The sequence below is a fragment of the Mytilus edulis genome, chromosome 7 (assembly GCF_963676685.1).
Source record: "Mytilus edulis chromosome 7, xbMytEdul2.2, whole genome shotgun sequence".
In the NCBI taxonomy this organism is placed as follows: domain Eukaryota; kingdom Metazoa; phylum Mollusca; class Bivalvia; order Mytilida; family Mytilidae; genus Mytilus; species Mytilus edulis.
In genome coordinates, this window is record NC_092350.1 from 15,746,044 (window position 1) to 15,818,132 (window position 72,089).

At 32.4% G+C, this 72,089-nt stretch overlaps 1 protein-coding gene across 1 annotated transcript; it reads left to right on the forward strand.

Annotated features, from left to right (window-relative positions):
- Positions 1 to 17,436: 17,436 nt before the first annotated feature.
- On the forward strand, positions 17,437 to 46,688 carry LOC139480840 (neural cell adhesion molecule 1-like). The gene is made up of 8 exons (XM_071263740.1): positions 17,437 to 17,587; positions 35,885 to 36,178; positions 37,410 to 37,691; positions 38,365 to 38,670; positions 43,115 to 43,429; positions 44,214 to 44,561; positions 45,145 to 45,255; positions 46,594 to 46,688. Exons 1-8 carry the CDS (start codon positions 17,542 to 17,544, stop codon positions 46,596 to 46,598), a joined length of 1,707 nt encoding a protein of 568 aa, XP_071119841.1. The 5' UTR covers positions 17,437 to 17,541; the 3' UTR covers positions 46,599 to 46,688.
- The last annotated feature ends 25,401 nt before the right edge of the window (positions 46,689 to 72,089 follow it).

Below are 72,089 nucleotides of genomic sequence, written 5' to 3' on the forward strand. Positions count from 1 at the left end.
ATACAAATATCGGAACTTCAATCCCGTCCTTCTTTCCCGCAATATGAATTACCGAATGAGACTAACATGTATGACTGGGTTTCCCCTTACATATGCAACATTACTTATGTCTCATGTTGAACAGAAGCTGCAACCTTTCCGGAACACCTGCGATCAAATCCAGTTTTTTAAATCTAGTTTTGTTTGGATTTGTTTTGTTTTTTTGTTTGTTTTAGGGGGGTCCGCGTTGCTCATTGTTTGTTTTCTATAATGTGTATGTTCCGGACCATATGAGTATTTGGACCATACGCGTATGGTCATGACCATATGCGTATACTCATATGGTCCGACCATACGCGTATGGTCCGACCGTACGCGTATGGTCGGACCATATGAGTATTATACATTACTCGTTTAGATATTAACGGACCGGACCATATGAGTATTTGGACCATATAGGTATTTTTTCAAACATACAATAGAAATAATACGTATTAATTTTACATTTCAAAAGCTACATAAACATTAAATATTGATGCCACAGCCAGTTGATCTTAGTTTTTATCGCTAATTGTATTCGTGTATGCTTTTGTATATTTAGAATGACATTCAAACGGTACCATACATGTAGCTTTTCTGCGATTGCTTGTTTTGGCTGCGTGCACTGATATCGACTCGGACAAATCCGATGTGTCTACGGTGTTTTTAAGAATCTTTAGATCTCCAATATCGTAAAATGAATATCACAGATCAAATTAAATAAAGGCAGTAGCTATTCCATGGCACTTACATGATATTTTACCGGTCTTATAATTAAGATTAAAATAGAAGTATAGAAATAAAGAATAGAAAAAAATAAAGAAACATACAATTTTAATATTTTACTTATAAAAAATGTCTTAAAAAATATCTTGATCTTTAAAAAATATAATGAACATTGCCGATGATATCACCTACTTTAAACAATAACATTCCTTTTACACATATGTTTTGACATCTTCTTATAATTGTACTTACAAATAGTAAGTAATATTAACTGTGTAAAAATATTTTTTATAAGTTTTTTTTAATATATGAAAAAATGACATTTTAGTGACGTAACATCCAGTAGAGTCACACCTAATGAAGAGTTTAAAAGTATACGTGTTGATTACCCCGACCATACGCGCATATGAGTATATACCCATATGGTCATGACCATACGCGTATGGTCCAGATACTCATATGGTCCGGAACATGTATATTGTACTATTGTTTGTTTGTTTTTCTTCTTTTTCAATCAATATAGTTGTCTATTTTTTATCGACTCATGATTTGAATATTCCCTTGATAAATGTCGCCCCTTTTTTTATGAGATTAAGATTTCCGTAAAACTACAATTTTGTCTCTCTAAATGTCATTCATTTATATCTCATAATTGTAAAGGAGTGTGTCCGGAGAGGGCCGATTTTGGCCTCAAATTTCAGGTTCATCTGACGAAAGATTTTGAACACTTTTTAAACACTTAAGTGTCTATTTCAATTGAATCAATTATTAAATGTGAAAGATTTAAACTGATTTTGTCATTAAAAGGCTCCAATTCTAGCATACATATGGAAAATCTATCAAATATGCCAAAAAATGTCAATTTTAAGATCGTTTTTTTGTCAAAAATGCAAGTGACCGCATCCGTGTTCATCCTCAATCTTAAATGTGACCCGCCATGACGCGTCGTATACTGTGTAAAGAGAGACTTCTATGCATAATAAATCTAAATTGAAAAAAGGAATTCTTAAAGCTTACATGTACTTTGACAAATTTTAAACATATTTCAACAAGTTTAAATTACATGTTCTAATTTAGAACATTTTCTTTCATAAATAAAGTCTGAAATATCAACATGATAAATTCACCGTATCAAATCATAAACTGTATGCGTCGCATACTATGTTTAGAGACATGCATAATAAATCTAAATAAAAAAAGAAATTCTTAAAGTTTACTTTGACAAGTTTTAAACTAACTTCATTTCAACAAGTTTAAGTTACATGTACATGTTCTAAAATAGAGATAAGAATTGTTTGTATTGTAGTTTTAAGTTTTTGATATTTTATTCAAATACGCTTCTGAACATCACTAAGAGCCAATAAATTCAATAATTTTGTGTTTTATAAATTAGTGCCTTCAATAAATAAAAGTGTCATTTTCATACCGGTATTCGAAATGACTCGTTGCTTTTACAACAAATATGTCATAATAACATGACTAGATCTTCTAGATAAATATACAATAAGCAAATTTTAGACAATGTACTCTCTTATACGGAAGCGTATTAGCGCCACACATTTTTTTATTTTATTTTTCTTCCTATGTTTGCGTTATAACGCAAACCTTTGCGTTATAACGCAAACATCTTTATTTCAATTATTCATTAAGTTTTGTATATATGTCCGTCTGTCATTCATTTCGGATGTGATTTACTAGTAGATAAAAAAAGAAACATAAATACAAGGCCAAATCATTATAATAAATATGCATAGGAATAATGGAATAATTGAAGTGCAATTATACATAAATTAAGACTGATTTGTGCATCAGAAAAGTATATAATTTAACAAGAAAATAGATATAGTATATAGTCATATTAAAATTGAAAGATCAAAAATAATGTCATACAATTGTGAAACCTCCAAGTCAAATAGACAAAATGATCTTTCTGCTTTAAAATGAATTATTAATAAGGAAACATTTTTTTTAAATCTCAGAATATGATCAAGATTCTTTGATAGAAAGTCATTGAATTTTCATTTCAATATAATGAAGTATTTTTAAGATGCTTGGGTAGCAATTTGAATAGAGAGAACATAATTTTATTAATGAAACATCTTCATTCTATACATTTATTGCCAAAGGGTAGCTTGTTTGAATGTAACCTACTTTACACAGTTCTCAAACGAGAGCTTACTTTGGAAGTATATTTATATTCGGTTATAGCTATATTAGCAGGGTGGATTTTTTTCTTAGGTATAACCTCAATTTACTCAATTTTCTTTGTAATATATATACTAGTAGTAACTTGGATATCGTTTTTGGGGACCTTATAGTTTGTTGTTTAGTGTGAGCCAATGCTCCGTGTTGAAGACCGTAATTCGGCCTATGATGGTTTACTTTTACGAATAGTGACTTAGATGGAGAGTTTTCTTATTGGCACTCATACCACATCTTCTTATATTATTATGCTCATTATTAGTCATTGATATGATCTAATTATTCAAGTAGTTTACTTTGCAATTACTACAAAGGTGATAAATTTTATTATATCCAGCCTCCTCCATTAATAACTACTGTTTCCTTTGAATCTTAAATAAGAAATAAGATAAAACAAATGTTTGCGTTATATCGCAAAGGTTTGCGTTATAACGCAAAGGTTTGCGTTATAACGCAAAGGTTTGCGTTATAACGCAAAAGGTTTGCGTTATAACGCAAAAGGTTTGCGTTATAACGCAAAGGTTTGCGTTACAACGCAAAGGTTTGCGTTATAACGCAAAGGTTTGCGTTATATCGCAAAGGTTTGCGTTATAACGCAAAGGTTTGCGTTATAACGCAAACATAGGAAGAAAAATTAAAAAAAAAAATGTGTGGCGCTAATACGCTTCCGTACTCTTAAGCCTTAAAGTGGCTAGTCACATATATTTAACGGCGTTTTTCTCACAATGGCTTTCTACCTCCATAAGCCTGGATATGTCGTGGCTGGTCACAATATTATATGTAATGTATTATCCTCAAATACAACTTTTTCCATATCATGAATGAAAACGAATGCGGCCACTTTCATTTAAGACGAAAACCGTCAAAAATTTAACTAAAATGCTTAAATTGTGAAGATTGCAGTAATTACTATGACTTTATGATGCTAGTACCCGATATATGTGCATTGTTTTGTCAAAAACAGCACATACTTTCTTAGCAGAACCGTTCTTCTTTCCAATAGATAACTATAATTTTAACAATTTTGTAAACTGCTATATTTTGGGGCCAAAAAAGGGTCTTACCTGACCTACTCCTTTAAAAAAAGAAAAAGTGGTATGATTCTAAATAAGACCTTTTGACACACAAAAATAAACAGAAACAGGAGACCGTACGGCATCATACAATAAGCTAAAGCCATTTAGCTATAAAAGGCCCCGTAATGAAAAAGGCCCCGTAATGAAAATGTAAGACAAATCAAACGAGAAAACTAACGGCCTAATTCAGGTACAAAAATGCCCGTAAAACAAATATGTAACACATAAACAAACAACCACCACTGAATTACAGGAGCCTGTCTAGGGAAAGGCACATACATACAGTATGTCGCGGGGTTAAATATGTCAGCGGGATCCTAACCCTACCCCTAACCTGGGTAATTGTATAACGAACTATGAAAAAAAATGTCTAGATACTAATCAAGAAATTGAAATTGACTGCCGAGAAAAACAACAACGCATGCAATACAATTAAATTGTGTATCGAACCTAGAATCAAAGCTGCTGGATTTAAAACAAATCCCCAAACGGACAGCACTTGTGTCAATAAAAGCAACATCTGTGACTTTTATAAAAAAAAATGTCGGATAACGCAAATTCAATTTCGAGATTAACACGACAAAAAGTTGACGCAGAACAAAAATAAGTTGCATTACCAAACATATATAGTTAGGCATATAGCCAGACACTATGATGACAGAATCAAACATTGAGGTTGCCACTTCATAGATAGGTGAAATCGATGCGCTTGGTGGAATGTTAGAAAGAAACGCTTAATTTCGTCTGATATTCAAAAATATGTGACATTGCGTTAATTTTGAGAAGAACCGAGAATACTAATTTCCGTCTGATTATCTTCAATCGTAATCGCTGTTAAGCAAAGATGGAGAAAAAAGTTCCTAACGTCCGCTCACCACTGGGAAAAGTCCAATGATCACGACCAGTAATGTAAACAATCCATGTACATATTCAAATTGCATTAGGATTTATATAGTCCATGTTCTACGGATTAATTAAATAATATCGATATCAGACGGGAAGAGTGTTATATCGAGCCGTAAATTTAGTTCGTTATAATGATATATACAGACAGTTTACGTTGCCATGATTTAAGTCATTGGTATTATGCAGTTCAGCTTTTTTTTGTACCCGTAGCCTCTGAGACTCATCTATTTTTTTGCAAATAAACCAATGCCACATCACTATACGTGACAAAGGTCAATAGCATAATTCATTCTTGCTTACAATTTGTTGGTAGTCTATATAGCTAATGGTTAGTTAATTTGAAAATGATATGTGATGCTGTCAAACTGACTGAGATATTTCAAAGTCTACGTATAAATCTAAATCTAACTAATTTTATATTTGGAGTAATCAATTGCTACAATACGGAAATCATTACATCACACCTGATTATTTCTTAATTTAAGTCATTATTTGACATATGCATGGTTGAACTGAACATACTTTGTATTTTCAGTTTTTTACCACATTTGGATTGGTACTGGTATCAAAATAAGCACCTCATTCTTAATTTCTTTCTGAACTAAATCCCCTTGTTTAAGCTGACGGGTCGAACCATAGCAATAATGAAAATGTGTACTTTTTTCAATGAATTTTAATAGTGTGGTATTTTACTTGCCTTTTAACAGTAAGGTCTCCTTATTCAAGAAGATCAAGTTTAATGGAATCACTTTCCATTTATTTAAGTACACAAAACCATGCTTGGTTAATACGAGCGAGATACAATAAGTAAACTGAAGAGATCCTTTTTAGATTGTCTGATTTCATACAGTTTATGCATGTAAAATGTAAAACTTCTCATAACACTGTAAAAAACATATTAAACCAATTCGTTTAAAATCATACCGTGACCTACATGAATTGATATTCGTTTTCGTGTTACATGTACATGTATCTAGATGTCGCGCTCCTTGCGTATCAGTTCTTAATTTTTTACATCGATGTTTACCTTTTACTCTTTCAAATGAACATCTAATAAAATATTCTTATATTTTTTTGAAAATTTACTATTCCTGATGAACAACTAATATAATATTCTTATATCCTATTGAATAATATCCACGTACCTTACAATGGGGTCGGGTATTAGTCTGGAATATGGTTTGAATATCAATGAAAAAAACTGTATTTCTATTCAAAAGATAATTATTCTGAAAATATCATTCGATTCAAAAATATTGTTGATAATATAATCACTTTTCAGCGATAAAATATGATATCATTGCGTAAGTATTTTTGTATTGGCTGTGTTGTTATTAGTCCGAGGCTTGCCGTATTGGCCTAAGGTGAAGCCGGAGTCCAATACAGCCGACAGAAAACCAACAACAAGGCCAATATAGAAATACACTAAATAGTATCTTTATTAATTAACTACAGTGTTACAATATTTTTTTTATTTCATTTCACAAGAGATAAATATATTTACCTTGAAGTGGAACTATCCAAATCTCAGTTTCCCAGAGATGCAATATATGATGATCTTTTGCTGTTTCTAGGCGTCTTCATCATTTTCTCATCTGATGAGTTTTTCTACCTTTCCAGTCACTATAAAGTGTTAAAACTTAAATTTAGACGCAACACATAAATAGTCATTTGAAAGGTGCATGTACTGCCATTGCATGTGTTATGCAGAAACAAATCAAATATATCTAAAAAAAAATGTAGGAGTTGAAAATGATGTAACTATCCATAAGCCTAATGACAAAAGAACGAAGATTTTGCTTAATTACAGAATGCATATGCCTGGTTCGGGTTTAAAAATGAATAACAATTTACTAAAAAGCGAAAGTAAACAGTTAAACGACTTGTACCATCGTGAAATTTTGAGGTAGTCAAGAAATGAACTTTGTAATAATCTACTCGTTCCCTAAACCTGAAATGATTTCATCGTCTGGTTTCAAAATGCTTTTGAAATGAAACTGACCGTCTTTAACCTGAAATATATGCCATACTGAACTTTTAAACATGTTTATGATGACCAAATGAAAACTTTGTCTTTCAAACAACAGGGCTGCGTTCAATATCGTAGCAGCTACGTAGTTCAGATTGTGACCATTGAACTTGTAGCTATAGACTAGTTGTTACATATATATTGATAGCAGCTATGTAGCAGTAACGTCTGCGTGGCTGCTACGATATTGAACTCAACCCGGTTTACTTTCTGTTTGTGTTTATCGTGACTTTTGATGTAAAATGTTAAACTAGAGACGTTCCGAAATCCTGTATGTGTGTCAACTCGGCAAATACAGAAAAAAAATCTATATTGGCAAGTTATTCTGTATTGGCCGAGTTCACACCTTATATTGCATAGGCAGTTTTCATCACATTAAGGCCAATGACAGTGTAGTTAATTTATTATTGTAATAACATATAGAAGAAGAAGAACACCTTAGTACCCAACCCCCTCCCCTTTTCATAAACTAAGTAAAAACAATTAATTACCTACAAAATGTCTTGTATTTTTTATACTCTGTTATCGGTTGGTAGCAATTCATATGTGTCTTCCTGTTACAGTTACAGTACTATTTTTGTTGTGTGTGGATAATAATTTATAAGGTTTATATCTAGATTAGTTAGTGAGTTTTATTTCACATTCTTAATGATCCATACATTTCTGTAGGTAATCAAACCTAAACGCATTAGAAAGGAGTATCCTACTTTAATTGGTCTGTAAAAAAGGATGAAACATTTTGCACATCTTTATAAAAAATAATATTTTTTGACGGTATATAAATGTATAAGTCAGATAATGCATAATTCAAGGTTATGCTGGTCATAGAACCCTCCTCGGAGAATCAGGATTGTCCAAAGAAAGACTACCGTATGGTCGGCCTGTCATTTATACAATCCTGATACCCCTCGGTCTGTTTCACGACAAGAGAACCCTTAACATATGCATTACCTATCAAATGATATCCGAATTACATTTGTTCTATTTTTACATGTTGAAGTTTTTTTGTTTGTTCTACTTTTGCAATAGAAATAGTTCAAGCGAAAATTTCCAGATGAAAACAAGATTTGATTATCATAACCCACTTCCTTATATTATTTTTAAGTCATCAACATTTTAAATTTAGAAATTTAAAAAATTTAAATAAATGACTTGTAACAATAAAGTGAGTGAGTACGAGTAGAGTTTTCTGACGTCAGCATATATTTGCATAGTAATTATTTAAATGATTGATGAGATACACATAACCTTGAAAAACCGACTAATGAATCTAAAAACAAAAAGCTGTGTGGGCTATAACGTATTCAGTACGACATACACATACAGGTAATTATAGTCCGGCGGCTACAAGTATATTTCAGACGAATTGTGCACATCCTGTTACAAGCCTGAAATTTGGCATAGACCTTCCTCAACTATTACTCTTTTATTTCAGAAAGGGAGGCATTTGAAAAAATTTCTCATTTCCGGTAAAATTCAAAATGGCGGACGTCATACTTAAATCAGTCCAACATCGAAGGCTAGCGTGGAAAAATGTGTTATTATCATGCTACTATCATAATATTTGGTACAGACTTTTGTTTTTACTACTTTTGGATAAATTAAATAGATTAGATGTCTTCAGAAACCCCACTTCCGGTTTACGGACATTGTACTTAAATAAGCCTAATTTTTAGGGAGGGTAACTGAAATGTGTTTTAACGTATTGCTACTATCATTACATTATGAAGGAACCTTCCTTTGGTGCTTCTGATGGATACAATGTATAAGACATATATCTTAAAAAAACCCTTACTTCCGGTAACACCAAAATGGCGGACATAGAAATATAAAAAAAATTATTCAAATTTTCAATTTTTTTCAAAATGTAAAGAAAATGGTTTCATTTTGTGCTGATCCTTAAACTTTTGGCTTTAAGTTATCCCTTAAACCACTTATTCTAGCATGTTGTAAATATTTAGATATAAAAGTTGACATTTCCGGTAAAAATATGACGTAAATTTCAAAGATGAGTCCTCAATCTATTTCTTCGATGTAGAGTTTTGGATAGATTGATTAAAACAAAATAAAATCACTATAGTACTAAAAAAAATTTAAACTTACTACAATTTGGTTAAGAATGCATGTTTATACACAGTCACCATGACATGCACACATTGCAGTGCACGGGAGACGCGATTTTCCATATTAAAAATGACATCCACAATGTACAAGCTTTTGACAAAATGATGATACCTCAAAAAGAGTTTTAAAAAGATATCCTCTTTGTCCCCGCCTGGAGTGGGTAGCATAAGAGCCAATCCCAAGCTCGTCTCCCTAAACACCTACCAAAGTATATTGCATGATTTACATGCTGGAAAAGACTAGACCAAGTTGAGGGAATAGCCTCAAAAAGCCTTCCCTTTTGCGCAAATAGTTATTTTCTTGATTCGTTAACCATGTTATACCCATCTGTTAAGTTTGTGCGATCTTACAGTAAAATCCCGGTGATTTAGTCTGATTAATCATCATTCTTTTTGTTAAAGTCACATCTTCAAATGCAATCAATGTCTCCCAAATGTCTTTTTCCCCTTTTCAAGCAAAGAGAGAACCATATCACAACAGGTAAAGGCACGGATAACAATAAGTGTGTCAGATCACTCAGATCACTCATTGCCTAGTGCATTTGAAAGGCCATTACTAGATATTAATCCAAAGTCTTTTGCTCTCCCAAACACAATCCACAGTTCGTCTACCCCTATGTGACGGAATAGCGAAACAGTAGTGACAACATCATCATTAACGACGGTTCGAATCATGACTCGTTTAAGTTCGTGTTTTACTGCATCAGACACATGATTTTAGTGTCTGCCTCTAAATGTGAATTGGGTGCTGAACTTGAAATACATCACGTGGTGGATAAGATAGAATATTTGTTGCTATAACTACCATACGCATCCAAGACTTCATCCACTCGTATTTTAGTTTCAAGGTATTTTATTAAGGTAAGGACATAATACCCAATCAGCATACTCGTTAGGCCGCAATTCACAATCGGAGAGCTGATTTCCAACATTTACAAAGAGAGTGGTATTTTTTCTCACATCCATAAATTCTGCAAAAACACATATTTTCTTGCCTTGTTAACCCAATCTGTTTCTTTTTTTTCGATCTTACAACAAAACCACGTATCGTTTTCAATGACATTAAACTTATCAAATCCATATGGTGATGTTAAGATAAAGCGTATATACATAGGTACAGTTTTCATTTTCAAGAATTCAACTTTATTTACAATGCTGTTGATTAAAAAATACTCCATTCCAGGACCTTTTGTTATCCAAATAATTAATAAATACCAATAATTCACAAGTTCCAGGTCGACGGGTTCAAACAGAAATATCTTGAAAGCAGAGAAAACTTTGTATCTTATAATCGGTATGACTTTATCAGATGATAATACCAATACTAAAATAAGGCTTACGCATTGTTATTTACTTTAATTCAGTCACGGACCCGCGATATCACGGGTGTGTTCTAGTATTTTATACTTTTCCCCCTTCCAAATGCAAACTAAAGTTTGTCTGCCCCTATGTCACGGAATAGCGAAACAGCAATGACATCAGTATCGTCTGTTTGAGTCATGACTCAGTTAAGTCTGTGCTTCAACTACCTTGTACTCAAAATTGTATTGAGCAAGCTCCTGTGAATGAAAACTTAAAAGTTCTTTCTTACTGTCGTCATCTCTCAGAAAACTTTGCCAATTTTGAGGATGGTTTTAATCCTGGATTCGTCTGTGTATTCCCTTTCCCCTAAATGTTGCTCTTGCTTCTTTTAGCGCCTTTCAAACTACCAGTATTGTCTATGTTCACACCAAACACTACATCCACTGTTGTTACAGTTTCAAGGTGTTTCCTAACGAGTATGATGATTGGGTATTATGTCCTTACCTTAATACCTTGAAACTGTAACAAGAGTGGATGAAGTCTTTGATGAGTATGGTAGTTGTAGCAACAAATGCTCAGGATATTCTATCTTATCCACCACGTGATGTATTTTAAGTGTAGCACCATGTTCACATAAAGAGACTGACACTTAAATCATAGTGCATGTGTCTGATGCAGTGAAACACGAACTTAAACAAGTCATGATTAACAGTCACTGATGATGCTGTCAATTCTTTTTCGCTATTCCGTGACATAGGGGCAGACGAACTATGGATTGTGTTTGGGGAGGCAAAAATCTTTGGATTAATATCTATCAATGGCCTTTCAAATGCACTAGGCAATGAGTGAGCAAACACTTTTATGTCTGACCCATACCTTATTACCGGTTTTGATACTGTTCTCTCTTTGCTTGAAAAGGAAAAAAAAAGACTGCGTTGGAGACATTGATGGTATTTGAAGATGTGACTTTACATTAAGAATGATATCAGCCTAAATCACCGGGGTTTATCTAATATGATTAACGAAGCAAGAAAGTCAATGTTTGCATAAAAAAAAAACTCTTTCTGAGACCTCATCATTTGTTCAGAAGCTTGTACATTATGGATGTAAGAAAGGATGCCGCGATTATTTTTAATGTGTAAAATCGCGTCTCCCGTGCACTGCCTTGTGTGCATGTGGTGGTGACTGTGAATAAACATGTATTCTTGGCCAAATAGTAGTAATTTTAAATATCTTTTAGTACTATAGTGATTTTATTTTGTTTAAATCAATATATCCAAAACTCGAAGAAATAGATTGAGGACTCATCTTTGAAATTTACGTCATATTTTTAACGGAAGTGTCAACTTTATATCTTAACATTTACAACATGCTAGAATAAGTGGTTTTGGGGATTTTAAAAAAGTTGAAAATTTGAATAAAAAATTGATATTTCTATGTCCGCCATTTTGGATACTACCGGAAGTAAGGGTTTTTAAGACATATATCTTATACATTGTATCCATCAGTAGCATCTAAGAAAGGGTCCTACACAATGTAATGATAGTAGCAATACGTTAAAACACATTTCAATTAACCTCCCTGAAAATAAGCTTATTTAAGTATAATGTCCGCCATGTTGGATTTTAACCGGAAGTTGGGTTTCTGAAAACATCTAATCTATTTAATTTATCCAAAAGTAGTAAAAAACAAAGGTCTGTACCAAGTATTATGATAGTAGCATGATAATAGGACATTTTTACACGCTAGCCTTCGATATTGGGCTGATTTAAGTATGACGTCCGCCATTTTGGATTTTACCGGGAGTGAGAATTTTTTTTCAAATGCCTCCCTATCTGAAATAAAAGAGTAGTAGTTGAGGAAGGTCTATGCCAAATTTCATGCTTGTAACAGGATGTGCACAATTTTTCACAAAGCCGCCGGACTATTACTACACTGTTATTAGTCTAAACTAAAACACACCCGCGAAATCGCGGGTTTATACAGCTTGTGGACTGTTGTAGGATGATTTTTTTGGTAAAAGATAGTAGTATGTATGGGAAATTTCATAAAAGGTATCAACAGCCTTCTCCCTTGTTCAAAAGTCCGATATTTGTTTCCTATCTGTTAAATTCAAATATTTTCGTGTGTCTGGCCTCAGACCACAATTATTCTCCTCCTTTGCTACAATGCTACTTTTGATAAAAGTCAAATAAAATTAACAATTTGCACCGTTTCAAACATGAAATAAATCTAACTGCTTATATATAGACCATTTTTAGTCTAATAAAATATGCTTCTAGGACAATCCGTCAGTGTTTTTTTTTCTTTTGAGAGCCTCAATAAGATGTCAATGGTAGGATATGCATCATGTATAAATGACTAAGGCTTATTTCAGGGGTGGTCGGAGGGGTCCTGATCCCGAAATCTCGCGCTTAAAACCATGAAATCCAGAGATGCAGAATTGAAAGAAATGCATATCCCGAAATCACGAAATCGAAAAATATATTCCCGGATCCAGTAAGGATCAATCCCCAAATCCCGAGCTTAAAAACACACGATCCCGACGCCCCGAAAAATGCTCGCCTACTTTTAATCTCTACCTTACTTTCATTTTTGCCAAATCACTATTTTCCCTTTCAACAATAAATTTGTATGCCCCATTTATGGGCATTATGTTTTCAGGCTAGTTTGTCCGTCCGTCCGTTCGCTCGTCTGTCCGTCCGTCCGTCCATGTATGTCCCGCTTCAGGTTAAAGTTTTTGGTCGAGGTAGTTTTAGATGAAGTTAAGCATGTTTTACTTATTTTAATATATATGCAAGTGGTATGACCCCTTAAATAGTAAACATTTCAAAGAAAACAATAGACAGAGAGTCTCTATATATTAAAGTAGCATAATCGTAGTTTACATATAGATAAACGCGAAAAATAATTCTTGTAAGGAGGTATAATAGTTGTGGTTCATGCGATCTAAGCCCCATACTATGGAGAATGCTCTGATTGGCTTATTTATTTCATAAATTAGTTATCTATCATACGATTGGTTGTATTTGTGCATCTTTCAAACTGGAAATCTTATCTATGACTAAAAGTTAGTCCGATGACGGATTCATATCCGGACACCTTTTTTGTCGTTTTTCTCCCAAAATAACTCAATCTGAATATCCATAAGAATGGATGACAAATGCGACTATGCATGTTACATATAGGACACAGAGGCATGATGACTGATTTATTGTGGAAGGAAGAGAAGCGACACCAAAAATGAGGTCTTCTCGTTTAATAGTATAGATATAGAGTGACTGTGGCTCTCATGATAAAAAGTTAGCCAAATGATTCAATGTTAAATATAAAAGGTTATCTTAATTTTAATTTTCAGTTTTAAAATGTACTATTTACTTGCTGCCCAATTCAACTTTTTTTGCCATGTAAAAGTAGTTTAACAAGTTATATCTACTATTACGCATTGTACATATGTACATTAGTTTCAAGTTTAACAGCGAAATGTCTCGTGAAGTGACCACTTTTTTGTATAACAATCATTTGACCGAATTTGTTGTATCCCATATAAGTATATTCAAAAAGTATTACTGCTTCGATATAAACAAAGACAATGGCACGGATCACTGCTTTATTAGAAAACATTCAAAGTTTACGTCACTTTAACTTTAACACCTTAACTTGTACACGCACGATGTACACATTATCAATTGTTTTAAAGTTCATGCATTGTCAAAGAAATGCATATACAAATAATTAAGAAACTAAAATAAACCCAATCATTGATATCGAAAGACAGCTTTCAAACAGTTATTAGCTTTTGACTGTATTCTTTATGTAAACGCGGTTCCAGTGTTGAATAGAATACATGATCACCAAACAAAAAAGCTTTATTAAAGGAAAGTACTATTCTTTGCCCTGCCTAACATAGTTACTGTCTTTTTGATGACTTTTTTATCTGCGATTATTCATGTAAAATTAAGAATAACATCTCATGGGAATTTGTAATAGAATATCTGTTTATACTAGTACCGTAGCAAAAAGGGTCACCTAAAATTTAGCAAGTAAAATCATTTAATGCAAATTCGATGCAATATTTTTGACAGAAACATTTGTATCATTTTTCACTTAAAATATATATTTAAAATAGGTTTGTCTGTATGCTTTCCATTGATGTATTTATATTCTTGGTTATTTGACATTAAATAACCAGATTACATTTGTTCTATTTTTACATTTTGTAGAGTTTTTTGTTCTTTTTTTTTGCCTCAAAAAAGGATGAAATTTCCAGATAAAAACAAAAAATGAATACCATAACCCACTTCCTTATATTTTTTTTAGGTCATAAACATGTTAAATTTGAAATATTAGACATACTTCATTGAAGTGAGTACGATTAGAGATTACAATGTGTTTTGTCATGTTTTAGTTTAACAGGTTAGGATCACTACATTTCCTGACGTCATCATGTATTGTCATAGTAAAAATGAAGATGAATAAAGGCAACAGTAATATATTGTTGTTCGAAATTCACAATTCGATCGAGAAAATAAACAAATCCGAGGAATAAACTAAAACTGAGGAAAACAATCAAATATAAGAGGAGACCCACGACACAACAGAAATACAACATTAAAATGCACTTCACAAAGAAACTACCTATACTATAAAAATGGCCATTTCTCTGACTTGGTACAGGAAATTTTAAGAAGAAAATGGATTGAACCTGGTTGTGTGGCAAGACAAACCTGCTTTTATGGCAATGTTAAATCTAACACTAAATTGACAAAATTACATGACAGGACTACAATGACAATGAATGGAAGAACATACAGGCCATAATAATACTAAAAAAGCAACAACAATGCAACACGCACAGAAACAAACTATACGATAACAAGTGCCATTTTTCTAACTTGGTACAGGACGTTTTTTAGCAAACATATTTTGTGGTTGAACCTGGTTTTGTGGTTAGCAAACATAGCATTAACATTATGAAAATTCGACTCAAAGAAAAATACTTAGTGTGGGCTACTACAGATAAACATCGACCTACAAAAATACGGGGAATTACTGGGAAACTATGGAGAGTCTTGGAATCTCATAATACATATTTATCTACATTATTGAATTGTAAAATATATATGATAATCTCAAAATTGTATTTATTACAGATAGGAAGTATTATTAGCTGCACAATTCAACTCTCTCTCTTTTACATATTGCGACAAACATCAGCCTAACAATGTAAGATCTGTAAAGCAAATGTTTTGTCCTCCCCCGTCGAGATTCGAACTTCTGATACTGAGATATCGTGGCACTACATCGACTTGCACTGTATCTAACGCGCTAGACCACCTGACTACTTAGGCTTCACAATTATAAAGCTTTCGGTGGCCATGTGTTACCTTTCCTTGTCAGTTTTAGTCTAGCGTCGTAATACAGTACATGATATATAAAGCATGAAGATGGAATTTTTACAGATCAACTGGGTACATACATATATTCGCCCTAAAATTTGTTGTATCCTCTATAATGTTTTTACAAAAGGACTGACCACTGCTTAATTACAAAACAAGGTTCACGTCACATCAACATGGATTTCACCATACATGATTTTATTATGATTGACACATTTTGATTCTGTTAGATATAAATATAAAAAAATCCGATACTTACAAAAGAGGAAATGATTTTTGTAGAGACAAAACAAAAATCGAAACTATAGCTTTCCGCAATGATTGAACACAAATTATGAGCTTATACCTTCGGGTTACTACTGGTAAACAAAAGAGATCCTATGTGACATGAGATCGTGCCAGGTATCTATGCTGACTATTTTCCTAAAACTGATCAAAAAGGAGTTTCTTAAAGTTATCCTAATGTCATAAAATAACATTTCACAATAACTTGTTGTAAAAAAGGTCTTCCTGATTATCGAACTGATATTTAATGTTCCAGTAGGTGGATTGCAACTCTAAGGAAAAATTCTTTTTAAGGTTTAAATTATGCCTTTCCGAAAACAGCTGTACATTTATGAAACACAGGGATTTTAAATTAATGTCAACAGATACACGTACCACGTGAACAATTGTCAGATTTTATCAAAAGCATGCATTGAAGATCCAAATGTATATGAAAGAATTAGAAAACAAAAAGTTAACTAATCGTTGAAAAAGGTAGACAGCTTTTCGTCAGTTCTGTATTGCTGTTGACTTTATTCTTTATAAATATGGGGTACTAATTTGTATGATAATGCCTCATAATAATAAAATACCTGATAAACCAGGTGAATATATCAAATGTTTTACCTTACATTGAGCAGTCATTAAGAATCATTAAATACAAATTGTGATGTTATATTGCTTGACATAAAACATGTGAATCATTTGTCAACATTTTTTAAAATTTTAATACGTTGAATTGGTTTCGTTTTATTTAGAAAAAAAGAGATTTAAAACCAACGCCACTTGATTTGAATTAGCATACGGCTCTGTTTGTCAACGCACTAAGCTTTATGTAGTATTACAGCACTTTATGTAAATGACTGTTAACACCATATTAATCTGTATGACATGTAAGTAACATTTTTGCTGTGGACATACAATCGCAAGTATCGCAAGTACATATTCCCAAACATGATTTTAAACCATAAAAAGGAGAAGCCATTACTGTTTACTTGCTTTCTTTTCGGTGCTCTTATATGCCGATTTGAATCTTCAATGTATGTACCTTTTGTTATATTACTGATGAAATAAAACGCTAGTGGGATGAAAAACACGCCAATAAAACATTTGCGATCACTTTAGAATTATTATCTGATTCCTAATCGGTATGCAAATTATTGTTTTTAAATATATACTCGATAATAGGAAAAAAAGATTATCGGTATGAAAAATCATATTTTGGATATACTTTTCAACTTAAAATAGTTCTTTGTTAAGATGAACAAAATTACGACGCAAAAGAAATATCATACAAAAAGTAAAAATAAGGGGAATACCTTTACAGTACTGATCATTTGAAAAAAAACATTTCAATTCATCCGAAAGGAAGTTTAAAATTGAAGTTATTTATATAGAACAGGTTTTCCACCAATAACTGTATATAAGTAAGAGGAGAGCGCTAAACAGCACCTTGATAAAATGACGATTAGAAATCCTCAACCTTTTAATCGACGATGAAAATTGTTATTGGTTCTCTTTTCATATTGTCTTTATCATCAGGTTTGTTCTTATATATTTTGTTTTCTGTTTGATATATTCATGATATTGTGTTATATCAGCAAATACCTTAGTCTGTTTGCAAATAATGTTTTGAAATGCTTTATAATATTTTTGTCATTCATGATTATATATTTACAATGTGGACGTTGGTAATACTATTTTGTACTAACACTATTAATTTAAGGTTTGATACGTGTTATACTCCTATTATATTTGTATTTATTTGTTCTTTTTTTTGTTCTTTTAATTGGTTATTTATTCTTGTCTTTAGATCTGAGAATGTGTTACTTAAATAAGCAGCACTCATCTTTACAATTGACGAATAGTCTTCCTCGGATGTCCCCAACGACTACCCATTACTCTATAATTTTGTTTTACTTCGAATGATTTTTATTCTGTCTTCTTTGATAAACAAAATATTTTTTTCGAAATTTGGCTTTTAATTTTATTAGTTACATAGTTTGCTAGTGACCTAATATAGTTTATATTGGGCCGTAAATTACATATGGTCTGAGAGCAAAGCTCGAAACCCCATATGTAATTTACTAACCTTAATATACAATAGTGAATCACTAGCACACTATGTAACAAATTTATCTTAATGACTATCTTAACTAGTAAAATGTAGACCAGTGACCTATCAGAATGAGCATTCCTTTAAGTGCTGTTAGCATTAAGAAACGTCTTCCAGTGATCCTACAAAAGCAGTTGCCAACAATAACAACTTGTTTGGTTTAAATGCGTTTTATGAATTCATTTCAATCTTAATCATCAATTTCTTCATCTGTTGAAACCGTTAAGAGTTTTTCTCAGTACCCTTTTGTTTTTATAAAGGGACGTAATATCACTACTAACCGTGTATGAAAAAAACTCTGCCTCCCAACTAACCTAATATGAAATATACACGCTCACCACGCGAACGCTTTCAAACAATCTTATTCCTAGAAACGTAAAAGACGTAAGAAAAGTAATGTATTTCTTGACGTGTATTTTATTTCATTATATTACAAGATTGATCGTTTATATAAATATACAGCGTTAATTCCCATAGTTTAACGCGAGCGTACGTTTTAAATGAATAAAAAGAATGAAAACTACGGTTCCTTATTTGTGCATTGTGATTAAAAAATCGTATGTATAATTACTTTCATTTGTTTCTTACTCTGTCTTGTATTGTTCTCTTCGTAATATTGCAACTATTTAATTGCATGACTGCACCAAGTGTTTCTATCAGTTTACCATAGTTCTATCACATGGTAAGGTTAGAAATCAATGGTAAACCCTAGTTTTAAGTGTTTTAATGTCTTATCTTACCGTTTTGATTTGTTGACATAACTGTACGATCAGATTTTCAATTAACAGTGGTAAGACGGTTTTAACTTTGAATCGTTGCGAGAGTTTATGTTCTATATTGAAGACATTTGTATATAGTGACCTGAAATACAACTACTTTTCCATTGAGTTTAGATACATGTCTTATGTTTCTGTCCCTGACTCATTCGGGATGTGTAGTGCATCATGCCATGAGACATTGTTACTTGTACAGTGATGAACTTTCGTGCAGGACTGCTTTGTGGGTTTTTTTTGGGCATGGAACTCCTGACCAGACTATGACTTTTTGACTCTTGACCTATGCACTTTGGGTGTGTCATCATGATACAGTGTGTTCCTTTGTATATTACCCTGACCTAGAAGTATAATTCTAAATTGACCTTGCTTCTGAACATGTAGCATGAAGATGTATTGTCATAAGATGGCGAGTCTTGTGGCACGAGAAACTTTATATGATCTTGACATTTGCCCTCATTGTACAACTTGTATATTTTGTTTGAAGTATATGGAGAATCGTCTGATTGCACTCATATCCCATTTTCTTATATGTGACCCGCCATGACATTTGCAGGCTTATGGAGGTAGAACGTCATTGTTAGAAAAATTATAAACATGATAAATATCGAGATTCAATGAAATACGTATGTGTGAAGAAAAGATAAACACTTTCGTTGGCTTCTTTTTTGCGGACGCCGAACTTTACATCATATATAAGTTTTGAAGAAGTTTTACTTTCTCGTGTGAAGTGAAAAATATTTGAATCTACATTTTTACATATAATAAATTGATACAAAAAAAAATCAAATTTCTGCTTTATAGATTTCCTTTCATAAATGAAGTCTGAAATATATCCATAATAAATGCACCGTATCAAATGCATATAAGAGAACACCTACTTATAAACTGTTACGCGTCGCTTACTATGTATAGAGACATGCATAATAAATCTAAATTAAAAAAAGGAATTCTTAAAGCTTACTTTGATAAATTTTAAACTAACTTCATTTCAACAAGTTTAAATTAAATGTTCTAAAATAGAGCTACAAACAAACAAATACTGCTCTGCTCTAAAGTGTTTCTTTCATAAATGAAGTCTGAAATATATCCATAATAAATGCACCGTATCAAATTAATATATGAGAACACCTACTTATAAACTGTTACGCGTCGCTCACTATGTATAGAGACATGCATAATAAATCTAAATTAAAAAAAGGAATTCTTAAAGCTTACTTTGACAAATTTCAAACTAACTTCATTTCAACAAGTTTAAATTACATGTTCTAAAATAGAGCTAAGAATTGTTTGCATTGCAGTAAATTTAAGTCTTTGAAATTTCATTCAAATTCGCTATTCAACATCACTAAAAGCCGATAAATACAATAATTTTGTGTTTTATGAATTAGTGGCTTCAATAAATAAAAGTCGTCATAGAACAGTCTCATTTTCATACCGGTATTCGAAATGACTCGTTTCATTGCTATTACAACAAATATGTCATAATAACATGACAGAGAGTTTTGTTTCGGAATATTTTAGATAAATATACAAAAATCAAATTTTAGACAATGTACCCAACTAAGCCTGGAAATGGCTAGTCACATATAGTTAACGGCGATTTTCTCACAATGACGTTTTACCTCCATAAGCCTGGATATGTCGTGGCTGGTCACATATCTGTATTAAATATATAGATATATTTGTATGTTTTTGATTGTAAGATCGGTTTTATGTATTGGAGTTTGAACTAGTACACATTGTGTTAAGGTGCCATCTGAAGTCCGCCATCGAGCGAGGGATTTTCTCACTTTGTTAAAACCCCATTGGTGACCTTTGACTGCTTTTTGATTTTTTGTCATTTTACTGTCTCTTAAACACATATCACATTTCCATTCTCAATTTTTGATATGAAGAATGTTTGAATCAATGAAAACTAAATCTTTTAATTGCCGTGAAAAATTAGAAAGAATATTTACTGCTCTAGTAGCAACATGTGCTGCCAGTTGTGATAGCTAGATAATTCAAAATGGTTCAATCACTTTACCTTGGATTTCATGTCATGGACATGTTGATATGGATAGTCTGTTTAAGCATCTTAAAAATCACATGAAGGTATACGCATATCAATAAACTGAACTCAGTGCGAAGAACCTTTAAAGTACACTTAGACAAAGAGCTCAATCTAGTGAAACACTTTTTTATGCTGGTCACTGTCTGTTATCAAACTGCACCGCAATCCTAAAAAAAATAAACAGCTGCGACATGAGCGCATGATACACCCGACGTCTTGTGTTGGAGTTTTATGCAATAATCATAAATAGTTTCTGAGAAAGTTTTAAGCAATAACCATATATTGTTTTTGAGACACGGCGGGACATGTGAAACCCCCAACCCTGTCTTTTTTACAACAAACTAAATATCACTAAAATAAAATTTTGAATCAAAACCAAAATGTATACAGATCTTTAGATTAATATAACAAAGAAGTGTGTAAAGTTTTAAGCAATAATCATAAATTATTTTTGAGATACTGCGCGACATGTAAAAAAACCTCCCCCTTTTTTACAAAATACTCAATAACTCAAAAATGAAATTTTGAATGATCACCAAAAAGTATACAGGTCTTTAGATTAATATAACAAAGGCACGTGTACAGTTTTAAGCAATAATAATAAATCGTTTTTGAGATATGGTGCGACATGTAAAAAAAAACCCTCCCCCTTTTTTACAAAATACTCTATAACTCAAAAATAAAATTTTGAAACATCACTAAAAAGAATACAGATATTAACATTAATATAACTAAGAAGTGTTCAAAGTTTTAAGCCATAATCAAGAATCGTTTTTGAGATACGGTGCGACATGTGAAAAAAACACCCCCTGTTTTAGTAACAAAGTGCCGTAACTCAAAAAGTTTTAATCTTATTTTCACCAAAAAGTATACTGATGATTTAACCATCATAAGAAACAACTGATTTAAGTTTCATGAAATTTGGATAAGTCGTTCTCAAGTAACGGTGCGACATGTTTACGCCGGACAGACTGGCATACGGACAGACAGACGGACGGACAGACAGGCGGACGGACAGACAGGCGGACGGACAGACGGACGGACAGACAGACAGACGGACGAACGGACGGACGGATGGATGGACGGACGGACGGACACCGGACATTTGTATACCATAATAATATTTTTTATGTGGAAATAACCATTGTCCCAGGTTAGGGGAGATGGTGGAGACCCCGCTAACATGTTCACCGCCTTATTCAGTATGCATGTGCCTGTCGCAAGTCAGTGGCTAACATGTTTAACCCCGCCACATTATTTATATATGTGCCTGTCCCAAGTCAGGAGCCTGCAATTCAGTGGTTGTCGTTTGTTTATGTGTTACATATTTGTTTTTCGTTCATTTTTTTACATAAATTAGGCCGTTTTTCGTTCATTTTTTTACATAAATTAGGCCGTTTTTCGTTCATTTTTTTACATAAATTAGGCCGTTAGTTTTCTCGCTTGAATTGTTTTACGTTGTCTTATCGGGGCCTTTTATAGCTGACTATATGCGGTATGGGCTTTGCTCATTGTTGAAGGCCGTACGGTGACCTATAATTGTTAATGTTTGTGTCATTGTGGTCTTTTGTGGATAGCTGTCTCATTGTCAATCATACCACATCTTCTTTTTTATATACATTTGTCCATTTCTTTCCTCGTTTGAATTTCGTTTTATCGTGGTTTTTTCTATGTTGTGATGTTATAATATTGTTTCATCCGGCTGTAAATGTTTGCACCTGTCCTAAGTCAGGAATCTGATGTACATAAGTTATCGTTTGTTTGTGTAATTTATACTTTTTTCTCGTTTCTCGTTTTTTATTTAGATTATACCGTTGGTTTTCTCGATTGCATTGTTTCACACTAGTAATCGGTAAGAGTCTAGGCTGCGTGTTGAAGGCCGTACATTGACCTATAATGGTTTACTTTTATAAATTGTTATTTGGATAGAGATTTGTCTTATTGGCACTCATACAACATCTTCGATACATATTTGCTCATTGTTGAAGGCCGTATGGTGACATATAGTTGTTAATTTCTGTGTAACATGGTCTCTTCTTTGGCGCTCATGCCACATAAGGTGAAAGGTGGGGATTCTGCTAGCATGTTTAATCCGCCGCATTCTGTTTGTATGTACCTGTCCCAAGTCAGGAGACTCTAATTCATGAATTGTCGTTTATTTATGTGTTATATATTTGTTTTTGTTCATTTTTTGTACATAATTTGTCCGTTTCTTTTCTCGTTTGAATTGGTTTACATTGTCATTTCGGTGATTTGTATAGCTGACTATGCGGTACGGACTTTGCTCATTGTTCAGTAAAGGCCGTAGGGTGACTTATAGCTGTTAATTTCTGTGCCATTTAGACTTTTGTGGAGTGTTCTTATTGGCACTCATGACACATCTTCTTTTTTATTTTGTGTATAAGTTTTGTAGTATTTGGTTGAGGCAACTAAAGTTAAGAGAACGGACACCCCCCCCCCCCCCTTTTTTTTTACGTTCGGGACGAACTGACTAGAGTTACTCCGCAGTTTATGCCTCCTTTTCTATGGTACCAACACAGAAGTTTTGACTAGTGTGCTGGTGCTACTCATTCCACCAGCACTGTCATTAACACACACACACACACATACACAATTTTATTATAAAAATATTCAATCTTCATTTTGATTTGATTCTTTTTGGCCTATAATGATTATATGCATGCCCTAATCTCACAAGTAGTATCAAATTTGACAAATTTATTGTACATATACACTTTTGTTATATTCTATAACTTATTTTACAATTAAACTTAAATTGATCATCACTTTTTTATATGTCTTTTAAGATTCCGTTTTGAACAAACGATTTGTTACATATATACTTTACACGTTTTTCTATCAAATCTGACATTATTACAAAGCAGCTATTAAATAAAATGCGTTCGAACTTTAAATGTGCATTTAAATATATATGCAAGTCGTTTACTGGTCAATGCAAATGGCTAGATGCATATATCGTTGGCCAATTGAACGACAGGTCTCCAAATTTTGTTGTTTTAAAACGTCTAGAAATATAAACGGAAATAAATAAAAACAGAACGACTTAATTAAATAAAATAATGTTCGATATAATGTACCATTCCGATTTATTTTTAATATCTAAACGATGCTTGATTTTTATCTAGTTTCCTAATTATTAGAATGAGAAAATAAATACCTTACAACTTCTTTTACCGTCGATCCTGAAATGATTAATGTTATAAAGCAATTTAGCGTCTTTGGCCTACTTTACCTTTTTATTCGGATACTTGTGGTCATCTTCTCCAAGTTCAACGGGAACATTAGAACAATCTAGAATAGAACCCAGATGGAACCAGGAATTCGGGTTGCTATAACCAAACAACCCGGATGTTGAACCAGTTACCATGGTTTCGAACCAAAGAACCAAGGTTCAGAACCAAACAACCCAGATAGAACCAAGGTTTAGAACCAGAGTGCCCGGATAGAACCTTATTGCATTCGGAATTCTCATGACTTTTTATACCTTCAACGTATTTTCCAAATCATTTATTTATTTAGTATACAAGTTTGATCGTTTATATCAATATACAATGTTATTTCCATTGTTTTATGCAATGAAGGTCTACATATAATAGTAATGCTGCAGCTGATTTAATAAGTTTATGTAAATAAATCGAAAAAAAAAACTTCGGTTTCTTTATAGTACAATCTGAATAAAATTTGGATCTATTATAATTTTCATTCGTATAGTTCTGGACATAATATTCAATTTCATGATGCTTGATGTATAGGGAAAACGGAAGTATTACATTTTCCCAGCATTAGGTTGGCCTTTTGTGTACCCAAGACAGGGCGAAGGAAGTCAACTTAAGAACGCTGTGATTGGATGTATTAAAGGGTACAAGTTATTTTTTTATTTATCTATTAATAACTGCAGTGTGTATATTTACAATATAAATTTTAGAATCTATTGAAATATTTTCTAGTGAATTATTCGAAAATGTTGCATAATTAGTAAAGGTTGAATCAAGTGCATTTGGTTACTATGCAATTATTCTAAAAATAGTAAAATCACGTGAAGGCCGCGTGGAGTCTGCATGCACAAAGCGTGATAGATATTGTTCGGAACCAAATTGCGTTCTGAAATTCTCTTGACTTTTTATTACTTTAACATATTCCCAATCATTTATTTATTTAGTATATTGTTATATAATAAAGCCTGACGAAAGTTCATTCTGTTGTTTCGGGATTGTTCTTAAATACTCGGATACATCGGGATTTTTCAATCTCTAAATTCTGAAAATCAAGTGAAGGCTGCTTGGAGTTTGCATGCAGCAAAAAAAGTGAAACCTTTGGGGGAACAACGTAAAAGTAGCATGTTCTGACAGAATATTAGACTTAAGTGAAATGTTTTTGACATCTCTTTTGAAAAAGGTCAAAATGGCTGCCGTTGATATGGACACAGCAAAATTTGAAAAGTGAACCATTTACGGCCTTCAACAATGAGAAAATCAAATGCATTATATTTAGTTAGAATTTGTTGAAAAAATATGAAAAGTGAAGCATTTACGGGCTTCAACAATGAGCGAAACCAAATGCATTATATTTAGAAGTTGCTTTAAAAAATATGTAAAATGAAGCATTTTCGACCTTCACCAATGAGCTAATAGCAACTGTTGCCTAAAGAGTGTTTCAATGGAAGTCGCGAATTTCTGTATTCTTCCCATTATGATGTCATTGGTCTATATTCTTTATTTTTGTTTAATTGTTTTGTTAAAATTTCTTTATACTTTACCACCCTATTAGCCTTTATTTTTTATATTGGGGTATAAAAGCGTATAGTATGCAGTTACAGTTTAAGATGCCATAAATAAATTAATATAATTTCTGACACTATAAATTCTGTTAATAAGATATTTATTTAGGCGCTCAATATAAATAACATGATAAGAATCAATCAAGTTCATATGGACAGGTTACTCGGACATTTTTCTATAAATAGAGAATCAGGTGAAAGCTGCATGGGTTCTTATTATAGGACATTAATCACGACCAGGTCAAAAATGTTGCATAATTAGTAAAGGTTGAATCAAGTGCATTTGGTTACTATGCAATTATTCTAAAAATAGTAAAATCACGTGAAGGCCGCGTGGAGTCTGCATGCACAAAGCGTGATAGATATTGTTCGGAACCAAATTGCGTTCTGAAATTCTCTTGACTTTTTATTACTTTAACATATTCCCAATCATTTATTTATTTAGTATATTGTTATATAATAAAGCCTGACGAAAGTTCATTCTGTTGTTTCGGGATTGTTCTTAAATACTCGGATACATCGGGATTTTTCAATCTCTAAATTCTGAAAATCAAGTGAAGGCTGCTTGGAGTTTGCATGCAGCAAAAAAAGTGAAACCTTTGGGGGAACAACGTAAAAGTAGCATGTTCTGACAGAATATTAGACTTAAGTGAAATGTTTTTGACATCTCTTTTGAAAAAGGTCAAAATGGCTGCCGTTGATATGGACACAGCAAAATTTGAAAAGTGAACCATTTACGGCCTTCAACAATGAGAAAATCAAATGCATTATATTTAGTTAGAATTTGTTGAAAAAATATGAAAAGTGAAGCATTTACGGGCTTCAACAATGAGCGAAACCAAATGCATTATATTTAGAAGTTGCTTTAAAAAATATGTAAAATGAAGCATTTTCGACCTTCACCAATGAGCTAATAGCAACTGTTGCCTAAAGAGTGTTTCAATGGAAGTCGCGAATTTCTGTATTCTTCCCATTATGATGTCATTGGTCTATATTCTTTATTTTTGTTTAATTGTTTTGTTAAAATTTCTTTATACTTTACCACCCTATTAGCCTTTATTTTTTATATTGGGGTATAAAAGCGTATAGTATGCAGTTACAGTTTAAGATGCCATAAATAAATTAATATAATTTCTGACACTATAAATTCTGTTAATAAGATATTTATTTAGGCGCTCCATATAAATAACATGATAAGAATCAATCAAGTTCATATGGACAGGTTACTCGGACATTTTTCTATAAATAGAGAATCAGGTGAAAGCTGCATGGGTTCTTATTATAGGACATTAATCACGACCAGGTCAAAAATGTTGCATAATTAGTAAAGGTTGAATCAAGTGCATTTGGTTACTATGCAATTATTCTAAAAATAGTAAAATCACGTGAAGGCCGCGTGGAGTCTGCATGCACAAAGCGTGATAGATATTGTTCGGAACCAAATTGCGTTCTGAAATTCTCTTGACTTTTTATTACTTTAACATATTCCCAATCATTTATTTATTTAGTATATTGTTATATAATAAAGCCTGACGAAAGTTCATTCTGTTGTTTCGGGATTGTTCTTAAATACTCGGATACATCGGGATTTTTCAATCTCTAAATTCTGAAAATCAAGTGAAGGCTGCTTGGAGTTTGCATGCAGCAAAAAAAGTGAAACCTTTGGGGGAACAACGTAAAAGTAGCATGTTCTGACAGAATATTAGACTTAAGTGAAATGTTTTTGACATCTCTTTTGAAAAAGGTCAAAATGACTGCCGTTGATATGGACACAGCAAAATTTGAAAAGTGAACCATTTACGGCCTTCAACAATGAGAAAATCAAATGCATTATATTTAGTTAGAATTTGTTGAAAAAATATGAAAAGTGAAGCATTTATGGGCTTCAACAATGAGCGAAACCAAATGCATTATATTTAGAAGTTGCTTTAAAAAATATGTAAAATGAAGCATTTTCGACCTTCACCAATGAGCTAATAGCAACTGTTGCCTAAAGAGTGTTTCAATGGAAGTCGCGAATTTCTGTATTCTTCCCATTATGATGTCATTGGTCTATATTCTTTATTTTTGTTTAATTGTTTTGTTAAAATTTCTTTATACTTTACCACCCTATTAGCCTTTATTTTTTATATTGGGGTATAAAAGCGTATAGTATGCAGTTACAGTTTAAGATGCCATAAATAAATTAATATAATTTCTGACACTATAAATTCTGTTAATAAGATATTTATTTAGGCGCTCCATATAAATAACATGATAAGAATCAATCAAGTTCATATGGACAGGTTACTCGGACATTTTTCTATAAATAGAGAATCAGGTGAAAGCTGCATGGGTTCTTATTATAGGACATTAATCACGACCAGGTCAAAAATGTTGCATAATTAGTAAAGGTTGAATCAAGTGCATTTGGTTACTATGCAATTATTCTAAAAATAGTAAAATCACGTGAAGGCCGCGTGGAGTCTGCATGCACAAAGCGTGATAGATATTGTTCGGAACCAAATTGCGTTCTGAAATTCTCTTGACTTTTTATTACTTTAACATATTCCCAATCATTTATTTATTTAGTATATTGTTATATAATAAAGCCTGACGAAAGTTCATTCTGTTGTTTCGGGATTGTTCTTAAATACTCGGATACATCGGGATTTTTCAATCTCTAAATTCTGAAAATCAAGTGAAGGCTGCTTGGAGTTTGCATGCAGCAAAAAAAGTGAAACCTTTGGGGGAACAACGTAAAAGTAGCATGTTCTGACAGAATATTAGACTTAAGTGAAATGTTTTTGACATCTCTTTTGAAAAAGGTCAAAATGGCTGCCGTTGATATGGACACAGCAAAATTTGAAAAGTGAACCATTTACGGCCTTCAACAATGAGAAAATCAAATGCATTATATTTAGTTAGAATTTGTTGAAAAAATATGAAAAGTGAAGCATTTACGGGCTTCAACAATGAGCGAAACCAAATGCATTATATTTAGAAGTTGCTTTAAAAAATATGTAAAATGAAGCATTTTCGACCTTCACCAATGAGCTAATAGCAACTGTTGCCTAAAGAGTGTTTCAATGGAAGTCGCGAATTTCTGTATTCTTCCCATTATGATGTCATTGGTCTATATTCTTTATTTTTGTTTAATTGTTTTGTTAAAATTTCTTTATACTTTACCACCCTATTAGCCTTTATTTTTTATATTGGGGTATAAAAGCGTATAGTATGCAGTTACAGTTTAAGATGCCATAAATAAATTAATATAATTTCTGACACTATAAATTCTGTTAATAAGATATTTATTTAGGCGCTCCATATAAATAACATGATAAGAATCAATCAAGTTCATATGGACAGGTTACTCGGACATTTTTCTATAAATAGAGAATCAGGTGAAAGCTGCATGGGTTCTTATTATAGGACATTAATCACGACCAGGTCAAAAATGTTGCATAATTAGTAAAGGTTGAATCAAGTGCATTTGGTTACTATGCAATTATTCTAAAAATAGTAAAATCACGTGAAGGCCGCGTGGAGTCTGCATGCACAAAGCGTGATAGATATTGTTCGGAACCAAATTGCGTTCTGAAATTCTCTTGACTTTTTATTACTTTAACATATTCCCAATCATTTATTTATTTAGTATATTGTTATATAATAAAGCCTGACGAAAGTTCATTCTGTTGTTTCGGGATTGTTCTTAAATACTCGGATACATCGGGATTTTTCAATCTCTAAATTCTGAAAATCAAGTGAAGGCTGCTTGGAGTTTGCATGCAGCAAAAAAAGTGAAACCTTTGGGGGAACAACGTAAAAGTAGCATGTTCTGACAGAATATTAGACTTAAGTGAAATGTTTTTGACATCTCTTTTGAAAAAGGTCAAAATGGCTGCCGTTGATATGGACACAGCAAAATTTGAAAAGTGAACCATTTACGGCCTTCAACAATGAGAAAATCAAATGCATTATATTTAGTTAGAATTTGTTGAAAAAATATGAAAAGTGAAGCATTTACGGGCTTCAACAATGAGCGAAACCAAATGCATTATATTTAGAAGTTGCTTTAAAAAATATGTAAAATGAAGCATTTTCGACCTTCACCAATGAGCTAATAGCAACTGTTGCCTAAAGAGTGTTTCAATGGAAGTCGCGAATTTCTGTATTCTTCCCATTATGATGTCATTGGTCTATATTCTTTATTTTTGTTTAATTGTTTTGTTAAAATTTCTTTATACTTTACCACCCTATTAGCCTTTATTTTTTATATTGGGGTATAAAAGCGTATAGTATGCAGTTACAGTTTAAGATGCCATAAATAAATTAATATAATTTCTGACACTATAAATTCTGTTAATAAGATATTTATTTAGGCGCTCCATATAAATAACATGATAAGAATCAATCAAGTTCATATGGACAGGTTACTCGGACATTTTTCTATAAATAGAGAATCAGGTGAAAGCTGCATGGGTTCTTATTATAGGACATTAATCACGACCAGGTCAAAAATGTTGCATAATTAGTAAAGGTTGAATCAAGTGCATTTGGTTACTATGCAATTATTCTAAAAATAGTAAAATCACGTGAAGGCCGCGTGGAGTCTGCATGCACAAAGCGTGATAGATATTGTTCGGAACCAAATTGCGTTCTGAAATTCTCTTGACTTTTTATTACTTTAACATATTCCCAATCATTTATTTATTTAGTATATTGTTATATAATAAAGCCTGACGAAAGTTCATTCTGTTGTTTCGGGATTGTTCTTAAATACTCGGATACATCGGGATTTTTCAATCTCTAAATTCTGAAAATCAAGTGAAGGCTGCTTGGAGTTTGCATGCAGCAAAAAAAGTGAAACCTTTGGGGGAACAACGTAAAAGTAGCATGTTCTGACAGAATATTAGACTTAAGTGAAATGTTTTTGACATCTCTTTTGAAAAAGGTCAAAATGGCTGCCGTTGATATGGACACAGCAAAATTTGAAAAGTGAACCATTTACGGCCTTCAACAATGAGAAAATCAAATGCATTATATTTAGTTAGAATTTGTTGAAAAAATATGAAAAGTGAAGCATTTACGGGCTTCAACAATGAGCGAAACCAAATGCATTATATTTAGAAGTTGCTTTAAAAAATATGTAAAATGAAGCATTTTCGACCTTCACCAATGAGCTAATAGCAACTGTTGCCTAAAGAGTGTTTCAATGGAAGTCGCGAATTTCTGTATTCTTCCCATTATGATGTCATTGGTCTATATTCTTTATTTTTGTTTAATTGTTTTGTTAAAATTTCTTTATACTTTACCACCCTATTAGCCTTTATTTTTTATATTGGGGTATAAAAGCGTATAGTATGCAGTTACAGTTTAAGATGCCATAAATAAATTAATATAATTTCTGACACTATAAATTCTGTTAATAAGATATTTATTTAGGCGCTCCATATAAATAACATGATAAGAATCAATCAAGTTCATATGGACAGGTTACTCGGACATTTTTCTATAAATAGAGAATCAGGTGAAAGCTGCATGGGTTCTTATTATAGGACATTAATCACGACCAGGTCAAAAATGTTGCATAATTAGTAAAGGTTGAATCAAGTGCATTTGGTTACTATGCAATTATTCTAAAAATAGTAAAATCACGTGAAGGCCGCGTGGAGTCTGCATGCACAAAGCGTGATAGATATTGTTCGGAACCAAATTGCGTTCTGAAATTCTCTTGACTTTTTATTACTTTAACATATTCCCAATCATTTATTTATTTAGTATATTGTTATATAATAAAGCCTGACGAAAGTTCATTCTGTTGTTTCGGGATTGTTCTTAAATACTCGGATACATCGGGATTTTTCAATCTCTAAATTCTGAAAATCAAGTGAAGGCTGCTTGGAGTTTGCATGCAGCAAAAAAAGTGAAACCTTTGGGGGAACAACGTAAAAGTAGCATGTTCTGACAGAATATTAGACTTAAGTGAAATGTTTTTGACATCTCTTTTGAAAAAGGTCAAAATGGCTGCCGTTGATATGGACACAGCAAAATTTGAAAAGTGAACCATTTACGGCCTTCAACAATGAGAAAATCAAATGCATTATATTTAGTTAGAATTTGTTGAAAAAATATGAAAAGTGAAGCATTTACGGGCTTCAACAATGAGCGAAACCAAATGCATTATATTTAGAAGTTGCTTTAAAAAATATGTAAAATGAAGCATTTTCGACCTTCACCAATGAGCTAATAGCAACTGTTGCCTAAAGAGTGTTTCAATGGAAGTCGCGAATTTCTGTATTCTTCCCATTATGATGTCATTGGTCTATATTCTTTATTTTTGTTTAATTGTTTTGTTAAAATTTCTTTATACTTTACCACCCTATTAGCCTTTATTTTTTATATTGGGGTATAAAAGCGTATAGTATGCAGTTACAGTTTAAGATGCCATAAATAAATTAATATAATTTCTGACACTATAAATTCTGTTAATAAGATATTTATTTAGGCGCTCCATATAAATAACATGATAAGAATCAATCAAGTTCATATGGACAGGTTACTCGGACATTTTTCTATAAATAGAGAATCAGGTGAAAGCTGCATGGGTTCTTATTATAGGACATTAATCACGACCAGGTCAAAAATGTTGCATAATTAGTAAAGGTTGAATCAAGTGCATTTGGTTACTATGCAATTATTCTAAAAATAGTAAAATCACGTGAAGGCCGCGTGGAGTCTGCATGCACAAAGCGTGATAGATATTGTTCGGAACCAAATTGCGTTCTGAAATTCTCTTGACTTTTTATTACTTTAACATATTCCCAATCATTTATTTATTTAGTATATTGATATATAATTTATATATAATTATATATTTTATCCGCCAATTTAACCATTACTCTGAAAAGTCAAGCTCGACATTCCACAGACATGACTACTTAACTAATCATTCGAAACTGTTTTGTATCATATTTATATCATTAAACGCTGGATCAATATAATAAATGTTGCATAAATTATCAAAAACAACTTGAGTATGACAATGGTAATGTCCCAACAAATAAACCCACAGAGGTTTGATTAATGACCTATCAATTTCCGTGAATGTATCAGTATGTCACTCTTTGTCATTTCCTTTTTAGCTCACCTGGCCTGAAGGGCCAAGTGAGCTTTTCTCACCACTTGGCGTCCGTCGTCCGTCGTCGTCCGTCGTCGTCGTCGTTAACTTTTTACATTTTGAACTTCTTCTAGAGAACCACTGAATGGAATGAAACCAAACATGGCATGAATGTTCCTTATGAGGTGTTGACCAAGTGTTATTACTTTGTAGCCGATCCATCATCCAAGATGGCCGCCAGCGGGGGACTTAGTTTAACATAGGACCATATGGGAAATGCATACAAATGACTTCTTTTAGAGAACCACTGAATGAAATGAAATCAAACATGGCATGAATGTTCCTAATGTGGTGCTGACCAAGTGTTGTTACTTTGTAGCCGATCCATTATCCAAGATGGCCGCCAGCGGGGGACTTAGTTTAACATAGGACCCTATGGGAAATGCATACAAATGACTTCTGTTAGAGAACCACTGAATGGAATAAAATAAAACATGGCATGCAGGTTCCAAATGTGGTGCTGACCAAGTGTTGTTAATCTGTAGCCGATCCATTATCCAAGATGGCCGCCAGCGGGGACTTAGTTTAACATAGGACCCTATGGGAAATGCATACAAATGACTTCTTTTAGAGAACCACTGATTGAAATGAAACCAAACATGGCTTGAATGTTCCTTATGAGATGCTGACCAAGTGTTGTTACTTTGAAGCCGATCCATCATCCAAGATGGCTGCCAGCGGGGGACTTAGTTTAACATAGGACCCTATGGGAAATGCATACAAATGACTTCTTTTAGAGAACCACTGAATGGAATGAAATCGAAAATGGTATGAATGTTGCTAATGTAGTGCTGACCAAGTGTTGTAACTTTGTAGCCGATCCATTACCCGAGATGGCCGCCAGCAGGGGACTTAGTTTAACATAGGACCCTACGGGAATTACATACAAATGACTTCTTTTAGAGAACCACTGAATGGAAGGAAACCAAACATGGCATGAATGTTCCTTATGAGGTGTTGACCAAGTGTTGTTACTTTGTAGCCGATCCATCATCCAAGATGGCCGCCAGCAGGAGACTTAGTTTAACATAGGACCCTATAGGAAATGCAAACAAATGACTTCTTTTAGAGAACCACTGAATGGAATGAAACTAAACATGGCATGAATGTTTCTTATGAGGTGCTGACCAAGTGTTGTCACTTTGTAGCTGATCCATTGTCCAAGATGGCCGCCAGCGGGGGACTTAGTTTAACATAGGACCCTGTGGGAAATGCATACAAATGACTTCTGTTAGAGAACCATTGAATGGAATGAAACCAAAAATGGCACGAATGTTCCTTATGAGTTGCTGACCCAGTGTTGGTACTTTGTAGCCGATCCATCATCCAAGATGGCCGCCAGCAGGGGACTTAATTTAACATAGGACCCTATGGGAAATGCATACAAATGACTTCTTTTAGAAAACCACTGAATGAGGTACTGACTGATTAGGCCAGTGGGGGGCTTTTGAATGAAATTAAACATAGCCTGAATGTTCCTTTCCTTATGAGGTTGTGTTATCACTTTTAGTCAAATTTTATATTTTTTTATATGATTTCAAAAACCCAAGTAGAATCAGGTGAGCGATACCGGATCTTGAGAGCCTCTAGTTCTATTTTTTGGCATTCATTTGTTCATTTTACTTTTCTTTTTGGTTTATTTTCTGTGATATCCATTTGACGCGAGTCTATACTTGAAAATGCCTGTACCAAGTAAGGTATATCACAGTTGTTGTCCATTCGTTTGATGTGTTTTATGATTACTTTTGCCATTTGAGTCGGGAATTTCTGTTTTAAATTTCCTCGAAGTTCAGTATTTTTGTGATTTTACATTTTAATATGGCCGTTTTTTCCAGACTACAGCAATTGTGGTAACTCGTGGAAATAAGATGCCATCACTTGTCATCTGTCGTCCGTCGCAGTCGCGTTATCTTCTCCTTCTTATTGCCCAAATTCAACAAAACTTGGAAATAATCATCACTATGGTGTCTAATTTGAAAAATTGTATTCAGTGACCCTGCCTGCCAACCAGCATGGCTGACATGGCTAAAAATAGAGCATATAGGTAAAATGCAGTTGTTAGCTTATGTCTCGGAAACTTAAGCTTTTAGAGCAAATTTGACGTGGTAAAATGTTCCTCAGATTAAGATCAATCCGCCCTTAAATTTTCTGAATAATCCGACAACCCGTTGTTTGGTTGCTGTCCTTGAGCAATTATATTTTTTCCCAAGTTTTGTTGGTTATCGTTTAATATAATTATAGATAGAGAGAGAAACAGCAGTAATATTCACCAAAGTAAGGTCATAAATAATTCCGCACGACCGAAATTGTCAGTCGACCCCTTTAGGACTTAATGCCCTATACATTCATTTTCAACAACTTTTCCTAAATTTTTGTTATCTTTTACAAAAACCTTCTCTGAAACTTCTATGGTATATTTAATCATACTTGGCCATAATCCTTTTAGAGTATTTTGTTTATAAAATGTGTGCGATGATCCCGCATTTCAACCTTCATGGCCAACATGGTTAAAAATAGAACATAGGGGTAAAATTCTATTTTTGACTTATATCTCTGAAACTAAAGCATTTAAAGCAAATCGGACAGGTGGCACAATTGTTCGTCAGCAATGAATTTATATGCACTAAAATTAGGTTGCTGCACCTGAATAAGTTATTTTACAGTTTATTGTTTTTGCCTTAGATTTCATTATAATATCTAAAATATAATACTATTAATTTTGATTTTAACCTTGTTTTAAATGATTTCCAAAGAATCAGTAAATACAGGTGAGCGACACAGGCTCTTGAGAGCTTCTAGTACTACTTTAGTGATGGACTCGACAGTATCAGTTGTGTTAACATTACTCAGTTAATACGTTATGCTTGCGTTTTTAAACACTATTCAAAATTTATCAATGTCGCTGTGTCTTTAAAGTCAATTTTAATATGTTGATAGGACTTGTTGAAGAGCTTGCTGCTGCAATAAATGTCTACGCTAAAATTAGATCTGAAGCAGTCCTCCCGTGTGAATGGGCTGATAGTTCTGTAAGGTGGTATGGAATTGGTGACCATCAGTACAGTACTGGAACAAGTATTCTTCAAGGTCTGCCTATCTCCCTGAGACAGAGGCTGCGAATTATAAACGATAATGGATTCAATTTAGGTATACGTGACATACATAAAGATGATGAGGGAAACTACAAGTGCATTAGTGATAATGGGACTATCAATTATAATCTATATCTTATAGGTGAGTATGATACAGTTTACTTATTTCCTATCTATAGTGTTTATACACCAAATGATTTATACTAACAGGACACATAAAGAGCAACAATTGTTTATTCAATCCTCAATTATTTCCAAATACTTAGTTAGATAAGAAAAAAGATAGAAAAGAAACAGAAATATTATGGTTAATTCAGAAATGTGTTGATGAAAAACAAAAGGGTGCCACATGCTACATGTAGGTAGAAAGATTGACGTAGTTCATAAAACAATTTTTTCCGCACATCTGTATAAACACCAAGATACATGGTCTAGATTTGTGGCATGTCGAATTATGCCGGAGTGATGCAATTGCGTAGGGAATATCACGTGATGTGAAGTAAGCCAATCATGATAAAGTATTATAATGAAACATACATCTAATGTAGTTATAACAAACTGAAATACACATATTTTGTGACATTAACATAATCATGTACATTTACATTTCAAGTGGAATAACTGTTACAGCTGGTACCTTATCAGCAAATAAAACATCACAAACAAGATGAGGATATTACGGACGCATATTAATGCCATATAATGTGTTTTTCAGTATCTCTTCCAATATTTCCGTTGAAAGGCACAAAAATTGCAAAACATTTCCCTTATAATGAACATTTGCTAAATAACCGAAACCTTTGCGACATAGTGCAAACTTTTCCTTTGTACAACGCAAAAAAAATGAACTAATGCAAATGTTTGCTTTAAAACGCTATGGTTCTCACTGTTTGAATTATTCACTGAACATATTTTATCTTAAAAAAACAGATGTAAATAATGAAACATACAGTTAATGTTACTAAATTGTAAAAGCTATAATGTATTGCAGAAAAAATGCACATATCCTTGAACAAAAGTTGAGATTGGAAGAATGCTTGTTGAACTGAAACAAACCAAAATTATACTACACTTTTTTTGTCATTAGAATAAATTAAAAGACCCTAAACAAATTTTCTTCGATTTCCTTCGATATTTATCTGCAAAAACTATATGCTATGCAATATCAAACAGCAAATAGTAATCTGTTTAGGAAGACCTTTAGTGTTTATTTTGAAGGAAAGTGTTGAAAATAAAGGCAGATAATAGCGTTATAATTGCGCGATTAGATTTATTTTTTGTTACATTTTGAATCTTCATTCAACAATAACATACTGTAGAAATAGTATTTGAATATTAATATTAATCATAAAAAATCTTTTTTTTTAATACAGTTGCGCCATCCAGTATTTCATTTCCAAGCTCATCCGATGAAAATGTAATTAAAGCTGACTCAAACAAAATGTTCAATGTCACATGCAAAGCGGATGGTGGATTTCCTCCTCCAGAACTATCGCTAATGTTGAATGAAACTTTGTTATCAAACTCAAAAACAAGAACGCTTGCATACGATATAAACCTAACAAGAACAGATGACTTCACAAATGTGACCTGCACTGCTAACCATTCAGAATTAAATCATCCGTTAGAGATTCAGGCCATGTTCTATCTTAATCGTAAGTAAAGAATATTTACCAATTATCCTTCCCACTGGTTACCTTTTTCTGTCGTACGTTTATCAACAGAAGATAGAATAAGATAAAATGAATAAGCGATTATATATAAGTAAGATAAATGAAAGAATAGATAATATAAACAAAAAAGAGCGAAAAAAAACCTCAGCTCCATTCTTTAATTATTTCCTGTTGATATAACATGTAATATAAGTGCTTATAAAATCAGTTATATATTGTAAATCTGTGGGAAATTTTCGAATAACTTTGATTTAGAATAATTATCAATTGAATGTATATTTCTAATATAATTGTATGATTTATGATTTCAAACGCTTGAAAATAAAAAGAAATCTCAAACGCCTCAAAATAAAAAGAAATAAATGAATGATTTGGTGATGTTTTGCATATCAACTAATATATTTTCGTTATTTTTAGTTCCACCAACTCAACTTACAATGATGGAGTTATATATTGTAAATCTGTGGGAAATTTTCGAATAACTTTGATTTAGAATAATTATCAATTGAATGTATATTTCTAATATAATTGTATGATTTATGATTTCAAACGCTTGAAAATAAAAAGAAATCTCAAACGCCTCATAATAAAAAGAAATAAATGAATGAATTGGTGATGTTTTGCATATCAACTAATATATTTTCGTTATTTTTAGTTCCACCAACTCAACTTACAATGATGGAGTTGCCAACTTTGTTTGAAGCGAAACCTGTGAATATTTCGTGCATATCTCTAGGCAGCAGACCGCAAGCATCATCTGAATGGTCAATAGATGGAGATGTAATATCTAATAGTTCAGAAGATCAAAGTGAAATTATTAAACCGACGGAGACATACATAATTACCTCTATATTAAGCTTTGAATTCAATAGGTTGCAAAATAGAAAGGAACTGTCATGTCGAAGTTTTAATTTAGCAGATACAAAGGGAATCAGTCAATCTCGAATGCTTGAAATTTATTGTAAGTTTTACCAATAATCCTAGAGAATACAGAAAAGCTATTCTCGACGAAAACAATTTCCTTAAACACAAATGACACAATTAATAAAGGCGTATAATTCGGGCCTGGCAAGAAAACATATCCTAGAGATTAGTACACATGATACCACATCTAACACAAAATAGTTCCTACGTATGAGAGTAATTGGTAAACTGACTTACTGGCTATTATTGTAGAACATTTTCGATTTTGATTTTGAATATTAAAAAAAATTGCATCAAATTTAAAAAAAGGGTACAATTAGCTCTTAGTCAAATAATGATTTGATTTTTCAGGTGTTATTGGTTTTTCGTGGAAACCTTTTACAGTCTAGGCAATCGGTATATACTCATATAAGAATTTCAAAATTTCACTCTTACGTATACATGCAATTTTGAGCCAGTTAAGCAAGTTACCCACCTTTAAGATATATAAATTGCTTTCAATAATATATGCTGTACCACTGAAGTATGGTTTACAACAGAAAAGGGTGGAGGTTTTCGCAAGTATAGCTCAAGTTTAGACTAACACGTTTTTTTTATTAAATGAACAGTCTCTCGTCGAAACATTACTATTGGTCAGCAAATTACTTTCCAAATATAACATAATTTTTGGACCAATGGAACTGAAAATAAAAAAAGGAATATTCGCGATCGGAAATAATCATTTGCAATTTTTTTTTATGAATAACCCATGTTTCTACTAGCTTTAAATTGGTAAAATAATTTATTTAATTTCATTATCCATTTCGAGCAATAATAATTATTATTTTATTGCTCGAAATGGATAATGAAATTAAATAAAGTAATGATGAAAGTCAATATAGCAAGATTGGTTCTGTTAAAGATGTGATATAGCTAATTCGGGCCTGGTCACAGAGCACATACGAGAAAGTAGTTCACATGTAACACTATGCAAAATAGTTAACCATTCCTGTTTCCCTTCCCAATGATTATACGCATAAGTGTAACTTTCAAAACATATAGAATATTGAGGTAGTGTTTGGTGTCCAATGTAGGCTTAATGACAGATGTTAAATATTTTTGACTTATGATTAACAATTTAAAAAAAAACCTGCATCAAATCTTAAAATAGATTTGAATTACCTGGTTTGGTATAACCAAAATTCCGGGAAACATTCCTTTCTTGTGTGCAATCAAAGTAGTGTTGAATTTGTCAGAACAAGATACAATAAAATGTTGCTATGACATGCAAGGATTGTAATGTTGTTAACATAAAAAAAACTGTGCCTGCTTCAAATTGAAAAAACTTTTACATAGATATAAATCAATAGGACCATGAATAAATGCAAGTATGTTTTCAAACGGCAGAATCACAAACTTATACACATCAAACGGATGAGAATTATACGTGATATGATACAAGCATTTTTTAATGGAGGAAAAAAATAATATTTGATATAACCTAATGTTGTAACTAGCAGTTAAAGTGTCATAAATGATAATTTTATTGATATCAATGTTAAAAAAAAAAAACACGACATAACGTATTATTTAGAGATTGATTTATATAAAACATGGCACATGTGTATTTTATGGTTACATTTATAAATTAACTGTTTACAAATATAGAATTTTTTTAAATACTCAGGCTTTTCTACCTCAGGCATATATTACCTTAGCTGTATTTGGCAAATCTTCAGGAATTTTGACCCTTAATGCTCTTCAATTTCGTACTTTGTTTGGCCTTTTTTACTTTTTTTGGATTTGAGCGTCACTGATGAGTCTTTTGTAGACGAAACGCGCGTCTGGCGTATGTACAAAATTTAGTCCTGGTATCTATGATGAGTTCATTTATTATGGTTACATCTGAAAGATCCAACTACCTGTCAATATTTTGACTTTGGCATTGCACAAGTCATGTCTATTGTGTTATGTGATGTGATTTACTAGATTTTTATTGCTTATTCCTTTTGGCTTTTAACTAGCTTTCAGGAACTGCAAGTACTCTCGATCGTATTTTGTATTCAATTAACCGGTTGACACAATATGTAGTGCATACTGTATTTAGTAACTAGAATGACGATATTTTCACTTCTGCACTCGTAGTCTAAACAATAAATGTATCTTTTTTTGATAACTAAAAAAGTTTATTTGCGGCATGTCCATAGCAACAAACGTAGTCCCTCTTCTTGCCAACTAAATCCTCACTGTTATGAGGCTGATATCACACAGGAACTTCGTAGGGAGAAAAAAAAAGAAAGCAGTACCCTTTTAACTTTACTTTTCCGCTATATATATATATGAGTAAATGAGGTTATCCTACTAAATAATTCTTAATTTGGTGACTATGTTGAACACATCTCTCCCATCGAACTAAAGATGAAAAACACACCTGAGATTTTGGATGGGGTTCGTGTTGCTTAGTACATAGTTTTCTATGTTTTGTCTGTTTGTCTTTGTTTTAGCTATGACATTGTCTGTTATTTTGTATCTATGCGATTGATTGTCCCAATTGGTATATTTCGCCCCTCTCTCATATTACTGATACAGTTAAGTCTGCCTGCTATTTCGACTTCGATGTTGACATTGACCATGAGTGTCATAACTATACGACAAAAGAGAGGAAAATAGCTTCTCAATTATGAACTTTCTATTTCTTTGTAGCAAACATTTCAGCGGCGCCAGCAAACCAAATTTTAAAGTTGAAATCATACCTTCGTAAATTTTACGCACGCCATCACGAGTTGGTTGACCTTAAAGGAATATCCGTGTCACAGATGATATCGGCTGTGTCTTTTATGACATAACTACAATCCCGTTACCTTTTCGCGAATATAACCTGCCAAATTATACTTTTAGCCGGGTTTGTTCTAAAATGAACACTATGATGAATGCCACGGTTGGAGCTGGATCTGTTTCTCTTCCGAAGCAAATGAGATCCCTCCACGTTTTTGGTGGGGCTGGCGTTGCTAAAACTTTTTCTTTGTTATGTCTTGTAGACTATTGTATGTCCGTTTGTCTTTTACCCTTTTATCCATGGTGTTGTCGATATGTTTTTTTTATTAATGAGTTTGATATACTTAATGTACTCTTTGATCCTCTTTTACTTCTCTACTCCTAATAAAAAAATGTTGTTCCAGGTAAAAAAATTATAATTTATTAATATTCATATACTTATATTGAGTTATTTTCCTTCAGAATTGGAACGACCCATGTTTCAATGAAATATACTTCAGGGCGAAACATAATAATCTATGTGAGATCATTATTTTCCCTCATAGAAGTTCAATCTTTGATAGGTTTTAAATAAAATTATCATTTATTATACAATTTGGTGTTCTACTATACAGATACAGCCCTACATATATCACTATGTTGTATATGTATACTATACAAATATCGCTTAAAAGCTCCGCCCACTGCCAGCCTGAGAATTGTACGTACCTGCCTGAACTCAGAATGTGTATTGCAGTGGCATTCCAATGACGTATTAATTGCGAATTAACTATTACTTTTATACGTTCTGTTTGTTTTCAAACATTTCTTTAGAGCAATAAGAATCACACCAACTTTCTGATAACTTAAACAGATAAACATCAGTCTTTTGTAGAAGACAACTATCGATTTAAAACATGAATATGTATGATTCTGTAACAAAAACAACCATGTCAATTTCAGCATACATAGTAAATGTCGAGTCTGAGGCGTAGGACAACTCGTACACTCCTGTTTCAATGTGGACAATGTTTTGTTATTTATTTTTACTGTTGAAATTGGTTGTTATGTTAAAATAGATGATTATTCACCTTGAGCGATGTATTATTGTTGACCATTTAAGATTCTTTTTTTTGGCGAACTCGTCTTTAGTTGAATGAGTGATTACTGTGTAGGATTACTACACGGGCTTCAAGGGATTTCAAATCGAAAATAAATGCAAAACATGTGTTTTTTTGTCTTTCAAAACAAAAATTATATACAGAATTAATTGCAGGATAAAGACAATATATGTTTAGTGTCTTTAAAAATCAGCTGTATTTGTACCCGGCACGAAACATGTGTAATTGCTCGCTTAAGGTCGCATACACCTCGTTTCCTAGCCATGTACAAATACAACTGATATTTAAAGACACTAAACAGTTATTGTCTATATATGTGAGATGAAATTAATATAAAATTTGCCATAATAGGCAATAATAATATACTGCTGTTCAATAGACACAAATCGATTAGCGAACATTGGCAACACATTCACAATAACGGAAAATAAAAATGCACGAATATGAAAGTAAAATTAATATATATGATAATTAAGTCGAACGAATATAAATATCTGCATTACCTAAGTCTTAAATGATTATAGTTGGGATTGGCACTCAAACTAAACCTCTGGCTGGCCAATGTAAAAAGGTAAACGCATAACAATACCGTGACTGTAACAGCATTAAACAAAACTTTTTTTACAGATCACCCGTCAATTCAAATAACATACATGAACACAACAGAAGATGAAGAGATACGAAAATTTACTTGCAAACCAAATGGAAATCCCGCTGTGTATGAATATGATGAATGGGAACATTTCTCCATGCACAATCAATTCATTCGACGGATAAAAGGCAGAAAAACAGACACAGGAGCCAACGAAGTTATTCTACCGGTAACCAATTCGTTCGAACGGTATCAGGACAGTGGGATATATATATGTCGGGCACAAAATGATATCGCAGACAGATATGGTAATAAAATGCAAAATGGATTTGCTTCTTTTATCAGTGAAGGCAAGTTTTCTTTATCAGTGAAGGCAAGTTTTCTTTATCAGTGAAGGCAAGTTTTCTTTATCAGTGAAGGCAAGTTTTCTTTATCAGTGAAGGCAAGTTATGTTTGTTGATAATTCTTTTTAACATACCATTGAAACGTTTCCAAGCAGATAACACTTCTATATAAAAAAGAGGTGCTTTTAGATTTAAAAACTCAAATTCACATCTGCTCATAAGTACATACTCTAAATCAAAAGGGGGAAGAATGTTTTGGAAACATGTTTCAATTTAGAGTCATGTTCTGACAAAAATCTTTTACCCACATAATACGAAAGGCTAACAGTTGTACTTCAAAATCTGGTGCTTTCAGTCCCCCCTCTCTAGGAGACTTTTGAATAACTTCCGATTTACCTTTCGGAGTATTACTTTTCCATAAAAAGTTATTAATGTCCCTTTGTATTTTAATTACATAAGATCTTGGTACATGTGTAGAAATGACGTAAACAAGCTTCGATATTGCAAGTGATTTAGGAATTACGATTTTACCAATCATGGAAAGGTTTCTGATCCTCCACATTTTAATAATTGATTCCATTTTTTCTATGCATGAATCTAAATTAGAACATTTTTTATTTTTTTTTTATTATTATACTTTGTATTTTTTTATTTTATATTTGCTTTATTTAAGGACGTGTGTATCAATACCGTTTGGTTTTATGGATATTCCTTTGACTCTTAATCGTACCATTGCTGCAAGAATATAACATTGAAAGATGTGTTTTATTGTATATGTTTTCCTTCGCAGGCAATCCAGCAGCCGCATCTGAAAATGTACATTCAAACAAAGGTAGACTAGGAGATGACACAATTTTGATTGTTAAATTCGTTAGTAAACCGGCACCAACACATGTTTTTTGGTTTAAGATCGATGATGTAGGGGATATATTGATAAATAGTTCGAAGAAATACACAAAAGTAATTACACCTGCAATTATAGAGGACTCATTCCATGGACAGTTAATTCATGTTGATGGATACATTATCTCTTTGTTTATAAGAAACCTCGAAGTGATTGATTTCTCCAAATATAACTGTGAAGTGCATAATAGATACGGCAACATATCTGTAACTGTAGAGCTTGTTCAGACAACAGGTAAATATTTGAATTCAACAGAAAAGTCTAGATAGCAAAATTTGAATGATATAAAGTTCAATAATGATGTGGTGGCTTTTTCTTGGACTTTTTTGCTTATTTACTGTAAAAGCTTCAACTTAGTTTCACATTCCTTATACGAATGCACACTCACATATGACGGCTGTTTCTCCTATAACTTGAAAATCATACTAAATATTTGAATTCAACAGAAAAGTCTAGATAGCAAAATTTGAATGATATAAAGTTCAATAATGATGTGGTGGCTTTTTCTTGGACTTTTTTGCTTATTTACTGTAAAAGCTTCAACTTAGTTTCACATTCCTTATACGAATGCACACTCACATATGACGGCTGTTTCTCCTATAACTTGAAAATCATACTGTTAAAGAAAGCATACTTACACCATCTATACATGTTATATCATAAGAAGTAAACATTATCTGCGAAACTAGTGATGACTCGTGTACAATTTCATTAAAATAAAATTTGAAAGTGCCTTTTTGGGGTTTTCATATTGTGTATGAAATTAATCGATCAAGCCGAAAAAGTCTTGATTTATAACCTCTATCTGAATTTGTAGAACTTAAGAACATGCGTGATGGTGAATGGAAGACTGCTGGCATTGTTTTGATAACAATTGTAGGGCTTGTGATAGTAGTAACTGCTGCATTATGCATCTACAATAAGAGAAGTAAGTTTCACTGTAAATATTAATTAAAAAAAAATAGCAACATAAATAAAAAAGTTATTTGTTCAATGTAAATTTTAAATCAAGACCAATTCGTTTTGGTATATATAACACTCAATAATTAATATAAATCTGTATTAAAACAAGTGTTTTCTTCTGATATAAATCGTAAGATCAATGTTTAAAAAGCAGATCGTGTTATTTATAAAATGAACATGTAGAGTAAGTTTTTATAATGCTGAATTAAGCCTTATGTGTATTTCAAGACAAATATGTGGTAAAAATATTCCCTTTTAGGGTTTTCCATATTTGAGCGATCTAAACACATATTTGAGTCAGCAAGGTTAAAATAGTTTTTGTTTTAAATATCATAACATATGATAAAGATTATATGGTAAAACTGTATAATTGCATATGTGCACACATATTACTGATTTGAAACACTACCCACAAGCAATTACAATATAAATATTGACATGAAAGCGGTTGTTTTTACAAAAAATCAGGAGATTATTTTTAGATGATCCCGTTGGGTGCTCACCATATGCAGGTCTATAACATATTAGAAGAAAAAAAAAGATGTTTGTATTTTTGTCAGTATAATGGAATTGATATCCATTTTCCATAGAAAAAGTATGGTGTATTGCTAGTGCAAATAATTATAATGTCGGTACGTACCATAAAAAAAGAAATTTGAAGACCGTCATGCTCATATCAATTAGTTGGACTACTATTGTGAAAATAATTGTAAAATGCTTGCATCTTGGTTCCTTTAATGTGTTGTGATGTGATGTGTTCTTGTTACATTTGTAGCTGACGATAATTTACAATTACATTTATTTGTGCTAAGTGATCTTGTGTTTTTCCCCTGTATTTAAATGACATTATCATATAAGTTGGATATTTGACTAGCCATTAAACCGGGTTCAACCTACAATTTTCTTTCTTAAATGTCCTGTACTAAGTCAGGAATATAGCAGTTGTTATTCTATAGTCCGTTTTACGTATGTTGGCGGTGTTGGATTTTTTTAGTTTTTGTTTGCTATTAAGTGTCTATTGTTTCGTTGCTATCCACTTAATATGAAATGATTCCTTCGTATAAGGTTTGGTACCCATATTTTTTTTCTTCAATCGCTTTATGACGACTTTGAAATATCGGAATACCAACAGTTAGGATTTAAGGATTTAAAATAAAGGGGTTACGGGTAGTTTGTCTGTCTTTATTCTCAGTTTGGTCCTTATTATATTTAAGTCTATTATTTGAAATTGAATAAAAAAATACTGGCAAAAATTATAGTTTAAATGTATTGAATTTCATAAATTTGTTCTGTTTATTTTCAGAATAACAATTGAATTCCCACTCAAATAGACCAATGAGAAAAAAGGACAGACAAACGAATTTGAAGTTGTTAAACAATAAATTATAGTGTTATTTTTTTGGTATAGAACTTTGCTACTTTTTAGAAGTCATCCATCCCATCAACGTACTTTTTTTTTATTTTGCTGTAAATGAAAGCATTTGTTATAGCTCTTATCTACTATGTTACTATTTATTTGTATTGTAGTCCTGTAATATTATGTTGTCATTTCAATGTTATATTTAACTTTGCCATTAAAGTGCGAGGTTTGGCATGCCTTAAAACCAGGTTCAACCCACCACTTTTATTCCCCTTTAAAAGTGTCCTGTACCAAGTCAGGAAGATGGTCATTGTTATAATATTGTTCGTTTCTCTTTGTGTTGCATTTTAACGTTGAGTCGTTTGTGTTTTCTCTTATTTTTGAGATATTGAGATAAGACGTGGCACGGTACTTGTCTATCCCAAATTCATGTATTTTGTTTTCATGTTACATTTGTTATTCTCGTGGTGTTTTGTCTGATGATTGGTCTGTTTCTGTGTGTGTTGCGTTTCGGTGTTGTGTCGTTGTTCTCCTCTTATATTTAATGCGTTTCGCTCGGTTTTGGTTTGTTACCCCGATTTTGTTTTTTGTCCATGGATTTATGAGTTTTGAACAGCGGTATACTACTGTTGCCTTTATTTAATGAATATAACATTAAATTTTCGAAAGCGATTTTTGTCATTTTCTTCAGAAAATATAATGTTTGATGTTTCACAAAAATGATATCTACTGGAAATAAGAATGGCGTTGATTATCACTGAGCTAGTATATATTTGTTAAGGGGCCAGTCGAAGGACGCCTCCGGGTGCGTGAATTTCTCGCTACATTGAAGACCTCTTGGTGACCTTCTGCTGTTGTTTTTTTATTTGGTCGGGTTGTTTTCTCTTTGACACATTACCCATTTCCATTCTCAATTTCTATGGAGTATTTATGAAAGTAGAAATGCGTGTGTAAAGACTGAACATAAGATCCCAACAAACATAAAAAAAAAGATCTACTCAATGAGTTGACTATTATTCAACGTTCTACAACTCATAATCAAACGAAACTTAGATGGTTCGTCAGTTTGTTTTGCGGAAAAGACTATTATATACGAAGATGTGGTAGTATGCTAATAATAAGTCTCTCCGTCAGAGTCACAATTTGTAAAAAGTAAACAAATATTGGTCATATTACGGATTTCAAGACGGAGCCTTTGCTCAAACTTACCAGCAATCCACAACTGCCCCGAAAATGACTAGGGTAAAGAATATTTATAATATGATAATAAATAGAATACATGCAATACCACGTCATACTTTGTTCAATGGCAATTAGTGCATGCATCTGCATTACGAAACAACATCGTTTAATGTTTAACATGTATAAGCATATTAAGTTAGGTGGAAGGTTGGGATCCTACTAACATCTTTAATCCCGCAGCATTATGTATTTATTGGCCTGCCCCTAGTCAAAAGCCTGTTATTCAGTGGTCGTTTGTTCATGTGTTACATATTTGTTTTTCGTTAATTCTTTTTATATATAAATAAGCAGTAAGTTTTCTCGTTTGAATTGTTTAACATTGTTATTTGGGGCCTTTTATGGCTGCTTATGCGGTATGGACTTCAGTACAGTAACATAACGACTCATTCGTGTAAGAATAAAGTACATCTTAAGAAATTAACATACGCGCGTATAACAGTGTAGTTTTTTTTTATTTAACCATTTTGTTCCGATTTTTCCAGTTTGAACCCTTGTGAAATGAAAAATCTATATATTTAGGTACTATATGTGCAATGTTTTTCTAAAAAATAATCGTGTCTATGTTTAAAAGTTGTCGAAATGAAAAATTATTTAGGAATGCATATGAACAAAAAATATGAATTAACATATGAGTTGATTTGAAATAAGAGGTAGGACTACACGTTCCATTCATTATAACGGTAGGACAGTTGAATGAGTAAACTACGTTACGTTTCGGTGTTATGTCGTTGTTCTTCTCTTATATTTAATGGGTTTCCCTCGGTTTTAGTTTGTTATCCCGATTTTGTTTTTTGTCCATGGATTTATGAGTTTTGAACACCGGTATACTACTGTTGCCTTTATTTATAAGAACACGGCCGACACTCGGCTAACCGAGAGACTGGTCAGTTAATCTATATTGAGTATGCGGCTGTATTGGCGATGAGTCTGTTAATCGGGTTGATAATACGTCTGTTAAGAGTAAAACTCACAATTTAATGTTAAACTATACAAAAGAAACAGATTTTTGGCATATTATGAGAACCACATAAAAAAAAAGTGTCTGGCAAAATGATGTCTATCATAGAACATTTTTCACCTGTTAAAACATTTCTTACTTCGTGCAGTGTTCAGTATAACTAAAAGGCGTCATGCAAGTATGCAGTATTTATGCTTAAAAGCATAAGAATGTTTTAAATAAAAGGCGAAACAAACAATTTTAGATTGCATTTCGAGAACACAAAATGACACTTTGATTCTAAAAAATAGATTGACAATAGTAAATATTTCATAATTGTGAATGTAACGTGAATAGTACCATGTTTTAGTGAAAATTATGGGACTAAAGTCTTTTAATGAGTTGGAGAATTGAAATTGTGTCAGTTAAGTTATTTGGCCACAACAATAGTGTTGCTACTTTTATATTTTCCCATTGAAAAAGTTAAGAATTAGATGTTCTTAAGTAAAAAAATGACAATACTGTGCAACAGTATCCTGTTAGTAAGAGCATTGGGTTTTTTTTACTTTCTTTGCATTTTATTGAAGGGTGTGTCACTTCAATATAGTGTGATATATTGGCCGCTGGAATAGGTATGAATCTATTATAACCCTTTCAATCTGACTTTATTGTTGTGTCTGTTTAAAGTAGCACTTTCTCGAATCCGACTGAACGTGTCTTTCTAATACAACACATGGAACATATATAACGTGTTGTCTTTCTCATATGCACATGATACTTGTCACTGGACGTTAAACCCTTATTTGTCAGCATCACCCAATTGTTTTGTTCTTCTTCTATTACTTAATCATATGTTGTTTACAAATCATTCTAAAGAAGTAAATGAAAAGGAGCAAATGCAGCTACATTTGGTTATCTTAAATTTTAATTCATTTTTTCCGATTAGTTCCTTTCTGCATAAGTGCAGAGGAGAACTGCAGTTGTCCGCATGTAAACGTCTAGCATTTGTCACCAATATGAGGGCTTCGCAATCCATTGTGTTTCAACACCCAGGGGTGTTTCAAGTCTGTATTCTTAAACAATTATTATTTTTCTAGCAATGTATCACTCTCTACTGTCCTTATCCATTATTCTATATTCTGCGTCTCCATCCAGATTCTCGTATATACCATGAAGGTCCGGATTGTGGGAATATTTCTGTATTCTTTAAATGTTTATGTTACTTTTCTCTTTTACCAATGTTATTTCAACTGATCGGGCGGAGCTAGGTTTTAATTTGCATAAGGACAGTCTATTTGAAGATGTGTGTGATAAGGATGATTGCCGTTATAATTATTACTGATTTCTAATCACCTATCAGTGTCATCAAAGGAATTTACAAAAGAATTACTGGACACTTCATTGATGAGTTTATCCTAATACACCTATCTATAGATGGACTGGTTTATTATGTCGAGCGAACCGGTTAAAATCCGCCCAGTCAAGTGAAATAAATCGAGTAATACATTCTTTTATTTTTATTGATCGTACATCATAGCTAGAAAAATAATAATTACACCACTGGATTCAGTACATTGAATTGTTTTGTTAGACAAAAATATTTTTTATGATAAACATATATTCAAAAAGTAATGATTTTCTCGATAATACCTGATTAACATTAACCAACCCTATTAACAGACCCACCGCCGATATAGCCGCATACTTAATATAGATTAACCGAACTATCTCTCAGTTAGCCGAGTGTCGGCCGGGAAGAATATATCAACCTGATCATGCGCAAATTTATTTATATACATATAACGCTTTGAATTTTAGAAAAATCGATCGCAATCTTCATAAAAAATCGTTCTTTTCCAAACAATATCGTGCTTACAGGGTCTTATATTTACATAATTGTTTTAGTAAATATCGTCAAAATGAAAAGGATCAACAATCTTCACCGAAATTAAAATGCATGATATCGAAAGCAAAATTCTGTCTAGTCGATCAGATATAATTTGACAGACTTTATAGAATTCTTCAAAACATATGCATGATATGCATGCAAGCTGAATTTGAGATATTCAACACACTCATAACAAATATTGAAGAATCGTATTTTTTTTAAGTTTGAATAACGTTACTTTTAACATAAGTGTAATGTTAACACTGTCAACATTCATCACATTTTTGAATTCTATTCATTGTGGCTTCTGCACATCACTGAGTGTCTGTTTGTAAACATGTTTTGTTCCTATTTTTGTTATGAGGTTTATTATTGTTTGTCGTTTTGCCGTTTGTGTTGAGGTTTATTGTGCTTTTTTCAAGTTATTCCCTTGTGTCATTATCTCAGTCCAATCGTATTTTGTTTTTCCTCTTGGTGTCATCTCCGCGTTCATATACATGTTATACAACTTAGACCAATGATGTGGATATATTCATCTTAAAAAAAAGGACACGCATAGTATACCTACTTTTCTGATAAACAGAATGAGCAATAATAACAAAGGAAAATAAAAATACGGATATTAAGATAAAACATGTGGCGTGATTGCAAACGAGACAACTTTTCACAAAAAACAAAATAACACAGAAATTTACAACTGTTTGTAAGCTAATAGGTTTCAACAATGTACAAAGCTCATATCGAATAGTCAACTATAAACGACGAAGAAATGGCTATGTCAAACGAGAAAAGACAGGTCTAGATTGTGTTCAAGATAATAACCCAAAACAAATATATTGAATCATCAACAAACGACAATCACTGAATTACAGGCTTTTGACTTTTAGACAGGTACATGTCTAACGTGGCCCTGTACTTGCCTAGATGCCTTGTCGAAATCGCAAATCCTCTCTTTGTCATACTTGACCATATATTGTGAAATAAAAATAAAAACATATCTTGACTATATTGCGTTAAAGTAAGCGTAGTTAAAATGCATGAAAAATGAAAGAAATAAATTATGTGTCTATAGACTTTGTGAGCTACAAACATTATAAAGTACATCAACTTAAAATAATCAGTTGGCTTGAAATTACTACAACGGATCGTATTGCTTTATTCTTGTAACGTCATACAAAATTTTAACATTAGTAAAACATTTCTAGTCAAGTTTTTTTTTATTATCCACAAAGTTAAAGAGAATCGTAAACAAAGTATCTAAATATTGTCCCAACTATGTGTGATAATGTAAACTGTGGTATTTCCATTTACTTATTTTAGAAACAATCATTTTATATCTTGTATTATTGTAATATAATTGTGATATCACTTTATTGTAGCAATTATCCCTTATAAACTGGTCTATTCCGTAGATGCTTATGATAACGTCGTTCTAAAAGTAGCCTTTCCCATATTATTCACCTTTCTTTTTATTTATTCTTTTAATCCAAGCTATAAACCTTGATTTCTTTTTTATCATCAGAGATACAAGACAAAAGGTGACACAAGATGTTGATTCAATTTTACAAGCTTATTTTCTGTGTTTTTATTTATCTTATATTCCTCAACAACATTCAGTATCCATTGGTTAGATGTAATTGTTTTCTCGAAACGTTTCTTAAATTTTTGTTTATCTTAGAAATAGAACTGACGTTCGCTTCCTGCCGAAGAATTTCTGGACTCTAAACTTCCAAACACGTTTCTTCTGTGTGAACGAAAATTATTATTGTCAAGGGGTCCTAGCTGAATCCACCACATCATACTTTTTTTTCTTCTTTTTGTTTAGGGTCTTAAATGGAAGTCAACTTCCGTTTAGTTGGTAATGCACTGCCAATGATATCCCTGCTTTTGGTTTTATGTTTCATAATATTTTGAGAGTATGTCCTAGTTTTTACCTTTTGTATATTATCACAAAACAAACTATCGAAAAAATCGAAATTAAGATTGTCCTCATATGCTGTACCTGTAAGCAGAGAAAAAAAAACCATAAATAGTGTAACGTGTATGTCATTTAACTATACAATTAATATAAATATTAATTAAATGGTCATTTTAATAAAGGAGTAGGTCCGGTAAGGGCCTATTTTGGCCTAAAATTTCGTTAGGTTCATCTAACTTACGTGTTTGGACACTTTTTAAACACTGGAGTGTCTATTTCAATTGAATCGATCAGTTTATGTGAAACTAATTCAAGCTTAAAAAAAATATCAAAAATGCCAAAACAAAACGTCACTTTTCAGATGTTTTTTTGTTAAAAATGAAAGTGGCCACATCCGTGTTCATTCTCCACCTTTATATATTTTTAGTATTATCATCAAATACAACTTACATTTCAATATTAGGAATGAACACGAATGCAGCCACTTTCATTTAAGATGGAAACCGTCTTAAAATTAACCAAAATGCTAAAATTTTGAAGATTTCAGTAATTTAGCATGACTTTATGATGCCAGAACGCGATATGTGTGCATTGTATTGTCAAAAACAGCTCATATTTATGTGGCAGAAGCATTTTACTTTCCTAAATATAGCTTTATTTTGGGGCCAAAAAGGGGTCTCACTGAACCTACTCCATTGGAACTTGGACAACGTCTCAAGTTATAACTTTATGTTTCGTAAATACTGGAACAACGTGTTCCATTAAAGTTCTGTTTCATAAATCTTGACAAAGTCTCACAGAAAAAAATGTCACATACATAAACCTTGCCGCTCAGAAATAAATTTTCACTAGTAGCTAGGCCGTATTTTTATGACAATATTAGTACGCCATAATTCAGATATTTTACTTATTATGCCACGTCGAATAGAATGCTAAAATTATATCTTCGTAGAACCAAAAAGCGTAATAAGTAAAACGAAAACGTATTTCATATGGCAAAATTTGGGTTATTTGCTAATTATAACTTTGTATAGACAAACTATAATAGGCATTGTCCCTTGAGGCTGATGGATTTTAATAACTGACTCTTGAATATAGAAGGATCAATTGGTTCTTTTCTAAGCTTAACACTAGGCACCATGCCTGCCACCATAGATTTTTGAACCTCTTGGAAGTACCGCATTAGAATGTGCGAATAGAATGCTAAAGTTATATCTTCGTAGAACCAAAAAGTGTAATATGGCAAATTTTTTGGTAATTTGCTAATTTGCATAGCGGCCATCTTTTCTTATCATGACTACAGCCATTGCAATAGGATTATAGAAGCTCCTTAAATAAAAATGCCAATATGACAATACCTATGTCGAATGAACCATTTGTTCGCATATAGGTGAACTGTGCATGTTTTTAGAATGATGTTCGTGTAAAAATGAACGTTGTCGAATCTGAAATCTTTCGGCCTTTTTTAGTTTAAAACTCAGAAGCGAAACCATAGTATAATTATATTTATCTTAGATGCTCATAAAAAATAACAAGATTGTTATTGGCAGGAAATGGCTACAGCATTTATTAACAGATATGATATATGTACTATTATATGAAATGTAATTTGTGATATGATATATGTACTTTTATATAAAATGCAATGTGTGATACATGTAGATCTATGAACTAAAATTAACTGATAAAAATGCATATGTGTGACACATGTAGATCTATGAACTAAAATTAACTGATAAAAATGCATATGTGTCTTTGAAAATGTTATATGAGGATCGCCGAATATGTTTGGGGTGGCAGACCATATATGAAAAGGGGAAGTTCAAGATAAGCTATTAACCCTGGAAATCAGAGGCTAATGCTATCATACGATTACAATAAATCTGTAAACTGCAAATATGTTATCTAAGCGCAGCGAAATCTGCCATAAATAAAGCGACTAACCCTGGATATCAGAAATTATCGCTACCAACGCAAAGTTTACATGTTTGAATGTAATAAATTTCTTTCCAAGTTATCCATTCAATTTCTATATGCATGTAAGTCCACTCCTCGTCCAGGATTTTTTCTTGAATGACCGTCTCGTCATTAAAACTTTTGTACATCTTTCCACATTGAGTGATGGTTTAATCGATGTAGACAATACAATTCTGAAATAAACAAACACAACCAAACAGCAGTATCTTCCGTAGGAATTGCATTCTACTAATTTAAGGGAGGGTGGGCGGGTTTTAGAAGATAAATCTATGGCTAAAAATGCGTCTGTTTTTCCTAAATGTCGGCGTCAAAAGGAGGATTATGCGTAAATCAAGCACTTGCAAAGATCGATAATCCAACTAGAAACCAAATACTATTACTTGAAGAAGTAGTATAACGACGGACAGTGGAATGAGCACTACCGATAACTGATTTAAAATTTAGATTTTAAATTCTATTATCTTAGATGCTCATAAAAAATAACAAAATTGTTATTGGCAGGAAATGGCCACAGCATTTATTAACAGATATGCTATATGTACTATTATATGTAATGCAATTTGTGATATGATATATGTACTATTATATAAAATGCAATGTGTGATACATGTAGATCTATGAACTAAAATTAACTGATTAAAATGTATATGTGTCTTTGAAAATGTTATATGATGATCGCCGAATATGTTTGAGGTCGTAGACCATATATGAAAAGGTGAAGTTCAAGATAAGCTATTAACCCTGGAAATCAGAGGCTAATGCTATCATACGATTACAATAAGTCTGTAAACTGCAAATATGTTATCTAAGCGCAGCGAAATCTGCCAAATTGGCGGTGCTGCGACAATTTTAGCCTACAGTTAAAATTTTCACAGAACCGTCAACCGCCAATAAAATTGGGGGGGAGCTGCGCATAGCTGTGCCATTTCATGCAAAATTTGATTAAAATAATTTTCTGATAATGAATATGCCATTATATGGTATAAATTGTAAATTAACAAGCAAATATTTGGATTATTCATAAAACAGCCCAATAACGCCGTTGTTTCGTTTAACTGTTCACTAAGATCATATATAGGCATTTGTTACTGACAACGAGTCAACTATAAAAATTCAAAGCATGGAATAGTCGTCTGGAAAAGTAATGCTACCCGTCTTACTAGAAATTATTGTTTATAGGGCTCCCTGTATTAAGTTCAGAAAAAAATGTTCTTCTCTTTGTTAAATACACCCTATCTTCTGCAAGACACTCGTGTTTAGCTTTTATGTAAGGATATCGAATGTAACAGCCATGCTTTGTCATGCGGACAACAATGGAGCTGTTTAACCGATGCCTGCACTTGTCCATACATTACAATTCCCATTGTTTGAAGACCGTCATTGCAGTCTTGGCAATAAAACTTGAGACCAAATCAAGTTGTGTCAGGCAAATCAATATATAACCTTGACATAAATTGAACAAGCTTAAATGATGAAAGTAACCTAGTTAGATATTATATATATATATATCATTTCCCAATGTGCGCTATAATATACCTGGGAGGATCTTCACATCTTATAATTCTTCACCTTAGAGATAGTTAGAGATAGTTAATCCATCGGTAAAAACAAACCTACCACAAAATTTTCACTCCCGACCTTTCAAAGCCAAGTTTGCTCCTCCCGGTCGTTCCATAATCACATTCTTAATAATTGACGACATAACAATCCAAACCCTTATAGTAGAATCAGCAACAAACACACAATTGAATGGGAATTCGTATATGTAACGATACAAGCTATCTCCATATATAGATATAGGAAGATGTGGTATGAGTGCCATTGAGACAAATCTCTACCAAGTCACAATTTATAGAATTAAACCATTATAGGTCCATACCTATGGTGAATGAGTTCGACGAACAACGAGCATATTTATACCTAAAGCATGTATAGATATTTTGAGTATTGTAGAAAATTGGTATTTAGTCAAACTAGCTAACCATCAAAAGACAAAATAGCGGTCCACCTACTACAAGTCTATCTGGCAAATAGCAATGCAATAAAAGCCACTGGACAAATACCTTTGTCTAATTGCGCAGGAATGTGTATGGTTAACCCTCTACCAAACTGATCGGTCTTAGATGAAACCAATTGAATTTCTACATATTTCTTGTAATTTTGACATCATTCTTGATTAAAACATAATTTTTAGAACATGTTTTGCTCATATTTTGAACTGTCAACTCCCCAAACATGAATAAAAAGACCATGTCAAGCCTAGGAAAAAAACGCCTGTAATAGCCTAGCTTTGTATGCAGAACTTCATATACCTGATAATATTGACAAAATACGATGCAATATCTCTTAAAAAGTCAGCCTAGTGTCCATCTGAAGCAACCTTGAACACTCAAAACCATCGCTTACTATTAATTTAAGTAAAGTCTTCATAATCAATTAGCGTATTGTAAATGCTTAAGCCTGATCAAGCCTGATCGATGTGTACTAATTTAACATATATGCAGTAAGAGCAACAAAGTCCAGCAAGGACGAAAGCCATACTTTGGCAAGACCTAAATCTTTCCTGAAACTGTTTAACGAATTTAAAGCCCGGGTAAACTTTTCTGTACTATCAACTACCGAATTGTTTATTTGAAAGTCTATTCAAGTTTCGAAATGACCATATGAAAGTTCATATGAATGTCTGGTATAATAAATGCTTCCGGTCCCAATATACGAGAACGGATCACCCGAAAACGAGACAGAGAATGTACACCTGCATTACTTGAGCCTGGAAAATACAACGCTCGAATCTGAAAATATTTACTCATTAATAACGTCAATACTACAGGACGAAACAACATCATTATTAAATTTGATTTTGATATTTGCTTGTTATTTATCAAATATAGTGCTGGGTTTTAATATATTCTTAATAAATAAAAAAAAAATGTTGCTAAATTGAGAGGTTCAAATTAACATTTAACAAAAATTTAATAAGATTAAAAGTATCCGATCCCAGCACTTGATTGATTTTACATGATAATACGAATTTCCGTGCTTAAGACATTAAATTTATTTGGGGTAGTTTAATTTAATCTTTTTTTTTTAACCTTCATATGATAACCTTAAGCCAAAAGTAAACCCCTCAGCCGGAGATAGGAATCTACACTTTTGTATAACATAAATCCATGGCTAAAAATGCGTCTGTTTTTCCTAAATGTCGACGTCAAAAGGAGGATTACGGGTAAATCAATCACTTGCAAAGATCGATAATCCAACTAGAAACCAAATACTATTACTTGACGAAGTAGTATAACGACGGACAGTGGTATGAGCACTACCGATAACTGATTTAAAATTTAGATTTTAAATCCTATTAAGATCATACAAAATGACGGAAAATCGTAAAATAGCAAGATTCAAAACAGAATAAAAACATTTGCAAGAAGATATTGTTCATGATTTGTTCGCATATAAAGAAACACCTTGTAGGCTGAATTTTAAAGTTAAATAACTTTAAACTTACCTGGTTTCTTAAGTTTTCGGCCATATTCAGTTAAAAACATGATGATTTCAACCTTCCCATTTCCTAAAAAAATCAAATTTTACTAGAACACACCCGCGAAATCGCGGGCATATACAGCTTGTGAACTGTTGTAGGATGATTTTTTGTAAAAGATATTATGTATGGAGAATTACATTAAAGGTATCAAAAGCCCTCTCTCTTTATCCAAAGTCCGATATTTGTTTCCCATCTGTTATTGTTTCTGGCCTACGACCACAATTATTCTTCTCCTTTGCTACAATTTTTCGTTTGGTAAAAGTCAAATCAAATTAAAAATTTGCACCGTTTCAAACATGAAGTAAATGTAACTGCTTATATATAGACCATTATTAGTCTAAAAAATATGCTTCTATGACAATCCATCAGTGCTTTTTTTTTGAGAGCCTTATTAACATGCCAATGGTAGAATTTGAATCATGTATAAATAAATAATACCGACTAAGGCTAATTTAAGGGGTTGTCGGAAGGGAAATCCGGGCTTAGAACCATGAAATCCCGAGATGCAGAATTTAAAGAAATTCATATCCCGAAATCGAAAAATATATTCCGGATCCCGTAAGGATTAATCCCCAAATCCCGAGCTTAAAAACACCCGATCCCGACGCCCCAAAAAAGTCCTGCTAACCTCTAATCTCTACCTTACTTTCATTTTTGCCAAATCACTATTTTCCCTTTTAACAATAAATTTTTATGCCCCAATTAAGGGAATTATATTTTCTAGTCTGTGCATCCGTGCGTTCGTTTGTTCGGTCGTCCGTCTCGTCCGTTTGTCCCACTTCAGGTAAAAGTTTTTGGTCGAGGTAGTTTTAGATTAAGTTGAGCATGTTTTACTTATTTCAATATATATATGCAACAGGTATGACCCCTTAAATAGTAAACATTTCAAAGAAAACAGTAGACAAATCAGGGACGTTCTATACTAACATAGAAATTCCCTGAAAGAATACAGAGAGTCTCTATATATTAAAGTAGTATAATCGTAGTTTACATGTAGATAAACGCGAAAAATATTTGTCCTCTCTAAAGAGGTAGAATAGTTGTGATTCTTGCGATCTAAACACCATGATATGGAGAACGCTCTACGATTGGTTGTACTTGTGTCACATGTTTTACTTATTTTAATATATATGCAATTGGTATGACCCCTTAAATAGTAAACATTTAAAAAAAAACAACAGTAGACAGAATACAGAGAATCTCTATATATTAAAGTAGTATAATCGTAGTTTACATGTAGATAAACGCGAAAAATAATTGTCCTCTCTAAGGAGGTATAATAGTTGTGGTTCTTGCGATCTAAACACCATGATATGGAGAACCCTCTGATTGGCTTATCTATTTTTCATTTTTGTTATTTATCATACGATTGGTTGTAGTTGTGCATGTTTCAAACCGGAAGTATGATCTATGACTAAAAGACAGTCTGTTGACGGAATCATATCCGGACTCCTTTTTTGTCGTTTTACTCCCAAAATAACTCAATCTGAATAGTCATAAGAATGGATGACAAATGCGACTATACATGTTATCGTTATGACACAGAGGCATGATGATTGATTTATTGTGGAAGGAAGAGAAGCGACACCAAAAATGAGGTCTTCTCGTTTTATAGTATAGAAGCATTTTCCCTAAAAATTACTCATCATTTTTGTAAATTTCCGCCAAAAGAAGTTTTTAAAGATACATTAGTTTGGGATACATGACGGAAAATGACAAGACTATCCGCAAATCTAAAATAAATCATTTTTCAATCTTAAGCTTAAGCAAGGACTTAAAATAGACGTCTATATACGTCCCTGGCTTAAGGGAAGTAATTTGATCAAAAGGGACAAAGTCACGTTCTGCAAATCAATTGAATAAAGTACCTTTGATTTTGCATATGTTAATAAATAATCAAAACGCAAAACATCGTACTAAATTTGCAAAAATGTTACCTTTTTGATTGACAGAATAATTATATTCATGCAGGTCGGAAGGTCGCAATGAACTGACAAAATCGCATTCAGGAATCACTAAGATCCTCGAAACGCGCAAGTTCAAGATATGTTTTTGTTTTGCAAGGAATTGTGTTGTTGTCTGTTTGTGCAGATCATTCGTTATTCCGTCAATACTGGATGAAGTTTATTGATTCTTCTATTATATGCATGTATTTCATATATTTTCTTTGTTGATTCCAGCAAACAGTAAAATTACAAAAATACGGAACTCGGAGAAAAATTTACAAAGGAAAGTCCCTAAAAAGAAAATACATGTAATAGTATTCACCATTTTATACAATACAAAATACCTGCACCAAGTCAGGAATATGACACGAGCAGTTGTAGTCCACTAGTTTTATGCGTTTTATCATTTGTTTTTTGTCATTTATTGAGGGACTTCCTGTTTTGCATTTTCCATGGAGTACAGGTTTTTTGTGATTTTACTTTTCATAGATATAGATTTGTGCATATTTACTTATGTCTGCACTCTTTCTTTTATACATTTTAGAATACTACTATGAATGTAAGTATACGCATGTTTATATATGTGTTTCAATGTGCTTTTATGCTAGCTTTTGTAAATGATACTGCAAATGAGCAATGAATACAAGCCTAAACATACCTGCCTTTCTCTATTTATCCTCAAAACAGGGAAACTATCTGTCATGTTACCAACAAAGGATTTTTTTTTACTATGTTACATCCTTGAAAAAGCATTGGATAATTAAATACTAAGAAGTCAATGTAAAATATTTCAGAAACAAATAATAGAATTAGTTCAAAGTTTATAGACAACCTGCCGTATATTCACGTGCATATTAATTTGTTTTATGTAGATAATCGCACGCTTCTGTATGATTGATAAATTACTTTTGCACGGATAGTTTCTAGTTGTGGGTTGAAAAAAAAGATGTATTTATGTCTCATGACAATTGTATTTTCTTTCTTATACAATTTTCACAAGTACAGATAATTGTGCATTTAAAGTATATTTGAAATTACATACACTATCAGTATATCACATCGTTTTACATACTTTAACTACATAAAGAAGTATCAAACATTTATAACCTAATAACTTAACACGAAGTACGTTTACGAAGCAGGAGATCCTGGAAAACCCCAAATCGGTTCTAATCTCTCTTGGTGTTAATCCAAAGGACGAAGACTAGGATATTTCATCCTTATATCGGATACCTAAGCTACACAATAATCATTTTAAGGAAAGGTATATTGAAGATAATTCTAGGTGTTTCACTAAACCCCGTTCTAAAGTTTTTACTCCTATACTCACTGCAGTCAAAGAAAAACTTCAGAAATATTCAGAAACGGCATATTCAAGAAGTGGTGTTAAACAGATGTGAACACTGATAAAATTTAAAAGAGTTATTTGTGAATTAACAATCTCAATAATTAAAACATTGTAAATTGTACCAACAATAAAACCATGATTTTTCAACTCTTTATACAACTTTTCCACTTACTAAACTTTCAGCTCGACTGAAAGAACTCGTTAGCTTATGTTTCTTTAACAAAAATAGTACTAGACGTTTTAAATATCTAGTTTTGTGCTGGAATTCAGCTAACTTTGTGAAAATCATACAGAGTCAAGGAGAAAATATACCGACGGAGATATCATTGCCATGGTGGACTTTTTAATTGACAACATATTTGTTGAATTTGAAAGTTTGGTCTTCCAACAGACTATTGGAATCCCAATGGGTACCAACTGTGCTCCTCTACTTGCAGATTTGATTTTGTATTCCTATGAAGCAAAATTAACCATACAAGGGCTTGCACATAATGGAAAAAAGATATTAGCACAGTCTTTTAATTTCACCTTTCGGTATATTGATGATTTACTGTCTCTAAATAATATTAGATTCAGTAATCACTTACATTTAATATATCCAAGTGGACTTGAAATTAAAGATACTACCGACACAGATAAATATGCTTTCATATTTAGAACTTTTTCTCGAAATGACTTCTGATGGTAGGTTGAATTCCAAAATTTATGACAAACGCGATGATTTTGATTTTCCTATAATAGTCAACTTTCTATGTAGCAATATCCCAGCGGCACCATAATATGGAGTATATGTGTCTCAATTGATACATTACTCTAAAGCTTGCTCGAAGCACATTGGTTTTGTTAAACAAGGAATACTGCTTTCTCAAAAGTTGCTAAGACAGGGCTATGAATCAATCAAATTAAGGTCATCACTCAAGAAATTTTACAATCGCCACAATGAGCTGATTGACCACAAAATTGTGTCAGAAATCATATCTGAAATTCTTCCCAAGTCATTATAACCTTTCATTATCACCGAACTGAACAAAAAAATAACACGACGGGTGCCGTATACAGTGCAGGAAATGCTTTCCCTCCGGGAGCACCTGATTTCACTCCCGGTTTTTAGTGGAGTTCGTGTTGTTTCTTCATTATTATTTATAACTGTTGATGTAAATGTCCTTTGGTTTTGTGATTCTTTGTTTACTCCTTGGTTTTAATTGTTATAGTCACCATACATTTTCAGTGTTTCAGTAATATTGAGGAATTTGTTTTTTTTAGTTCAGAAAATTTAAAGCATGTTTTCTATCCTGGAAATTTCAGTAATTTGTCAGTACTGTAGATTTTGATAATTTTACTGTCAGTAATATTTATTACAACTGATTGAGGCATTGGAGATGCATTTGATGAATTATATAGCCATATTCTTTATGTGCCTGTTTCAAGCCAGGACTTTTAACTTTTGATCGTCATTCACAACTCATTGCATGTTGTCGTTTATAACTAGTGTTACTGTGGATTCATTTTTGTCGTAGATAACAATTTTCTTGGATTGATTGAGGAAAACTTGCATTCACCGCATACAAAGCCTAAATACAATTTAAATTCTTAAAACATTTAAATTCGTGGTTTACATCTTCCCACGAAACCCACGAATAATATTCATTCAACAATTTTATTTCAATTTTAGTTTCAGACAACAGATCACGCAGGCGTAGTGATCATAACCAACAATGGCATGATGGTAAGCTATTCATTATTCACTAGAACATATGTTTTGTTGTTGTATTCTTACATAATTATAATTAGAATTCTTTAACTGTATATGAAAGAAAGCTATTTAGATTTGAATGGACGAAATTAAAGAGTATTAGTATATGTCAACGAGAGCACCACCAACAGACGGACGACTATCAATTACCGTACAGAGTCTATAAAATTTGTACAATTATTATTTTTAACCACCAAATTAGTACAGTAAACACCGAACGTTTCAAACAATGTAAACTTGTTGTATCAAATTCGACAACTGCTGATTTTTTGGGCGACATTAAAAGGAAAAGGAACAATTAGCAGATTTAATATCAGTTTACATACGGCTACAATACATATATACATTTATTCGTTAAACGTTTGAATTCGTGGTTCGCATGTTCCCACGAAACCCACGAATAATATTCATTCAACAATTTGATTTTTTTAAATCTAAATTTCAGACAACAGAATACGCAGGCGTAGTGATAATAACGAGTTAAATCAACAATGGCATTATGGTAAGCTATTCATTATTCACTGGAACATATGATTTGTTGTTGTTGTTCTACATAATTATCATTAGATTTGTTTAACTGTATATAAAATAAAGCTATTTAGATTTGAATGAAAGAAAACTAGAGTATTGGTATATGTCAACGAGAGTGCCACCAAAAAAAACCCGAAATAAATCCAAACATACCGTTTTCAACAAACAGACGAAATACTATCAATTACTGTACACTATAAAATTTGTACAATTATTATATTTAACCACCAAAATTGTACAGTAAACACCGAATGATTTGAAACAATGTAAACTTGTGGTATCAAATTCGACAACTGCTGATTTTTTTGGCGACATTAAAAGGAAAAGGAACAATTAGCAGATTTGATATCAGTTTTACAATCTCAATCACCTCTTCTTATCCCACTCAGAGAACAATAATTCGTTCATCCATCAATCAAACATACGGCCTAATACATATATACATTTATCATTTGAATCTGTACATTTTGTTTTAACTAAACGTTGTTGGATCGTACAGGGCAATTTCCATTAAGTCAATGTTAAAGTTAAACAATTAGCATTTATAAATTTTGCAAGAATTCCAACAGACAATTTCTGATTTGGTGTCATAATTCGTTGTGTGTTTTTTTTCTTCCAAAAACACCCAAATCGTAAGAAGCTTATATCAAAGTTAAAATAATATGCACTGAAATTTTCAGATGGATTGGACAACTGGTTGTTGGGTTGCAAATTATAGGCTGCTAAGCATCATTATCTTATTTCATATTATTCCTAGTGGGGATACTGTTTTAATGAATTCATTTTTCCCACTAACTTTTATAAAAATATGATGCATCGAACTTCAAAATGGTGACAAGCGGTTTATTTTGCCACTTTTATGAGAAGAAAGGTTATTTTTCATGTCGACCTTCTCTAGTCACGTAGATAGGATATACCACAAAAACTAAAAGAAAGTTTAAGCAATAAAGGAATATAAAAGAATTAAAAAATGAAACATTTCTCCACAATTTTCTTTTTTTCCAGTGGTCTAAGTCTAGATTCATTAAAATCCCTTACTGTTCTAATGTACTTGTACAAAATAAATGTTAAAATTTGAATAGAACAACTTTCATGCAATGGTGCTAAAATCATTCATAATAATAAATTTGTATTTTTTTTTGTCGATCTAATTTAGTCATCATATCGCTTCTACTTTGATCATGTATGCAAAATCTATTCTTTTCAAATATTTGAACTTTGATGTTTCTGTTAAGAAAAAATTTAAGGAGTTATTTTTATGTTTGTACTGGTAAAAATGTAGTTATGAGTGCAAGACTTTCTTCAGATTGATCTAAAAGGAACGAGGTTGTTTTTTATTCACGAAAATCGTTAATAAAAGTGCTTGATTTATTTTTAGATAAATAATTTGAAGATTTGAGTCTTGTTTCAGGTATCTTTTATTTTTCATTACATTAATGTCAATGTTTTGTAAAAGAACTATGGGTTGCTGGCATTAAGAGTGCAGTTTTGTGTTGCTCCAAAGGATAGCAACATTCAAGTCGCTTAAAATATAAAAAAATGTATGAAATAAATGCCAAATAGAAACTTTAAGAATGATATAATTACTATTCATATTTCAGGAATAAGTTTAGGTCGTGTTGTGAATAAAAATGAAGAGAATGTTTCTGGTGGCAATGAATGTCGAGAGTTTGCACATAACGAGTATGTTCCCCCTGAAAATGAACAACAGCGTGGTAATATATTTATAATACTAATTTTTGTATAATCATTATGTTAATATACATGTATTGCCAAGCTTAATTCTGGCATTATTGTAGGCTTTGAAAGGTCATTTAAATACTCAGTTTCGACTCAGTAGATATAAGAAGATGTGGTACCGAACAGCAAGCTATAAGGGAACCCAAAATGATTAGTGTTTCACCATTTAAACGAGAATATACACGGTCTAATCAATATAAAAAAACAAGAAACGAGAAACACTTTTGAACTACATCAACAAACGACAACTACTGAACATTCGATTCCTGATAAAGGACAGGAGCAAACATATGCAGCGTTATCAAACGATTGAATAGATACCGACCTTCATCATTATATAATACAATAGCGTCACATCACAACAAAGATGTAAGCCATATATCTAAATATACAATACTAAAACTGTGTTTTATCTCGTAATTTTTTGAGATTTGCTCCAAAGAAATTAAGTTTTACTCTTTTCTATTCAATGTCAAATCACTCCATAGTATTCAGAAGTATACATTTAATTCTTAATTGGTTGTTGTATTTGGCCTATTTTGAAATACGTTCGTCATTGCATTTGTTCAAAAAATGCAATTTCTTTTTGCTTATTTTCTTAACGTGATTTCATATGTCTGCTTGACAAAATATAAGCATTATCCTATTAGATGATACAGAAATTTAGTCAAGACATTATATTTGTGAAGAGTGACTTTTGATTCAAATATATACTAGTATATATATATTTGGTGTTATCAACTGGAATACTAAAAGTAATTCTTTTCACACAGCTAATTTGCGTTCCTACAAAACTTGATCTGAAAACCCTTATGGAGCACATGAGGTCATTCTAAGTTTTTATTTGGTTCAGTTACTCTTAGTGTTACTTAATATGTTGTTTATAAAGTTTTCTCTTGTTGCTTATCCATTTCGTAATTGTTTATCAAATATGTTGATTAGTTTATGTCACCTCATCTGAGGTTGTATAACTGAATTGCAATACCTATTATTTAACATAAACTTCGTATATGTTGTACATTTACCTTTTCAAAAATATAATCTGGTTTTTTTTCAATTTGCCAAAAAAGTGGCTCATGCGATTTACGCACACTTACCAATCTATGAATTGGCCATTGATAATTGTTAAGGCAAACAGTATTGCTCTAAAGTTTACACGTTGGAAAATACATTTTTGTTCTTTGTTTTGCCTTTTTTTTTATTTTTTAGGGGGAATTTAGCTTCCTGACTTGAAATTAATTGAATGTCCTTATAACTTTACTGATTAGATGAAGATGATGCAGTATTCACAGTATCATGAAATGATCTGTTTTATTAGTTTTGGCATCAGGGAAAGCTCTTTGAACATCTAATAAGTGAGATAGCTTATGGTTAAAAGAATATGATTAGAATATACATTTTCTTTCTGGATGTTGAATTTATGGAAGCTCAATTATTTTGACGTAGGTCCTGATTTTGATCGATGGATTAACTTCCCACATTATAATATTGCAAGAAATGAAGAAAAGAAAACATGCTATTGGAAATAAAATTATAACTTACCCAAATACAACCGAAATCTAATGATGATTCGATGTATCTGTCACCAATGAGCAAATTAAATGTTTATGTGAAATAAACCAAAAAATGATGTGTTTGAAAATCTAATTCAGGAAAAAACATATGTCATGATGTGGATAGAGTTGGTGTTTATGACGATGCATCGAGTAGCCTTGCGATTAACGAGTATACTGCCCCTGAAAATGAACAACATCATGGTAATCAATTAATAATCCATTTTTTTTGTATAATTACTATGTTCATATACATATACATGTATTACCAAAGAGAGGGACGACAGTTACCATAGGTACAGTCAAATTCATAAATCGATAATATTTGTATAAACTGACAACTCCTGGCTAAACACGAAAAAAAACAACACACAGACGAACAATATAACACATGACAAAACATAGAAAACAAAAGAATAAGCACCACAAACCCCACCGAAAACTAGAGGTGATCTCAGGTACTCCGGATGGGTTAGAAGATCCTGCTCCACATGTGGCATCCGTCGTGTTGCTTATGTAATAAAAAATCTGGTAAATAGTCTAGGAAAATATCCGATATCATTTGTGAAACGGTTATTCTATAACGGTCAACCAACTCGTGATGGCGTTCGTTAAATTAACGAAAGGATTAGTTTTTGCATCATGTAAGTGATTGACAACTTATTTCAATGAAGCGTTCCCACTGAGTCAAACATTTAACTCTCTAATAGTATTTATCAGACTGTGTTCTGATTGATCTTGTTTACTCTTGTCACTCGAACTAAGGGGGTCGATTGGTCTAGCATGCATGCCGGTAATAGGGCAAGACAATTTGGTGCCACGATGAAGTAGCATTAGTTCGAACCAAGGACTTGTTTTTTAACAGACTGTCGGCATTCCAATGGGAACACATTGTGCACCACTTCTTGTCGACTTTTTTTCCTTTATTGTTAATAGGCTGACTTCATACTTGAACATCTGATGAAGAAAGATAAGAAGTTAGCAATATCCTTTTACTCTACTTTCCGCTATATAGATGATGTTATTTCGCTAAACAATTCAAAGTTTGATGACTATGTTGAACGCATCTATCCAATCGAACTAGAGATAAATGATACCACATATACAGTTAAGTCGGTCTCATATCTTGACATCTAGAATGACAATGAGGGTCGGTTGAAAACAAAGCTTTACGACAAAAGAGATAATTTCAGCTTTCCAACTGTGAACTTTCTATTTTAAAGTAGCATCATTTCAGCAGCACCTGCATACGATGTTTACATCTCCCAATTGATACGGTATTCCCTTGTTTGCATTTCCTATCATGATTTCCTTGATAGAGAGTTGCTGCTCACAAGGAAGCTATTAAATCAAGAGTTCCAAATGGTGAAGTTAAAATCATGACTGCATAAATTTTACGGACGCCATCACGAATTGGTTGACCGTTATGAAATAACTGTTTCACAAATGATATCGGATATGTTCCTTACGTGACAACTACAACCCCTCCCCTTTAATGAATGTGACCTACCGAATAAGACTATTCATTTGATGTGTTGTCACATAAGCAGTACGACGGTTGCCACATGTGGAGCAGGATCTGCTTACCCTTCCGGAGCACCTGAGATCTCCCCTAGTTTTTGGTGGAGTTCGTATCGTTTATTCTTTAGTTTTCTATGTTTTGTCATTTGTGCTATTGTTTGTCTGACAGTCTTTTTTTTTAATTTTTAGCCATAGCCTTGTCAGTTTATTTTCAATCTATTAATTTGACTGTCCTTTGGGTATTTTTCTGCCCTTTTTTTTTATCTAAATCTTGAGACGCAACTATGTGAACAAAATTAAAATTCATATAAAATTTAATTTCAAAATATCGTAAATTAATTATGTGTGCAATCTGCCACAAAACTTTAACACTGACTGTAACATATAATTTGTACATTCTTGTAATGTTCAAGAATTGAACATTAAAAGTCTCACACGAACATCGATGCACTACATGTGAGTTTCACGTGATTTTTAAAATGATCATCATTAAGGTTCGTAAACTATGATATATACACTTGTATAATAAGGGAATTTAATTGGTACATAATTTAAACACTATAAACACTATATTTCCCTTTTTTACATGTAAATATGTGTTAATAATTTATATCCTTCATCTGGTCGTGGTAAACAGTTATTTCGATTCGTAGTGCATTTCATTTAGATAAAAAAAATGGATCTCACCGGCACTTTATCAATTCTTTTTTTACAGTGTGTGTAGTTGTACTTTTGGGATCAATCATATCAAAATTATAAAAACCTTAATTGGCTTTAACTAACATCCCATACTGTCAAAGAGTTTTTGAAATTTCTGAATCAGTTCCCTTCTTTTTTTTCAATTCATGAACACTTTTTTACAGCGTAATTTCATCCCTTACTTGCTATTTAAGGGCATACGATACAGTTTCGATCCTGTATTTACAAGTTCATGAAAATTTGCATATAGGCTATTTTTTACCTGACTAAATCAAATATGTAATAAAAAATATACCTTCATGTGCTACTTTTTGAGTAAAATGAGGTCGAAATTTTGTATATTTGCTCAAAATTCAGATTTTTGACCGTAATTTCTTTTTCGAAAGAAAGACATAACTTTTTTGTTATAAAAGATAAACACAAATTTGTTTTTGTTAAATAATTGGTAGTTTCTTTATTTTATAAGTATCCTAAAAAAATATGCAATTTTTTATTCAGAATTAACTTATATTTATCAACTGTTCATGAAATGAGGAAAAAACGTCATTTTTTACTGCATGTTTATCAAAATTAAAAAAAATCCTCTATTTACAGTTTTATAAAATTTGGGTCACATAATCTCCTTGCAAAATGAAACAAAATACCGTTTTGAAAAATAGGGGTCCATGAACTCGTTTTCAAATTAAATCAGTTTGAATGATAAAAATCAGTCGAAAAATGCATCTTTTCCCGATATGTCACAGTTTGACGTCGCGAAAATAACATATTACGTTTAGCAACGTCATTACCTTCTGTGTAACTGTATCGTATGCCCTTAAGGCAGTACACATGAAGAAATACATTTAAAAAAGGTATAAAAAAACAAGGCAAGTAACACTCTTGTCACACTAGAAACTATATTCGTGGGAAATTTTCTGTAATATACATTTTTTTTTAATTTGCTCTTTTCAAATCATGCACTGCTTCTTCAAATGAATTATTGACGAGGTTGATAGATATGCTTATGCAGACTAAGTCAAAGTTTGTCGTAACATGATTGTAACTGATTTCAGATATCATTAAATCATTTGAAGAAGTACAAGATCCTACCAATAGGCCACCGGCACCTTTGCCTGAAGAACGTAATATCGATGGTAAGTTTAAGATACGTGACTTTTATAGATTGTGTTTCAACTCATATCATATAGTAGGCTTGAAAAATCTGAAACAACTAGCAGTTTGATGTATAACAAAACAATGTACATAAAATCAAATATGAACAACATAAACCATTATCAAACTACAACAGCAACTGAACTTCTGAACCATTGAGACACGGTCCAGTGTATTTGAATCGATCAATAAATAGATACTACACGTGTATAAACTTGTTATAAATATACGATTTTCTATAAAGTTGCATGACTATCGGAACAACTCATTTTACAATTTTTTTAAGCCATGCTTAATACAATTTTGTAGTTGGTGTTCCAGTGACTGTCCATTAATAATCATTTGTTTAGTTAACTTTGTTTTGCATCATATAGAAAAGGGCGTGCCGGTTATACAACTATCAACTTTAGTTCCAATTAATTACATGTAAGCAATTATATACATTCGTGAAGCAGGATTGGGTGGTAAATACCTTCCACAGTTTTCACCTTCGTATTTACCGGGATTTACCGCCTCGGTCAATACTCCTCAAATTGACAATGCTGGCAAATACTGGTCCATAGAGATTTTTATGGATGTTTTTACTGTTTATTGAAGTAAAAACTTGATTGAAAGTCTTATTTAAATGATTGCATTTTATATTTTTAATTTAAGAAATAATTTTAATTTTGTTTCTGTTTATGAAGAAATAACATAAAAAGGTGATGCGCACTGAATAATTTGCGGATCGTATTATTATAAAGTGTAATTTACTTTTAATTTAATTCTAAATTCTATTCTAAAACGGAGTAAACCATGAAAAAGCGTCGACGACGTCATGTTCACATGACTAAATTATGTATATTATCTGATAAACAAAACAACGTTAGCAAATCAGAAGATGCATTACATTCAAAATTAAATTATTTATATCTCGCACTTTTTCGTATTCATGAATTATAATATTGCAAATCTTAGATATCTATATATTAAGAAAATGACATACATTATTTCAACATTTGTAAATCTTGCGAAGATTTTGCACAAAATATCAATCTCTACAACTATTGATGACTGTAATGTATATTCTGTTTCTTTCCATTATCATGTTGTAACGTTTTTCGTTTATTGCATGCATCACTGGGTTTTATTATCATGGTACATGTATACCCAGATTACTTATTCTCATTAACCGTTTTCAAGTTATTCATTACAATCTATTTTTAACGCCTTTAAGCATATTGTACTCGTTAAATGTCAAATCAATCGTGTTAATCAGTTGGTGTCCCGTTTCAATGTTTATGCAGGTGTCTCACTTGACCTCAGTTGCGGTTGACCTTAGCTCCGGGCTCCTGTAGAATATTTCTTTATTCAGAGTCATTTAACCGTTTTATGATCAGGTTACTAAGATCAGTATAAAAAGAGAGAAATAGTTGTAGAGATTATGTCACCGTATTGTTGAGCCTGCAGTTAAGATGTTGTAAACCTGTATTACTGTTACATGTACTTTGAATTTTGGATAATACAGCATTGTACTTTTAATCGACTTTGTGTTTATGTTAACTTGCAAGACTTCATTCAGAATACACCAAGATCCATTTATATATTTATGTGACCAGAATTGCCTTAATCACGCTTCCAGAGATTTTTAGGGTAACCCTGTTAAGAGTTTACTTGGCATTTGTAGTCCGTGGACGTGTGAAACAACAAA

Bases quoted from the DNA above. Each gene is read 5' to 3' on its own strand.
- LOC139480840 (XM_071263740.1), top strand. From the start codon at position 17,542: ATGAAAATTGTTATTGGTTCTCTTTTCATATTGTCTTTATCATCAG. The intron at 17,588-35,884 runs GTTTGTTCTTAT...ATATGTTGATAG, and splicing joins CATATTGTCTTTATCATCAG to GACTTGTTGAAGAGCTTGCT. The intron at 37,692-38,364 runs GTAAGTAAAGAA...CGTTATTTTTAG, and splicing joins GGCCATGTTCTATCTTAATC to TTCCACCAACTCAACTTACA.